The 61,763-nt window shown below is 43.3% G+C and overlaps 2 protein-coding genes across 4 annotated transcripts in view; one reads left to right on the top strand and one right to left on the bottom strand.

Annotated features, from left to right (window-relative positions):
• Positions 1-12,672: 12,672 nt before the first annotated feature.
• LOC109869839 (sodium- and chloride-dependent GABA transporter 1-like) lies at positions 12,673-27,276 on the bottom strand. Of its 3 annotated transcripts, XM_020460110.2 has the most exons (15): positions 26,870-27,276; positions 25,423-25,801; positions 25,009-25,140; positions 24,722-24,822; positions 24,140-24,249; positions 23,850-23,982; positions 23,065-23,199; positions 22,857-22,960; positions 21,350-21,474; positions 21,099-21,211; positions 16,845-16,976; positions 16,119-16,221; positions 15,634-15,734; positions 15,163-15,330; positions 12,673-14,938 (listed from the first exon to the last, which is right to left on the bottom strand). In XM_020460110.2, the coding sequence occupies exons 2-15, from the start codon at positions 25,649-25,651 to the stop codon at positions 14,444-14,446; spliced, it is 2,181 nt and encodes a 726-aa protein (XP_020315699.1). In that variant the 5' UTR covers positions 25,652-25,801; positions 26,870-27,276; the 3' UTR covers positions 12,673-14,443. The 3 variants fall into 3 exon arrangements, with proteins under 3 accessions (XP_020315699.1, XP_020315700.1, XP_020315701.1); XM_020460111.2 differs by lacking the exons at positions 24,722-24,822; positions 25,009-25,140; positions 25,423-25,801; positions 26,870-27,276 and adding an exon at positions 24,640-24,658 and having other exon boundaries at positions 12,754-14,938; XM_020460112.2 differs by lacking the exons at positions 24,722-24,822; positions 25,009-25,140; positions 25,423-25,801; positions 26,870-27,276 and adding an exon at positions 24,435-24,453 and having other exon boundaries at positions 12,754-14,938.
• A 34,062-nt stretch (positions 27,277-61,338) lies between these two features.
• Positions 61,339-61,763, top strand: part of LOC109868878 (troponin C, slow skeletal and cardiac muscles-like) — a 5,492-nt gene continuing 5,067 nt past the window's right edge. The window contains exon 1 of the mRNA XM_020458614.2: positions 61,339-61,469. Coding sequence (XP_020314203.1) covers positions 61,446-61,469 — 24 coding nt within the window. The 5' untranslated portion in view covers positions 61,339-61,445. The remainder of the gene's footprint in view (positions 61,470-61,763) is intronic.

The following is a 61,763-nucleotide window of genomic DNA, read 5'->3' as shown; positions in this document are numbered from 1 at the left end:
GGAGACACCGGATGTCCACTAGGAGGTGTGGCAGGAACAGATGTGACACATTTATTGGTGGTGACAGTGTTTCCTAGCCTCAGTGCAGTGGGCAGCTGGGAGGAGGTGCTCTTATTCTCCATGGACTTTACAGTGTCCCAGAACTTTTTGGAGTTAGAGCTGCAGGATGCAAATTTCTGTTTGAAAAAGCTAGCCTTAGCTTTCCTAACTGACTGGGTGTATTGGTTCTTGATTTCCCTGAAAAGTTGCATATCGCTGGGACTATTCGATGCTAGTGCAGTACGCCACAGGATGTTTTTTTGTGCTGGTGGAGGGCAGTCAGGTCTGGAGTGAACCAAGGGCTATATCTGTTCTTAGGTCTACATTTTTTGAAAGGGGCATGCTTATTTAAGATGGTGAGGAAATTACTTTTAAAGAACAACCATGCATCCTCTACTGACAGGATGAGGTCAAAATCCTTCCAGGATACCCGGGCCAGGTTGATTAGAAAGGCCTGTTCGCAGAAGTGTTTTAGGGAACGTTTGACAGTGATGAGGGGTGGTTGTTTGACTACGGACCCATAACGGATGCAGGCAATGAGGCAGTGATCGCTGAGATCCTGATTGAACAGCAGAGGTGTATTTGGAGGGCAAGTTGGTCAGGATAATATTATTATTATTATTATTTTTTTTTTTACCTTTATTTTACTAGGCAAGTCAGTTAAGAACAAATTCTTATTTTCAATGACGGCCTAGGAACAGTGGGTTAACTGCCTGTTCAAGGGCAAAACGACAGATTTTGTACCATATCTATGATGGTGCCCATGTTTACGGATTTAGGGTTGTACCTGGTTGGTTCCTTGATAATTTGTGTGAGATTGAGGGCATCTAGCTTAGGACGGCTGGGGTGTTAAGCATATCCCAGTTTAGGTCACCTAGCAGAAGATAGATGGGGGGCAATCAATTCACATATGGTGTCCAGGGCACAGCTGGGAGCTGAGAGGGGTCTATAACAGGCGGCAACAGTGAGAGACTTATTTCTGGAGAGATTAATTTTTCAAATTAGAAGCTCGAACTGTTTGCGCATAGACCTGGAAAGTATGACAGAACTTTGCAGGCTATCTCTGCAGTAGAAGTAGATTGCAACTCCTCCTCCTTTGGCAGTTCTATCTTGATGGAAAATGTTGCAGTTGGGGATGGAAATCTCGAAATTGTTGGTGGCCTACCTAAGCCAGGATTCAGACACGGCAATGACATCAGGGTTGGCGGAGTGTGCTAAAGCAGTGAGTAAAACAAACTTAGGGAGGAGGCTTCTGATGTTAACATGCATGAAACCACGGCTTTTACAGAAGTCAACAAATGAGAGCGCCTGGGGACACACAGGGCCTGGGGTATTCTCCACATCACCCGAGGAATAGAGGAGGAGTAGGATGAGGGTACGGCTAAAGGCTATCAAAACTGGTCGTCTGGTGCTTGGGGACAAAGAATAAAAGGAGAAGATTTCTGGGCGTGGTAGAATAGATTCAGGGCATAATGTACAGACAAGGGTATGGTAGGATGTGGGTACAGTGGAGGTAAATCCAGTCATTGAGTGACGATGAGAGAGGTTGCATCTCTGGAGGCACTAGTTATGCTGGGTGAGGTCACCGCATGTGTGGGAGGTGGGACAAAAGAGGTACAGTGCCTTGCGAAAGTATTCGGCCCGATTGAACTTTGCGACCTTTTGCCACATTTCAGGCTTCAAACATAAAGATATAAAACTGTATTTTTTTGTGAAGAATCAACAACAAGTGGGACACAATCATGAAGTGGAACGACATTTATTGGATATTTCAAACTTTTTTAACAAATCAAAAACTGAAAAATTGGGCGTGCAAAATTATTCAGCCCCTTTACTTTCAGTGCAGCAAACTCTCTCCAGAGGTTCAGTGAGGATCTCTGAATGATCCAATGTTGACCTAAATGACTAATGATGATAAATACAATCCACCTGTGTGTAATCAAGTCTCCGTATAAATGCACCTGCACTGTGATAGTCTCAGAGGTCCGTTAAAAGCGCAGAGAGCATCATGAAGAACAAGGAACACACCAGGCAGGTCCGAGATACTGTTGTGAAGAAGTTTAAAGCCGGATTTGGATACAAAAAGATTTCCCAAGCTTTAAACATCCCAAGGAGCACTGTGCAAGCGATAATATTGAAATGGAAGGAGTATCAGACCACTGCAAATCTACCAAGACCTGGCCGTCCCTCTAAACCTTCAGCTCATACAAGGAGAAGACTGATCAGAGATGCAGCCAAGAGGCCCATGATCACTCTGGATGAACTGCAGAGATCTACAGCTGAGGTGGGAGACTCTGTCCATAGGACAACAATCAGTCGTGTATTGCACAAATCTGGCCTTTATGGAAGAGTGGCAAGAAGAAAGCCATTTCTTAAAGATATCCATAAAAAGTGTCATTTAAAGTTTGCCACAAGCCACCTGGGAGACACACCAAACATGTGGAAGAAGGTGTTCTGGTCAGATGAAACCAAAATTGAACTTTTTGGCAACAATGCAAAACGTTATGTTTGGCGTAAAAGCAACACAGCTCATCACCCTGAACACCCTATCCCCACTGTCAAACATGGTGGTGGCAGCATCATGGTTTGGGCCTGCTTTTCTTCAGCAGGGACAGGGAAGATGGTTAAAATTGATGGGAAGATGGCTGGAGCCAAATACAGGGCCATTCTGGAAGAAAACCTGATGGAGTCTGGAAAAGACCTGAGACTGGGACGAATATTTGTCTTCCAACAAGACAATGATCCAAAACATAAAGCAAAATCTACAATGGAATGGTTCAAAAATAAACATATCCAGGTGTTAGAATGGCCAAGTCAAAGTCCAGACCTGAATCCAATCGAGAATCTGTGGAAAGAACTGAAAACTGCTGTTCAGAAATGCTCTCCATCCAGCCTCACTGAGCTCGAGCTGTTTTGCAAGGAGGAATGGGAAAAAATGTCAGTCTCTCGATGTGCAAAACTGATAGAGACATACCCCAAGCGACTTACAGCTGTAATCGCAGCAAAAGGTGGCGCTACAAAGTATTAACTTAAGGGGGCTGAATAATTTTGCACGCCCAATTTTTCAGTTTTTGATTTGTTAAAAAAGTTTGAAATATCCAATAAATGTTATTCCACTTCCTGATTGTGTCCCACTTGTTGTTGATTCTTCACAAAAAAATACAGATTTATATCTTTATGTTTGAAGCCTGAAATGTGGCAAAAGGTCGCAAAGTTCAAGGGGGCCGAATACTTTCGCAAGGCACTGTATCTGAGGCATGTTGAATGGGACTAGGGGCTCTGCAGGGAACTAAAACAATGATAACTACCCTAAACAACAGTATAAAAGGCATATTGACAATAGAGAGAGACATAAAGCGATGCATAAAGCAATCACAGATGTTGATTGGGAGAGCTATCTAAGACAACAATGGGGTAAGACAACAACAGCTAATCAGCTAAGACAACATCAACAGGTAAAATAGTGATGAATGTGCAGAGAGGGTCAGTTAACTACACACAGTGCCTGATTTCGAGGCTGGGGCCGACAGATAAACAAAATAAACAAAATGGAGTATTGTGATTAATGAACAGTCCAGCAGGCATCAGCTATGTAGCCAGGTGATCATAGGGTCCGTTGAACAACAATACATGAAACAGGGAAGCCGTTAGGTAGTCGTTACTACGCTAGCAAGCGGGAGACACGGCATACATAAAGATAGCAGGCCGGGGGAGGCAGAAGCGTCTTCACCGACGTCCGGCGAAGGCCAGTTGAGGGCACACCGCACTCTTTACTGTCTAAAACAGCCGACCAATCAGCCTGCTACCAACCCGGAGTAAACTTTTGGGAAAAATGGTGTTTGACCAGATGTAATGCTACTTCACAGTAAACAAATTATCAACAGACTTTCAGCACGCTTATAGGGAAGGGCACTCAACATGTACGGCAGTTACACAAATGACTGATGATTGTCTTAAATGAATTGATAATAAGAAGATAGTTGGAGCTGTTTTGTTAGACTTCATTACAGCTGATGACATTATCATTGATAATCTGCTGCTGGAAAAACTCATGTGTTATGGCTTTACATTCCCTGCTATAGCGTGGATCGAGTGTGACCAGAGGGTGTGTTTTAGTGCCAGCACACATAAAGCCTCTCCAACATAATCCAGGTAGAGTCGGGCATTCCTCAGGGCAGCTGTCTATGCCTGTTACTTTTTTCTATCTTTACTAATGACCTGCCACTGGCACTGAGTTCAGCCTATGTATCTCTATGCTGATGACTCAACGTTATACACATCAGCTACTACAGCAAGTGAAATCACTGCAACACTTAACAAAGAGCTGCAGTTAGTTCAGAATGTGTGGCAATTAATAAGCTAGTCCTAAATAAAACAAAAGACAAAAGAGCTACCATCAATGACATGCATGGCAATGTCTCCTGGCTCAAAGTAGAGGAGAGATTGACTGCATCAGAACTAGTCTTTTTGAGTGCTATTGACGACATGTAACGAGCTGTCTGTTTAAATGACTAACACACAGCTCAGTCACCTATGCATACCCTACAAGACATGCCACCAGTGGTCTCTTCACAGTCCCCAAGTCCAGAATGAACTCACAGTGCTACACAGAGCCATGACTACATGGAACTCTATTCCACATCAAGTAACTGATGCAAGCAGTAAAGATTTTTAAAAACTGATACTACACCTTATGGAACAATGCGGACTGTGAGGAAACACATAGACACAGGAACACACCCATGCATACACACACACACACCAGCACACACACTCTACACACACGTATCTATGGTGGTATAACAAGTGTTGTATTTTAAATATGTAGTGGTGTAATAATGTTATATGTACTGTTTTATTTCATTGTATTTTTGCCTAGTTTGGACCCCAGGAAGAGTAGCTGCTGCTCTGGCAACAGATAATAGGGATCCTTAATAAATACAAATATAAACATTGTCTTGGCTTCCCATTCCCCACTTTGGAGTGGGTCCAGTTATCCTGCAGTTTCCAGTGTGCTCCTGAATTAGAGTCTTGGCTCCTGCGTAGCTCTAGGAGAAGCTTGGGCTGGCGCTGATCTGCCCCTGGAGAGGGGGCTTGGTCTGGGGAGACTGCCTGCTGTGGCCCTGCCTGCCCTTCCTGGTCCTACTCAACCATCCATTGACTTGGGGATTGTGAATGGGCAGGGCCCTGAGCCTCTCTGACAGATAGGAATATAAAGCATCGGCCACATCAGAGCTCTGATTCACTGCAACCCCCAGTCCAAGCCTGTCCTGAAGGCCCTCCTAGTTACTGAAAGATGGCACTTGTAGGTTTTGTCATCTTACCGTATGACTACATATTTCCTAAACATACAAATACCTCTGCTACCACACACACACTGTGATTTTATACATAATAGGAAATTAAAAAACACAATACATTTACATTGCCACAAAAGTGAAACTATTGCTTTGCTATTCCAGATAGCAGGAGGAGAACAAAATACCAATCCGTAAAGTAATTTAGCTGTTCTTTCATCCCAGGAATTAACCTGCGCCCAGCGCCCTGCTTTCCTCTGCATTTTTGTTCAGTTCGCCTGGTTGTTGTTGTGCCTCATTTGCATGCGGCATTTGACCCAAGCCATAATCTACAGTGACTCTTCGATAAGCCCCTGGCACATTGGGGAGATGTCCTAGCTGTGACAAAAGACACGACGAGCTAGAACAAACTGAAGGTCACTGGGGACAACCTTCTGATTAATAAAAATGTTCATTTTTTTGTGTATTTAAATTCCCCTTCTCTGATATAGACTAATTCTAAACCATCTGCAGAGGGTTCGATACCTACCAAGTATCTTCCTGGGCTCAGCTAACAGTCAGGTTATTTATTGAGAAAACATGTTTTAGGTTTTATCAACTGGGAGACAGATGGTAACATATTCACCAGAGAGTTATCCAAACAATAGCAATATTTTTACACATATAGAAGAAGCTAGTCTAGGGCAGGGGTGTCAAACATGCGGCCGGGGGCTATTTTTGGCCCAGGAATGGATTTTATGTGGCCCCTACTTATGCTCCAAACATTAATCAAGCGCTTCAAACAGGGACAATATTTGAGTATACCTTCCCCTGTAGTAAGAGCTGGTCTGAGGCAACCAATTTCCAGTGGGGTGGGGGATGGGTAGATTCCATTCCTCCCTCATTTCTGGAGGATGCATAATCTTCAGAAGTGGAGGATTCGTTAAAAAGGACCTTTGTTCTTAAGGCCCGTGTGTTAACTTCCCATGAGTTGTAGTGGATGACTGGGTTACCTACTTGGCATGGCTGCTATAAGCCTCTGATACCTCTGTGCTGAAGAATACATTGGCTGCCTCTGAGCCCTGGAGCCTAAAGTAACCACAGCATGCTGTATCTGCTGCATCATGATAATATCTGATCAAACAGGTTTCAGACGTTCCCCTGAGCCTTCACTGATTTCCAAAGCCAGACACCACTGTGCTAAGTAAATGCATATTGTCACAGCATTAGCACAGATTCAGTGAAGGTGCTGAAATCAGCTAAGATTCTAAGGTTTTAATACATTTTTAATAAACAAGTTTAGTTCAGCTTGGTTCTTATTGAGATTGGAAGCAAAGGTCGATGTATGCAGGCTTAGCATGCTTGAAATGATCTCAGCCCCACTGCTGGAAAAATCCAAGAGCACAACATCTTCTGATTACATTGACATGTAGATTCATGCATCTGTAAAGATGAGTTATTCATTCATGTATTTTTGCTCAGTCAGACGGAAGTCAGGGGCAAACACCACACAAGCCTAGAAGAAGAATAGGAACCATCACAACAACAAAAAAGAGCCCACATCAGAAATCTGGTGACCCGACCAGAAATCTTAGGAGCCATCTTGAATATGTCCCAAAAATGAAATGGTTAGGTGGTAATAATACATCAAATCAATTCAAACTTTATTTGTCACTTGCGCCGAATACAAGAAGTGTAGACTTTACCGTGAAACGCTTACTTACAAGCCCTTAACCAACAGTGCAGTTCAAGAAGAGTTCAGAAAAGATTTACCAAGTAGACTAAAATAAAAAGTTATAATAAAAAGTAACACAATAAGAATAACAATAACTAGGCTATTTACAGTGGTACCGATACTGAGTCAGTGTGTGGGGGTACAGGTTAGTTGAGGTCATTTGTACATGTAGGTGGGGGTGAAGTGACTACATAGATAATAAACAGCTAGTAGCAGCAGTATACAAAAAGGGAGGGGGGTGGGGTTCAATGTAAATTGTCCAATGTAAATTGTCCGCTGAAGTCTTAATTGTTCAGAAGTCTTATGGCTTGGGGGTAGAAGCTGTTGACAAGCGATTTGGTTCTAGGCTTGGTGCTTCGGTACCGCTTGCCATGCGGTAGCAGAGAAAACAGTCTATAACTTGGGTGACCGGAGTCTCTGACAATTTTATGGCCTTTCATCTGACACTGCCTATTATATAGGTCCTGGATGGCAGAAAGCTTGGCCCCAGTGAAGTCCTGGGCCGTTTGCACTACCCTCTGTAGCGCCTTACGGTTAGATGCCGAGCAGTTGCCATACCAGGCGGTGATGCAACCGGTCAGGATGCTCTTGATGGTACAGCTACCGAACCTTTTGAGGATCTGGTGACCCATGCCAAATCTTTTCAGTCTTCTAGGGGGGAAAAGGTTTTGTTGTGCCCTCTTCACGACTGTCTTGGTATGTTTGGACCATGATAGTTTGTTGGTGATGTGGACACCAAGGAACTTGAAACTCTCGACCCGCTCCATTACAGCCCCGCCGATGTTAATGGGGGCCTGGTTGGCCCGCCTTCTCATGTAGTCCACGATCAGCTTCTTTGTCTTGCTCACATTGAGGGAGAGGTTGTTGTCCTGGCACCACACTGCAAGTTTTCTGACCTCCTCTCTATAGGCCGTCTCATCATTGTCTGTGATCAGGCCTACCACTGTTGTGTCGTCAGCAAACTTAATGATGGTGGAGTCATGTTTGGCCACGCAGTTGTGGGTGAAAAGGGAATACAGGAAGGGGACTAAGTACACCCCCCTGAGGGGCCCCAGTGTTAAGGATCAGCGTGGAAGATGTGTTGTTGCCTTCCCGTACCACCTGGGGGCGGCCCGTCAGGAAGTCCAGGATCCAGTTGCAGAGGGAGGTGTTTAGTCCCAGAGTCCTTAGCTTAGTGAAGAGCTTCGTGGGTTGTATGGTGTTGAACGCTGAGCTGTAGTCAATGAAAAGCATTCTCACATAGGTGTTCCTTTTGTTCAGGTGAGAAAGGGCAGTGTGGAGTGCGATTGAGATTGCATCGTCTGTGGATCTGTTGGGGCGGTACGCAAATTGGAGTGGGTCTAGGGTTTCTGGGGAGGATGCTGCTGATGTGAGTCATGACCAGCCTTTCAAAGCACTTCATGGCTGCCGACATGAGTGCAACGGGGCGGTAATCATTTAGACAGGTTACCTTCGCTTCCTTGAGCACAGGGACTATGGTGGTCTTCTTGAAACATGTAGGTAATACAGACTTGGTCAGGGAGAGGTTGAAAATGTCAGTGAAGACACTGGACAGTTGGTCCGCGCATGCTTTGAGTACACGTCCTGGTAATTCGTCTGGCCCAGCTGCTTTGTGAATGCTGACCTGTTTAAAGGTTTTGTTCACATTGGCTACCGAGAGGGTTATCACACAGTCATCCACAATAGCTGGTGCTCTCGTGCATGCTTCAGTGTTGCTTACTTCGAAGCCAGCATAAAAGGCATTTAGCTCGTCTGGTATGCTCGCATCACTGGGCAGCTCGCGTCTGGGTTTCCCTTTGTAATCCGTAATAGTTTTCAGGCCCTGCCACATCCGACGAGCGTAATAGCCGGTGTAGTAGGATTCAATCTTAATCCTGTATTGACACTTTGCCTATTTGATTGTTCGTCTGAGGGCATAGAGGGATTTCTTATAAGAAAGCCTTTAGCTCGATGCGAATGTTGCCAAAAAATCCATGGCTTCTGGTTGGGATATGTACGTACTGTCACTGTGGGGACGACGTCGTCGATGCACTTACTGATGAAGCCGATGACTGAGGTGGTGTACTCCTCAATGCCATTAGATGAATCCCGGAAGATATTCCAGTCTGTGGTAGCAAAACAGTCCTGTAGTGTAGCATCCACGTCATCTGACCACTTCCGTATTGATATGTTCAAGAACAGAGGCTGCTTCTGATTAGTGTATGCTGTAAAAGCAAAACCTCATAATTATCAGTCTTTTGATCCTAGCAGCAGAATGATTTTTCCTCTTCTAAGTGGGCTATGAGGATTAATCATAGTGGCCTGTGTGAGTTTCTAAACCCCAGCGTTCTGTCATCCTTTCATAAAAGCATCATGGATCACCAGTTTGCTCATACAGTGTCCTCTCCTGCGGCCACACTCCTAGCACTTTTTTACATTTTAAAATAGTCTCACCACCGACTGTGCCAAGAAATGCTAAACACCAACCAAAACAAATGTCCCCCTTCTCACCTTTCCTTTTCTAACATCCTTGTCTCAAGAGGACACATACACCATTTTTTTTGTCTGGAGGAATGTCCGATGGGGTCCTACGGTCCTCAGTGTGGTATTTTTTATGTGGAGGTATAAGTCATATCTGTCACATGTGTACAGTGCCTTCGGGACGTATTCAGACCCCTTGACTTTTTCCACAATGGTTGTTTTCCCTCATCAATCTACACACAATACCCCATAATGACAAAGCAAAACAGGTTTTTAGAAATGTTTGCTAATTTGTAGAAATGTTTGCTAATTTGTAGAAATGTTTGCTAATTTCTTAATACATAAAAAACTGAAATATCACATTTACATAAGAATTCAGATCCTTTACTCAGTACTTTGTTGAAGCACCTTTGGCAGCGCTTACAGCCTCGAATCTTCTTCGGTATGACGCAACAAGCTTGGCTCACCTGTATTTGGGGAGTTTCTCCCATTCTTCACTGCAGATCCTCTCAAGTTCTGTCAGGTTGGATGGGGAGCGTTGTTGCACAGCTATTTTCAGGTCTCTCCAGAGATGTTCAATCCAGTTCAAGTCTGGGCTCTGGCTGGGCCACTCAAGGACATTCAGAGACTTGTCCCGAAGCCACTCCTGAGTTGTCTTGGCTGTGTGCTTCAGGTTGTTGTCCTGTTGGAAGGTGAACCTTCGCCCCAGTCTGAGGCCTCGATCCTGACTAGTCTCCCAGGCCCTGCCACTGAAAAACATTCCCACAGCATGATGCTGCCACCACCATACTTCACTGTAGGGATAGTGTCAGGATTCCTCCAGACGTGACTCTTGGAATTCCGACCTATGAGTTCAATCTTGGTTTCATCAGACCAGAGAATCTTGTTTCTCATGGTCTGAGTCTTTAAGTGCCTTTTGGCAAACTCCAAGTGGGCTGTCATGTGCCTTTTACTGATGAGTGGCTTCCGTCTGGCCACTCTACCATAAAGGCCTGATTGGTGGAGAGTCTGAATACTTACGTAAATAAGGTATTTCTGTTTTTATTTGTAATACATGTGCTACAATTTCCAAAAACCTGTTTTTACTTTATCATTATGGGGTATTCTGTGTCGATTGCTGAGAGAGAAAAAAAATCAATTTCATAATAAGGCTGTAACGTAATAAAATGTGGAAAAAGTCAAGGGGTCTAAATACTTTCTGAAGCCACTGTTTGTATCAATGGAGGTTGCTGAGGGGAGAGCGACTCATACAAATGGCTGGAATGGAGTATAATGGCTGGAATGGAGTGAATGGAATGACTTCAAACACATGAAAACCAAAGAAAAACATGTGTTTGATACCATTCCGTTGACTCCATCCCAGCCATTATTATGAGACGTCCTCCCCTCAGCACCCTCCACTGGTATGTATGGTAAAATATATGCTGTATTAACAGTCAATGTATGTACATTTATGGGTCTCTATATGGAGAAAGACTTGTATTTCCAATGAAAATTGTGTTATATGTATCACAATTTGATGCTGCAATGCCTAATTTTGATTTCAGAACAGAAGAATAACTGTGTTCTGCTAGATTGCTTCCAACTAATCAAGAGCTTCCTTCTTGTGTCCTCCCCAGCTGAGAACGACGATCCATTGTCTTTGTGGACATAAGACATCAGATTCAGTGGCCTCAGCGGTGACTGGTTTTCATGGGTAATGATGCTAAATTACACTACTGGGAATAGGGAGGCTTCTAAGCCATCCATCATCGGCAAGTTTATATGTACTGCCATTATGGGCATTATTCAACCCCCAATTTGATATGAAGTTACACACACACACATACCCGCACGTACACACACAAGCATGCACGCCCACACACACACACAATTTGCCACAAGCTACTAGAGGGTATGTCTCATTGTTTGCGAGTCATTGTTGTGGTGTCAGCTGGTGCAGTCTCGTTTATCACACTGGAAGCTAATGGATGCAGCAACTGCAGGAGGTTGGGGAGAATGAAGGAAGACACACACACAGCTGTAAAAGGTCGGAGAGATGAGGCGGGTCGGCACGCCAGGTCCCGGGGCCAGAGCAGTTTTCTGGTGATGTTTTTCTAGCCTGCTGAGGCTTCGCTATCAGACTGGGTTTCTGAAACACTACTGTACATCACAAGGGAAGGTTTCAGACATTTTGTTCTCATTGTCTTTTCATGGTTGTTCTAAACTCTCCAAAAGCCAAATGTTTTGTTTAGAAATGATTTATTGTAGTGAAAACATTGGCCTGGGCTACTGTTACCTTTGGCAGGATTTCTTTCCCCGGTATACTGAACAATGGATTTATATTGCATTTCTAGTCTCCCACCTGGTTCTATAGTACACCTCCAAGGTAATAGTAATTAACAATTGCCTTCATATGCTTTTCCGTTCTTGCTATATATTTGCTACAAATCCTTACATATTTTTTTCTAGATAGCATTTTCTTAAGTGTGTAAATCTATTAATTACAAATATCATGACAAATATCTCTCTTTTTAGAGAGTCAAAACACTTCCCAATTACTACTCAGAGGTTTGATGCAGACTGAGCATACAAAACATTAGGAACACCTTGCTAATATTGAGTTCAACCACCTTTTGCTCTCAGAACAGCCTCAATTCGTCGGGGCTTGGACAATGTGTTGAAAGTGTTCCACACGGATGCTGGCACATGTTGACTCCAATGCTTCCCATAGTTGTATTAAGTTGGCTAGATGTCCTTTGGGTGGTGGACCTTTCTTGATACACATGGGAGCGTGAAAAACCCAGCAGCGTTGCAGTTCTTGACACACTCAAACCGGTGCGCCTGACACCTACTACCATAACCTGTTCAAAGGCACTAAAATATTTAGTTTTTCCCATTCACCCTCTGAATGGCACACATACACAATCCATGTCTCAATTCTCTCAAGGCTTAAAAATCTTTCTCTATCCTGTCTCCTCCCCTTCATCTACACTGATTGAAGTGTATTTAACAAGTGACATCAATCAGTCTGTGTCATGGAAAGAGCAGGTGTTCCTGATGTTTTCTGTTTAGTATTTGAGAGGTCTATTATGGTGACCTAATTTCACAACATCAAAAGCTACTGTACAGCAAACACTGCATTTTGCTTGAGCACAGTAATAAACAAATGCAGGACAGTTATTCATATTTTCTATAATTCTTTATTTTTTCAGCTTTTTCCTTTTTTTATAACATGACAATCGTGCTTTATCATATGACACCATTTAGATACATATCATGTTTATATTTTGTTGTACATTAGGCAGTGAGACTGTTAAAAATATACAAAACAATATCATTTTTTACTAGACATAGTTTCTATTTGTAATATAATCGTCAATGTCTTCATTGTCATCATCATTTAGTATATTTCTGTAAGATATGTGCTTTAGTTTCTGTGAAAATATTATTGCAGAAAACAGCAACTCCTTTCGAATTTTTTCAACATTTAGACAATAACTTCCAATGTATTACAAACATTCACAGTTACATGTTTTACACAGTACAGTTTTACAACAAGGTTCCAGAGAAAACTGTGGTAGAGTAACTTTATACAAAAGTGACAGGACATGAACTGTAGCCATTTCACATTTTCACTTAGTTGTTTTGCTTTTCAAAGTAAACTTGTTTTGTTGGACCAAATGCTTTTCACTATAGCTGCCATAGAAGCAAACTAGCATTGTCTTAACATGCCATGGCAAAAGTTAAAGCTTTGTGCTTTTCACTAGTAAAGCAAAGACAACGAAAAGACAATTAGAAACAGACCAGTCTTCTACTGGCCTGACCTATACATCTACATATGTATTGCTGAATACATACTGATCAAACTATAATTGATCATTACACATAAGAGTGAACAGAAAAGGACTATCTTTAAACATAGAGTTGGTCCAATATTGTTTTCTAGCATACAAAGTGATTTTCTGGAGATCAGCCGAGTCATGCAAACAGACTATGGCTTGGCATAAATTGGTTGATAACTGGCTTAAAGCCTTCTCTGTTCTCGTTTTGGATCTGTCAGGAGACATTTTGGAATTTTATCTGATGTTACTGAGGAAAGCATGCAAAAAAGTAAACAGGATTGACTGTCAGCATTAAGGGATAGTCAATGTTTGTAAATCACTGTTCTATACCCTGTGCTTTTGCATTTTATGTACGTTTTTGATACCCTGTGCTTCGCAAACTGAACACTGCATGGCATAGATAGTTCTTGCTTTCGTCTGCCTACAATTTTGGTCCTCGGTCACAACACTGATAGTAGAAAACATCCTAAAAATAATTCAAAAAATGTTTCAATCACATTAAAGTAAAAAAAAATATATACAAAAAATGGTGATAAAATAACAGTCTCTCTCACACAGAAAATATTTTGCAACATTAATACTGGATAAATCCAGGGTTCATATACTTTAAACTTCTTATTGGCATTGTGCTTCTTCATCAGAGTTCCCTCATTGCCATGTGGCCTGTAATCAGCCCCACAGAGTGCAAGTAAGGCTTAGTAAACAACCACAATAATTTGACCCCGACCATTTTATTCACCAGAACTTCATCTCTACCATAGTCACACTGTATTTACTTGGTTCATGAAGATATTCAACAAATTGCTATTCTACATTTTCAGTCGTTTTTTTTCTCTCACAGTATTACACAGTATGCTTACATATTTTTTTTACCCAGATTACAGTAGATTTTGTGAACACTAACAGTCTTTGATTTTTGTATTTGTAATGCATACCAATAAAAAAAACATCAGCGTGTTGGCTTTACAAATGCAGAAAAATTAAACATGATTTTTAAATCCGGTTTGATCAGATATTGCCCATGGAGGTAGGTGAATCAATTAAAATCTTGGAAGTCCTTGGTAATGTTCAACGTTGACTGCACTTTCTCCATGAGGGTTCTGCCTTGTCTAGACATTGGCCTCTGCGTTGGTTAGGTTGGTAAGGTTGGTTGAGTTGGTTGAGCTTGCTATATTGAGTGGTGGGATGGCTGGCTCAGTTGCTGTTGCGCTAACTGGATTGGGTGGTGGGCTGGTAGGGCTGGTTGGGTTGGCTGGAGTGATAGGGACGGTAGGGACGGTTGGGACGGTCAGACTGGTTGGGTTCACAGGGCTAGCCAGAGTAACTGGAATGGCTGGAGGTGTTGGGCTGGCCGGGGCTGCAGCAACTGGGCTTGTAGCAGTTGGGTTGGCAGGACTAGCTGGGTTGCCAGAACTAGCCGGGTTGCCAGAACTAGCTGGGTTGCCAGGGCTTGCTGGGTTGGCAGGGCTAACTGGGTTGGTCAGGTTAGCTGGGTTGGCCGGGTTAGAAGGACTAGCTATGTTGGTCTCCGCAACCACTGCCTCAGGCCCATTCTCCTGTGGCCGTCGAACCACTGCAGGCGGCTGAAACATTATCTGCAGGCGCTGAGAAAAATTCACAACAAAACAGTTCATTAGGTAACACAATGAGTGCAACTCTAACATGTCCAGAGAGGAGAACCTGACTGAAATGATATTTTTACTAGTTCTTAAACATGTTTGTTTTTTTATCATTAAGGTTACATATCAATCATCACCAAATTGAATTGATTCTCTTGCACTTAGAGAAACGGGAGAACTATATCCATAATCATTATCGTGTCACTTACCTCTTTCCAGGTGCCCTTGAGTCCGAGATACATGTAGACCATGTAACCAGGAATGAGGACCATGGAGGACAGAGCCATGAGCCAGCCCACTCCCTGGCCCCAGGCGGGGAACACGTAGTTGTTCAAGGTGAGAGGAACCATTTGGACTGCACTGAACAGGAACACCCCCTGTGGGAGACATGGTACGATCCTTATTAATCCCGACACCACAGCTTCTTAGGCACTTTCTGTCTCTGTCTCAGAATTGATTGAGGCAGGTCAGTGACTGATTGATTTATTTTATTTGACAGTAAAAAATAATAGATATATACACACAGTACAAAGCTTCTTTTTTAAAAACGTGACCAGGATTGCACAATACAGTTGGCCGTTATTTCCATTGTGGTCCCTAATTATCATTATTGATGTTATTGGTTATTTTCATTTTTCATGTCAAATGTTGTATTGGATGTGTATGGTTGTACTACTTACAGCCACGATGAGAGGAGTGAAACAGACCCAGCACAGCTTCCACCATATACAGGGCTTGTAGCCAATCATCTCCTGGATGTTGTCATAGAACTTGTTCACACCTGTGAGACAAATGAATGCATGATCAAAGTATTCAAATTCAATTCCTTCCAATTTACCGCTAGTCTGCCGTGAATTGTGATGAGGAAGGAGAGTTGGTGTAGTGTAGGACACGTTAGCAGAGTTGAAGTCCCAGGGGTTGAAGTTGGACTGATGTCTTTGGACAGGTGTGAGGTTATTCTATCATTCAACTGTACCTAGACCATCTAGTTCATTCATTGTTCATCCCCTCACTTTAGGAACAGAGAGAAAACGCTTTAATTTCTTTTTCACAAATCTTACCTGAGGATATATCACTGTAACAGGTCATTTTGTCATGTTGAAATAGGGTGTTTCTGATGTATACTATTCACTGCAATCTGATGTTGCCTAGAGACTATACCTACCATAGAACCAGGATATGGAGATGCACTCAAAGAAGACCAGGAAGAGCAGGCACATCCCACTGGCAGAGTAGTAGTCGAAGAGCTTGAACACGTACAGGCCTCCCTAGTGACACAACACAGATGGATGAGTCACAGTGCCAAAATAACCCATATGCAGTGGTCTGTGGTCTCTACATTATATCAATGTCCTTATCTCAGATAGAAAAATGAGTGTTGGGATCCGATTTCAACAGCATGTGTAATCAAACAAACAGAATGGTCTAAACAAATCTTTTTTTTCTATAAATTAAATTAAACAGCAATAGTGTTATCCAGTGTAATTCACATTTTCTATCAACTACTGTATCATTGAGCTTGGAGGTTTAACTGGTCAATGGCATTAGTGGAATTGACACAGTGACGTGAGAAAGAGAGTGAGAGAGAGAGCGAGAGAGAGAGAGAGAGAGAGAGAAGAGAGAGAGAGAGAGAGAGAGAGAGAGAGAGAGAGAGAGAGAGAGAGAGAGAGAGAGAGAGAGAGAGAGAGAGAGAGAGAGAGAGAGAGAGAGAGAGAGAGAGAGAGAGAGAGAGAGAGAGAGAGAGAGAGAGAGAGAGAGAGAGAGAGAGAGAGAGAGAGAGAGAAAAGAGAGAGAGAGAGAGAGAGAGAGAGAGAGAGAGAGAGAGAGAGAGAGAGAGAGAGAGAGAGAGAGAGAGATAGCGTGTTATGTGGTGTGCTGTGGTGTGCTGTACCTGTGTGATGTTGGACAGGCCAATCAGGTAGGAGACCAGGCAGACAGCAGCGATGAAGAGCTCTCTCCTGCCCCTCAGTGCCCTGGGAAACTCATCCACCAGAGCTGTTATAAAGCCCTCCACTGTGCAGAACTACAAACACACACACAAAATGGGGGACACAGCTAAAAAGGGGAGATATTTACAGTACTTTCCTTCGTATCTATGCAAGGCATCACTTCATGTTTCATCTGTAATTGATCATCTTGTTCCTATTTGGAATTTTTTTCACAATAAATACATTTTTATCAACTGCATAATTTGTTAAATTGTTATTTATTTATTTTTTAACTAAAAAAGAACCAAAAAAGTGCACTGGTAATTGGAAATTACAGGGACATGGATCCCTAGAAGGATAGGATCACTGTTGTACATTCATTTTATTGATTGGGCAAATATACATTTGTTTATTTATAACATGGCGGTCCATGTATGGTATGATAACCATGTAACCAAGAAGACGGATATTCATGGATTATATTGAATTAATTCAGATCATGGAAAGCATACATTGTAATAACCAACATATTATCCAGAACTAACTATATAAATGGTAGAAAAATATATATATATACATTTGATTTTGTAAATATATACATGGACCACCATGTTATATATATACAGTGTTATATATATACAGTGCATCCCCCCACTTGGCATTCTCTCAACCAGCTTCATGAGGTAGTCATTGAGAGAATGTCAAGAGTGTGCAAAGCTGTCATCAAGGCAAAGGGTGGCTATTTGAAGAATCTGAAATATAAAATATATTTTGATTTGTGTAACACTTTTTTTGTTACTACATGATTCCACATGTGTTATTTCATAGTCTTCACTATTATTCTACAATGTAGAAAATAGAAGAAATAAAGAAGGTTCAAGTCAGGCTCTGGCTGTACCACTCAAGGACATTCAGAGACTTGTCCTGAAGACACTCCTGCATTGTCTTGTCTGTGTGCTTAGGGTCGTTGTCCTGTTAGAAGGTGAACCTTCGCCCCAGTCTGAGGTACTGAGTGCCCTGGAGTAGGTTTTCCTCAAGGATCTCTCTGTACTTTCCTCTGTTCATCTTTCCCTCGAACCTGACTAGTCTCCCAAGTCCCTGCCACTGAGAAACATCCCCACAGCATTATGCTGCCACCACCATGTTTCACTGTAGGGATGGTATTGGCCAGGTGATGAGCGGATTCTGGTTTCCTCCAGATGTGACGCTTGGCATTCAGGCCAAAGAGTTCAATCTTGGTTTCATCAGACCGGGGAGAATCTTGTTTCTCATGTCTGAGAGTCGTTTAGTTGCCTTTTGGCAAACTCCAAGTGGGCTGTCATGTGCCTTTTTCTGAGGAGGCTTCCGTCTCGCCACTCTACCATAAAGGCCTGATTGGTGGAGTGCTGAAGAGATAGTTGTCCTTCTGGAAGGTTCTCCCATCTCCAAAGAGAAACTCTGTAGCTCTGTCAGAGTGACCATCAGGTTCTTGGTCACCTCCCTGATCAAGGCCCTTCTCCCCCGATTGCTCAGTTTGGCCAGCTCTAGGAAGAGTCCTGGTGGTTCCAAACTTCTTCCATTTAAGAATGATGGAGGCCACTGTGTTCTTGGGGACCTTCAGCGCTGCAGAAATGTTTTGGTACCCTTCCCCAGATCTGTGCCTCGATTCAATTCTGTCATCGGAGCTCTACGGACAATTCCTTAAACCTCATGGCTTGGTTTTTGCTCTGACATGCTTTGGGATCTTATATAGACACGTGTGTGCCTTCCCAAATCATGTCCAATCAATTGAATTTACCACAGGTGGACTCTAATCAAGTTGTAGAATGGAAATAGAATGCACCTGAGCTCAATTTCGAGTCTCATAGCAAAGGGTCTGAATATTTATGTAAATTAAGTATTTCAGATTTTTATTTTGTATTAATTTGCAAAAAATAATTAAAAACCTGTTTTCACTTTGCCCTTGTGGGGCAAAATGTAACAAAGTGTGAATAAAGTCAAGAGGTCTGAGTACACTATCTTTTAATTTCACTTGGCAAGTCAGCTAAGAACAAATTCTTATTTACATTGAGGTCTACCTGCCTTTTTCAGGGGCAGAATGACAGATTTTTACCTTGATTTTTTACAGATTTGTACCTTGTCAGATCAGGGATTCAATCTAGCAACCTTTCGGTTACTGGCCCAACGCGCTAACCACTAGGCTACCTGCCGCCCCATGACCAAAAGTATGTGTACACCTGCTGAACATCTCACTCCAAAATCATGGGCATTAATATGGAGTTGGTTCCCCCTTTGCTGCTATAACAGCCTCCAATCTTCTGGGAAGGCATTCCGCTAAATGTTGGAACATTGCTGCATGGATTTGCTTCCATTCAGCCACAAGAGCAATTTAAGGTCGTGCACTGATGTTGGGTGATTAGGCATGGTTCACAGTCGGCATTCCAATTCATCCCAAAGGTGTTCGATGGGGCTCTGTGCTGGGCAGTCAAGTTCTTCCACACCGATCTCGAAAAAACTTTTCTGTATTGACATCACTTTGTGCACGAGGGCATTCCCATGCTGAAACAGGAAAGAGCCTTCCCCAAACCTTTGCCACAAAGTTGGAAGCACACAATCGTCTATAATGTCATTGTATGCTGTAGAGTTAAAATGTTCCTTCACTGGAACTGAGGGGCCTAGCCTGAACCATGAAAAACAGTCCCAGACCATTATTCCTCCTCCATCAAACTTTACAGTTGGCACTATGCATTCGGGCAGGTAGTGTTCTGGCATCTGCCAATCCCAGATTCGTCCATCAGACTGCAAGATGGTGAAGCATGATTCATCAATCCAGAAAACAAGTTTCCACTGCTCCAGAGTTCATGGCGGTGAGCTTTACACCACTCCAGCGACGCTTGGCATTGCGCATGGTGATCTTAGGCTTGTGTGCAGCTGCTCGGCCATGGACACCCATTTCATGAAGCTCCTGGCAAACAGTTATTCAATCAATCAAATGTATTTATAAAGCCCTTTTTACATCAGCTGATGTCACAAAGTGCTATACAGAAACCCAGCCTAAAATCCCAAACAGCAAGCAATGCAGATGTAGAAGCACGGTGGCTAGGAAAAACTCCCTAGAAAGGCAGGAACCTAGGAAGAAACCTAAAGAGGAACCAGGCTCTGAGGGGTGGCCAGTCCTCTTCTGGCTGTGCCGGGTAGAGATTATAACAGTACATGGCCAAGTTGTTCAAACTTACTTATTGTGCTGAGGTTGCTTCCAGAGGCAGTTTGGAACTTGGTAGTGAGTGTTGCAACTGAGGAAAGACTACTTTTATTCACTACAAGCTTCAGCACTCTGTGGTTCTGTTCTGTGAGCATGTGTGGCCTACCACTGCACGGCTGAGCCGTTGTTGCTCCTAGACATTTCCACTTCACAATAACAGCACTTACAGTTGACCGGGGCAGCTCTAGCAGGGCAGACGTTTGACAAACTGACTTGTCAATGACGATACCACGTTGAAGATCACTGAGCTCTTCAGTAGGCCATTTTACTGCCAATATTTGTCTATGGAGATTGCATTGGCTGTGTGCTCGATTTTATACACATGCCAGCAACGGGTGTGGCTGAAATAGCCTAATCCACTAATTGGAAGGGGTGTCCACATACTTTTGTATATATAGCGTATTTCCATTCGTTTTTAAGCACTAGCAACCCCATTTTGGCAGCGACCTCGAAAATATAACTCTAACATGTCATATAGCCATTTATCTTGCTGAACCATTACATTTCCATTACAAAATAGTCAGAGCGCAAGTGTGCAATGTTATGATTTATCTGTTTTGTGTAAACGGGAGTAGCAGCATTTAGCATAATTGCTAGCAGACTCAGTGGCCTTAGAGTTAGGCTATCCAAATATCATACACAAGCTGAAAGCATGAGAACAGAGCACCCGGGGGCAGAGAGAGAGGTGATATAGTTGCATTAAAAGGAGTTGACAGTAAAAGTCAAGGCTCAGCTACAGTGTATCTGTCCACTAGGGGAAAAAATCTATTAGCCAGTGTGCTTCTCCTGTGGAGAGACCAGAGAAAACCAGTGTCATATATACCTGTGCTAACACATTTAGGTCAGAACCTAAGTAGCCTGGTCCCAGATCTGTAGGTGCTTTAGCCAGCTCCCCTGACAAGGCATGACAACAACAGTGAGAGGATTGGGCTAAAGCCCCCACAGATCTGGGAGCAGTCGATGAAAACAGCCTTACCTGACTGTCAATCCCCAGCATCAGCAGCATGGAGAAGAACAGGATAGCCCAGAGAGGAGAAATAGGCAGCTGGGTCACAGCCTCGGGGTATGCCAGAAAAGCCAGGCCTGGACCTGCATACCAAACACACAGCAGTGCATTAGCTCGCTGTTCTCCGGGCTACATTTCTCTGTGTGGATTGAGGCAGTGAGCAGGAGACAGAATAGACAACATTACTCCCCTATTGTGCTCTGAGGGAGCATTGAGTTTACCTGAAGCTGCGACTTCTTGTATTGGTCTGTTAGTCACATTCGCCATGAAGCCCACAATAGAGAAGATGACCAGGCCCGCAAACATGCTGGTGAAGGAGTTGATGCAGCACACTATGATAGAGTCTCTGGGGAAAGGAAACATGAAAACGTCCTGTTTTCAGAGCTTAAGGTGATCTGTGATCTCTTTTGTAACATCATCATGGATTCCTAAAAAGGCCCTTCTCAGGAGAGAGAGAGTTGATTCCTTATTATTGCTGAGTGGAAAACATATCCCCGCTTAGTAACATATTTATATTGGCCACATAAGGTGTGCACTGAGATTGTAAAAATATATGCAATTTACTTTTTGTAAAGCATTCCAATGGGGAACAATGTTATTTTTTCCAAAGAAGTTTAATGTCACAGTAATACCTAAATATTAAATAATGCAATGTACATTTCTAATGAATGTCAAGCCCCTTTTTGCAAAGAAGAGTTTTCCAAAATCAATCCTTATTTACAAACCTAATTGCATCATATAAAGTGTGGCCTGTAGCTAAATAATATTGGGTCGCTAATAAACAACAAGTAAATTGAAATAAACGCAAGCTGAGTCTGCATCATTATATAACTGATGAGCAATTTGTGTGACCTAGAACCATGGATGTGCTGTTTGGGGAAGAGGTTGTGAAATTGTTGGCTAATTTGATTTGATGTATCCTACCACATCCAAAGCCATATGAAGGGCCCCATATGAGACTGAATTATACTATTCCGAACAAAAATATGAACACAACATGTAAAGTGTTGTTCCAATGTTTCAAGAGTTGAAATAAAAGATCCGGAAATGTTCCATATGCACAAAAAGCTTATTTCTCTCAAATGTTGTGCACAAATTTGTTTACATCCCTGTTAGTGAGCATTTATCTTTTGTCAAGATAATACATCCACCTGACAGGTGTGGCATATCAAGAAGTTGATTAAACAGCATGATCATTACCCAGGTGCACCTTGTGCTGGGGACAATAAAAGGCCATGTTTAACCACACCAGCCCAGGACCTCCACAGCCGACTTCTTCACCTGTGGGATCGTCTGAGACCAACCACCCAGACAACCGATGAAACTGAAAAGTATTTCTGTCTATAATAAAGCCCTTTTGTGGGAAAACTCATGATTGGCTGGGCCTGGCTCCCCAGTGGGTGAGCCTTTGCCCTCACAGGCCCACCTGTGAAATCCATAGATTAGGGCCTAATGAATTGATTTAAATTGACTGATTTCGTTATATGAACTGCAACTCAGTAAAATAATTACATATGACATATATTACATATAATTACATATATTTTTGTTCAGTATACTTTATCGATTGTAATAACATTGATTTAGGCTTCTCATTGTACATGGCTGATAGTAAGGTCCACTTTACAGTCACATTTACTGTTAAGGTATACTGGTCGAATTGTTGCCTTTTCAGGTCTTGTCTGATACATTATATTTCCATTTAATAGAAGCCTACCTCCATCTTACCTGTAAACATTATTATTAAAAGGGTTATAGCTGCCAAGAGCTATCAGTGAGCCCAGTCCCAAACCGTAGGAGAAAAATATCTGAGTGGCAGCATCCAGCCATACCTGACAAGGGGAGAGAACCATTTAGCTGTATGACAAAGGGGCTGAAAATGAATGACTCCCATACAGGTATTTGTCTTACAAAGAATGATAAATTCATTCAGTACCTCAGATTCTTTTAGTTTTTCAAAGTTAGGGGTGATATAGAAGAGAATTCCATCCATGGCTCCAGGTAGAGTCACTCCACGGCAGAACAGAATGAAAAGCATGAAATAGGGGTACGTGGCCGAGAAGTACACAACCTAGAAAGTCAAATAAATGAGTCACCATCAGCAGGAAATTAATGCATGTTAACACTGTCAAGTGCAGATGAGCTATACGCCATTGAATTAACACATTTGCAATTCAGTCTCTTCTTAAACAAAGGCCTTTTCTTTAGAGAGGAATACCAATGGATTTATTGTCCTCCAATCTCTCGCACAGAGAACAGAAAAAAAGAGAAGAAAATAAATAACAGAAATCCAGTCAAGAAATGTTGTGGTTTTGTGACCACAACAAATGTTATTTTCTATGATCACATGACACATTCGATTTCCAAATCGTAGCAACACCAGGGAGTAACATTGTTCCAACTGAGGGAGAGAGAAATGACAAACAAACTGATGTTAGAGGGCTTGTTCACTCCTCCTCCTCATCATCAAATTTCTCCCCAATTTTCTGTATCAGGAGAATTGGAATTAGAGAAGGGCCCATGAGCCTGAATATGATTACTGAACATGAGGGTTTGATGTCTCTCCTCTCATTCTAAAAGTCTATCTGGGCAATAGTCAGTGCAATATAAATGATTGATTAAGGTGATATGACAACGATTAATATTGCATCACTGTCACACATTGGATGAGAGAGAGCTTTTGCATACACCTAAATCAGCCATGAGAAACCAATCTCTTACCTTGCCAGTCCAGCTCACCCCTTTCCAGATACAGAAGTACACTAGGACCCAAGCGATGGCCAGTGTTATTGCCAGTGGAGCTCGGATCTGCCCTGGTTTTTCCAAGCCATCGGTCATTTGATGCATGTTGCGCCTATAAGATCAGAGAGAGTAACAATAAGACTATTATACAGACTGGGAGAATGCTTTGCAGCAAAGGAAATGTCCTTTTATACTTCTCAAGCAGTCATGCAGGGTACTGTAATGCTGTGCTGAAGCAACATTTTTTTTAAAAGCAGCTAGTGTCTTACTCCCAAAACTCCATCACCGCGCTGGTAAGATTGGTGTTATCAACTATACTGTAGTTTGAGTAACACTTTTCTGTGTTCCATGGATTGCCACATGAGCTCCATGGAAGTTCCTGAAAAACAGAAGGATAATGTAAAAAAACGGAAGGATAATGTTTGCTTTCCTCCTTGACACAATGAGAAATCTCACATGGCATCAACAAGCATGTTACAATCCTCAGAGAGCATAGAGCAAAGCTGCAACACATGTTTGTCTCATCCCCATGTGGTTTGTAGGTGGTAAAGGTGTGGTACTTACAGTGGTAAAGGAGTTGTAGGAGGTAAAGGTGTGGTACTTACAGTGGTAAAGGAGTTGTAGGAGGTAAAGGTGTGGTACTTACAGTGGTAAAGGAGTTGTAGGAGGTAAAGGTGTGGTACTTACAATGGTAAAGGAGTTGTAGGAGGTAAAGGTGTGGTACTTACAGTGGTAAAGGAGTTGTAGGAGGTAAAGGTGTGGTACTTACAGTGGTAAAGGAGTTGTAGGTGGTAAAGGTGTGGTACTTACAGTGGTAAAGGAGTTGTAGGAGATAAAGGTGTGGTACTTACAGTGGTAAAGGAGTTGTAGAGATAGTAAATGGCCCAGGCAATGATGACAATGTAATAAATGTTAAGCCAGAAGGCCAGGACAGCTGCTGCAAGGCCAACACCTATGAGATGGAAATTGATGACATTTTTTGTGCATGCTCCTAATGCTCCAACATATTCATAGAGACTTACAGAATAACATAAAGATCGGTGCACAAGGGACCACCTGACTACTAGGAATTTGATTTGATACAAAAAAAAATGCTTTTAGACATACAGTAAGAGCATTGCATGAGTAGAATGTATACCTTTGAATACGGGAGCCAGTTTCCAGACTCCAAGCCCACCAATTGAGGTGTATTGACCAAGAGCCGTCTCCAGCAGGAACAGGGGCATCCCAGCAAATATGAGTGTCAAAAAATAGGGGATCAAGAAGGCTCCTGCATAGACACAAGTAAATCAAACCAAATAGAAATGTTCCAAATAAAACGAGACATAAGCAATTGAATGTTACTTACAGCCCACTGTGGAAGCTAATTGGAATCTTATTCAATTAGGAAATGAAAAATGCGTGTCTGTGCTCTTACACAAGGGACATTGTGGTAATCACTTTTCATAATAATTAGGGTTCTCAATATTGACTAAGCACTTAGGCCTACTTAAGAGTGAAATGAGCTTAGGTTATATGTAGGTGATATGACTTTAAAAAAAATCGTGTTTACCTCCACCGTTTTTTCCACAGAGATATGGAAATCTCCATACGTTGCCCAGTCCAATTGCATAACCTACACACGACAGAAGGAAATCGAATCTCCCTCCCCATGTTTCTCTTTCGGGAAGATCCTTTTTGGTATTTTCCCCTTTCACGTCCAGTGACTTGGGTTTGTCATTAGTTGCCACTTCGTTAAGTTCTGTTACTTGTCCATCTGCTTTGGTGCCGTTGGTAGCCATGTCTTTCGATGTGTCAGTGGTCCTGGCCTTTGAAAGGGGAGCTTCAGCACCAGTCCACGCAGACAGCAGCTTCGCGGTTTTTGGTCAAATCCTCTGAACCAAATGTTTGAAAGCAGGTGAAGGCTATAGGGACAGTCTGTTGCCGTTAACCTGGAATCGGTGAATACAGTGATTGGTCGGTTTTTGTGTGCGCACTCAAATTGGGAAATTGATTAAACAACATGATGACGTTTACAATAGATTTGCTACAGAATGGGACTGTTCAATACACACCTTGGCGTTTGTAAATTACTGAAAATAAAATGCATTTTGAAAGTTATGTTTTTTCGATCGACTCCACTCTAGACACCAATAAACGTCCGACCAAATATATGCAATGCAGAGTCTAAAACACAAGAATGCTATAAAAAAACAACAATGGCACATTAATGATGGCACAGGACTTTTCCACCCATATAACAACGCATACGATAGGTTTGTACGTAGATTGTTTATTGGCTATGAAGCCTACTTCTCCCATCCACAATATTCTTACAATCAAACCAACACAATTTGCAAATGAATACAGTCCAATGTCGAGAATGCACATCACCGAATGCATCATTACTTGCAAAGAAAACAACTTTCAGACATTGTTATTATCCAAGCCACCGAGCTCACGCGCAAAACGCAACATCGCAACATAACATTCGACAATTACATATGCACATCCAATCTGAGAGAGCAACAATTACGCAGTGCAACTGACACATGCAGATACGCTTACTAATTACCTATGCACTACCTATGCACTGATTTAAGTAGACAGAAAAACCAACAGCAATATCTCAACCAAACTGGATCACAATTGCATTGGGGGGACAAAGGAATGCCCAAAGCGTAAAGCTTTTACGCACCAGGCTGCACAAATGACATTCGAGGAATAGAGAACCAAACGCACTCCTATATGACAAAAACATGTACAGTTATATGAACCATTCAATCAACCAGGAGAGCCGTCTATTCTGCATTTAATTGGCTATAAAACAAGGTGTATTTTCTTCATTACCTAAAGTCATTATGGTTACAACAGTTCCATACTGTCACGTTAAACTACGATTTAAATCATCATCTTGCTTGTTGCTTTATCCCTGACTATAAACGATTCATGTAATTGTCACACCGGGAAACGCATTGGTAGGGAATTCACACACACATCAAATAATCGAATTTACTCACAATGAAGCTGCGCTCTCTGCCACCGAGGATGTGCTGCCTGCCACAAATCTCGAAACGAGGTATCCGTAGATTCCCTCTGAAGTTGTAAACTTCCAGTTTTACTTGGAACATAAAGATATTGTTTTTCCATTAAAATACTTGGAACAAGCGCCACAAGTGTCCTAGAGGAGAGCGCACACGTATCCAGCTGCCGGGAGCTGTCCAGCGCGCGCGTGCTGACGAGGTGGCTAAATCAACACGAGAAGCAGCCGCATCGCCTTGTGCGACTGTCTAACGTCAACAACCAGAAACGTTGGGGGGGGAGTACAATTCTCAATTCCCATCTACATAGCGTCAATGTCATCTGAAAGTCGCCCCCCCCCCATGTACACATCCAACACTGACATCGTGATGGAGCATGTTTTCTCAATATCTCATGACATTTTGTTTTCTCTGTTTTACTAATGGGCAAATTCTGACAAATTCTAAAGCAGTGGTCAGATTTAGTTGACTTGAGATTCACCATTAGGCTAACAAACAAGGTTATCCAACGATATCGCACCTTTTAAGTGGAAGTGGTCAATAACCTATTGACCACCTTATTTGACACTAAATTTACAATGTCACGATCTTCAAATTGAGGAAAATTCGAAAACACCTTATTCCCAGCCCCCAACCCCCGAATATGTCACCCCAACACAGCCCAACCCTACTCAAATGAACTGTAATCTCGGAGTGTAAAATGCAAACAGGTCAAGGGCAGTGTTTGCACGATAAGCATATTTGGAAGCTGAGGCCAGTCGGCGGATGTCTGCTTTCTGACAAGTGTGAAAAGCGAGCCCGTCAATAAAGGGAGGGATGTAATCGATTTAGCCTACCGTCTCCAGAAATGAACGGATGATGTAAGAGGAATAAACTTACTCAATGAAGAATAATTTAACTCACAAATTCAAATAAATGTGTGGCTGTACAATTGAAACTGCAAGACAATTTACAGATGTGGTTGTCCTAAACGTGAATACAGCAAGCCAAACGGAGTTTGGGCTGAAGTATCTTGTTTTGAAATATTTTTTGTAACCATAGAAATAAATAAGGCAAAAGGAAAACAACATTAGCCTCTATGGACTTCTTCACAAAAACAAGTTTTGACTTCAGTGGTAAGTCCTATATTACAATATTATTGTACCCTGATGCAGGTCAAGAATCAACTGCATTGAAAGTATTCTGAAAGAGGAAGAATACTTTATCATCATACATAGATCAAGTTTTTTTAATATACATATATATAAATATTTGTTCCCCGTATCAGGTCAGTGAAAACAGTTTTGGGGGTAAAATAGACACTGCATAATTGATGAGATTGTGGTTGACAGCTATTTCTTATTATTGCCTGAATTCTGTTGAAGCATACCAGGTCATTTTTGCCGGCATTCCCTGCAACATATTTTTCACAAAACAAAGAAGCAAGAGTTCTCACTTTGTTGTTATTTTGTCATAATACTACCTTGAATAGTTTTAAATGTCAGTATTTTATCTTGTCATAATACTACCTTGAATAGTTTTAAATGTCAGTATTTTATCCATATAAAAAAATGGTGAGACAAATTTGTGAGACAGTTTCTATTGAAAGACATTTAACTCATTTTACTAAGTTGTGTAAAATGTGGTGAATGTAGTCCATTGCTAGAAGTGAGTCCCCAGTAAGATCAGGGGCATTATGATGGTAGAGTAGAGTACAGTGGAGTATGAATGTTCCCATCCTATTCAGACAGTGAAAACAGAGTGGCTGAGAGGGCAGCAGATGGTAAACCAATGAGGGGTGAACTAACCCACTAAATGATAACACATGAAATGTAGCATTTAAAATCCCATCTGGGTTGCCTGCCCTCCTGACATGGAGTGTGAAACATGACACGTATTTATACTACTGCTGGTACAACACAAAGACATGTCAACGACTGGTGACACTGATGACATGCCTGCTCTCTCTATTGACCTCTGAACACTTTGGTTTTTTATTCCTCTCAACTCTGGGTTCCAATCTCAGAGCCCCGAGGGTTCCACTTTGACTAGGCAGTATGGCTGTGTGGTTCCAGTCCATGAATCCCCCTGCATGTTCCATTATGCATGTTCCATTAGCTGGAGATTATATGCAGTGCCCTTACATGTATTGGCATTATGTGATCATCTTCGGTGATTGATCATTACCAACATCATGAGGTCTTCTGTTCCCCTCTTATTCACAAAGACATACTGAACAAGTCTATGATCAGTGTGTGCTAGGTCAATTATTTCAATAACGGAATATGTGAAAATGACAAAATTGTATATGCCAAAATTGTATATTTTCTATTCTATAGTTTATCCTATTAAATGATCTGTGATTACTGATTGCATTTTACAGCAAGCAAATATATCAATGTATGAACCTGTGAAAATGGCTGATGCCAATAAAATTCCACCAAATAATTAACATCTTATGATTAAACGCAAAGATAGAGGATTTGGAAATGTAGATAAGCTTTCTCTCATTTGAATACATTGAATAAGTCAATAATGAGACAATTCAACTGACAAGATAACCTCTGTAAATTAATCAATAAGAAAAACTAAGGCATATTGAATGTTTATATTGACACATCGGAAAGGGTTTATCTATAATCTTGGAAATAAAATGATCAGCGTCTAAAATTGAAGCTTGTTTAAATTATTTTATTTTTGATTAAAATGCAAATGTTAGATTTGATCCCGCCATTGTCAACATCCATATAACTCCAATGATGTTACATACTTCCTTCACCCATGATGATGCCAACAGTGGAACAAATACATTTTATTGATATTTGTTCCTTCATATTTCTAAACAACCTTACATTCACATCTGTGTTGTATTGTTCTGTACAGTGCTTGATGTGAGATCAGAGCATCTCACACTCAGTCTTCAGTTAGATTTTTCTGTCCCAATACTTCCTTCCAACAATCAGCAATTTGAGGTCACAAACAAGCTGATTACCATGATGATGAGTCATTAGTATGCTAATCATAAGCATCCCACATATTTTATTCATATTGTTACAGACTTGTTTATCTCTGTACTGCCAAAAATGTACACAGATCTCAGTTTTTTATGTTTTTGAAAGTTAAGGTATAAGAGCTTAACCCTGGACAACCACTGCTAAGGAGAATCTTCCATTGAACTGGTCTCAGCACATACAACACGGCTGGTAACATAATATATACACTGTGTGACATCGTCACTATTTACCATTAGTGATAATAAGCAATGATTAAATATAAACATCCCTTCAAACGCAAAATGAACTCCCTGCTAGTGGTGATATACCTCAGTAAACATGCTAAGAAATTAAATATTCTCAAACAAATAATACATTCTCCCATTCGTCTGTGCCTCCTCCAGTACCATTTGTTTAGCATGACCTAAATTGGTGCGAAGTGGATGCCTCAGCAGCTCTGTCTCGCCACACACAAACGCACCCACACACACACACACACACACACACACACACACACACACACACACACACACACACACACACACACATACACACACACACACACACACACACACACACACACACACACACACACACACACACACACACACACACACACACACACAGAGCTGCTGAGGGCAGTTTTATGCAAACAAAAAAGCTTTCTTATATACCATAGCTTAAAATAGTCTTGAACTCTGTGTTCAAGCCGCAAGGAGTAGGTTGACCAATCATATTCAGGGAGTATGGAGGGAAGCGTCAATCAGATTTGTTTCTTGGCTCCGATTTCACCTTAAATGCAAATTAGCCAAATCCCTCTGCTACAAAAAGACTGTCTGCTCGTCTCTGATGATGAGCATTTTGATGCAACATTTGTCATTCAACAAAAAGGAAACATCATACCTGCCTCCACACATCTGTAAGACAGTTTAAAGGGAGCACAAAGTTGTGGTCATTGACGTACTGTATCAATGTCCACAGTAGTAGCCTAGCAATGAGACACAGCCCTGAGTGTAGAATTCCCCACAATCCTATCTAATAGCCAGCACACATTTATGTGGGTTTAGGAAACATATGACCTCCACGATAAACCAGTATGGGGGCACTAAATCGCTTCACATTTTGTACATGTGTTGCTAGGCAACAGCATAATGGTTTCAGTCTCCCTCTTTTTATATGTCTCTCTCTTGTGGGATTGCTGTGCTGCTACAATTGAACATGTTTAATTAAGTTCTACAAAAACTCCAATGATGTTCAAGATTAGAGTTCTGAGGTTGAGGAATAATATAGGCTCACAGAAATACATCAAAATACAAATCTGTGTCAAAGATTGAATGGATCATGTAACTGAGTTTACCGCCCAATGAAATCCTACTAATACTAGACTAACAATATCATTAATAATACTTGTGTTGATGCTGACTTACTAATCCTTGCAACTATTTATAAAGCTGTGTTACTGCAACTACTAATATCACTCCAGCTGTCGTCACTACAGGCTATTTCCTCCTCCTACTACTACCACTACTATTACTACTACTACACTACTGCTACTGCTACTACAACTACTACTACTACAACTACTACTACTACAAATACTACTACTACAACTAGTACTACTACTACATGTACTACTACCACTACTATTACTACTACTACTGCTACTACAACTACTACAACTACTACAACTACTACTACTACTACTACTACTACTACTCCTCCTCCTCCTACTACTACCACTACTATTACTACTACTACACTACTGCTACTGCTACTACAACTACTACTACTACAACTACTACTACTACAAATACTACTACTACAACTAGTACTACTACTACATGTACTACTACCACTACTATTACTACTACTACTGCTACTACAACTACTACAACTACTACTACTACTACTACTACTACTCCTCCTCCTCCTACTACTACCACTACTATTACTACTACTACACTACTACAACTACTACAACTACTACTACTACTACTACTACTACTACTACTACTACTACTACTACACTACTACTACAACTACCACTACTACAACTACTACTACAACAAATACTACTACTACAACTAGTACTACTACTACATGTACTACTACTACTACTACTACTACTACTACTACTACTACTACTACTACTACTACAACTAGTACTACTACTACATGTACTACTACTACACTACTACTACTGCTACTACTACTACTACTACTCCTCTTCCTCCTACTACTACCACTACTATTACTACTACTACACTACTACTACTGCTACTACAACTACTACTACTACAAATACTACTACTACAACTAGTACTACTACTACATGTACTACTACTACTACTACTACTACTACTACTACAACTAGTACTACTACTACATGTACTACTACTACACTACTAATCAAATTCAAATCAAATCAAATTTATTTATATAGCCCTTCGTACATCAGCTGATATCTCAAAGTGCTGTACAGAAACCCAGCCTAAAACCCCAAACAGCAAGCAATGCAGGTGTAGAAGCACGGTGGCTAGGAAAAACTCCCTAGAAAGGCCAATACCTAGGAAGAAACCTAGAGAGGAACCAGGCTATGTGGGGTGGCCAGTCCTCTACTACTACTGCTACTACTACAACTACTACTACTACAACTACTACTACTACTACTACAACTAGTACTACTACTACATGTACAACTAGTACTACTACTACATGTACTACTACTACTACTACTACTACAACTACTACTACATGTACTACTACTACTACTACTGCTACTACTACTACTGCTACTACTACTACTACAACTAGTACTACTACTACATGTACAACTAGTACTACTACTACATGTACTACTACTACTACTACTACTACAACTACTACTACATGTACTACTACTACTACTACTACTGATACTACTACTACATGTACTACTACTACTACTACTACATGTACTACTACTACTACTACTACTACTACTACTAAAACTACTACTGTTACTACTACTATTACTACTGCTACTACTGCTACTACCGCTGCTACTACTACTACATGTACTACTACTATTACTACTACTACTACTACTACTACTACTACTACTACTACTACTACTAAAACTACTACTATTACTACTACTGTTACTACTGCTACTACTGCTACTACTACTGCTACTACATGTACTACTACTACTACTACTACTCGGGGCTCCCGAGTGGCGCAACGGTCTAAGGCACTGCATCTCAGTGCTTGAGGCGTCACTACAGACACTCTGGTTCGAATCCAGGCTGTATCACAACCAACCGTGATTGGGAGCCCCACAATTGGCCCAACATCGTCTGGGTTGGGCCGGTGTATGCCGTCATTGTAAATAAGAATTTGTTCTTAACTGACTTGCCTAGTTTAATAACTGCTAAAACGAAAAAAGTACTAGTACTACTTCTTCTACCAATGCCACAACTACTACTTCTACTACTCATACTCATAATACTACTACTACTACTTCTACTATTACACATACTCATAATACTACTACTAATATTACACGTACAACTATTCATGCTCATAATACTACTACTACTAATACACATACTACTACTACTACCCATACTCAAAATACTACTACTACTCATACTCAAAATACTGCTACTGCTATTAATACACATACTACTAGTACTACATAGTACTACTACGACTGCTACTGTTACTACTGCTACTACTACTATACTGCTACTACTACCACTACTACTACTACTACTACTATTACTACTACTACTATTACTGCTACTGCTACTGCTACTGTTACAGCTACTACTACTACTGCTACTACTACTATACCGCTACTGCTACTTCTACTAGTACTATTACTACTACTACAAATACTACTGCTACTGCTGCTACTGCTACTGTTACTGCTACTGCTGCTACTGCTACTGTTACTGCTACTGCTACTGTTACTGCTACTGCTACTGCTACTGTTACTGCTACTGCTACTGAGACTACTACCTTTTCTGATAGTACTTGATCTTCTGTTTCTTACCTCATTTTTCTGATAATGTGTTTCTACTACCGTTTACCCCCTTGCGAAAACAACAAAATATGGTTGAAGACAACAATCAGCAGGCAGGAAAAGGGAGGGGGGAGAGCAGGGAGTAGGACTGGGGAGAGGGGAGAGGAGGTAGAGGGAGAGAGAGGAGAGCAAGGGAGAGGGAGAGAAGGCAGAGCAGGGAGAGGGAGAGGGAGAAGAGCAGGGAGAGGGAGAGGGGGAGAGCAGGGAGAAGGGGAGAGCAGGGGAGGGAGAGGGAGAAGAGCAGGGAGAGGGAGAGGGGGAGAGCAGGGGAGGGAGAGGGAGAAGAGCAGGGAGAGGGAGGGGGGGAGAGCAGGGAGAAGGGGAGAGCAGGGGAGGGAGAGGGGCGAGGGAGAGGGGGAGAGCATGTTGGGGGAGAGGGGGGAGAGCAGGGAGAGGGGGAGAGAGCAGGGAGAGGGAGAGGGGGAGAGCAGGGAGAAATGGAGAGCAGGTGGAGAGCTGGAAGAGTGGGTGAGCTGGGATCGGACAAGGGGGAAGAGTCGAGGAGGGCGAGGGGTTAGCATCACCTCCAAGTAAGAGCTACATGGAGGAGCAGAGACATGGAGCTGTCTCTGCTCCACACTGCCCCTGCAAATCTCCCCTATTCACCCTCATCACTATGGAAACTGACTAACTGACTGACGGCTCGCTCTTGCAGCCTGCCTGCCTGACTTGTGCCATGCATCAATGTCTGGGGCTCGGACTTACACACAGGTTGCGCAGCAAATATGTTCTGAACCTTGTCAATCGCAACGCCAAACAAGCGTGTTTTTGGCAGCCATGTTGGTTTTTGGTGGCTGCCATCTTGTTGCTGTCAGGACCAGGGACTCGATGGGCTCCTGCCTAACAGATGTAATACTGCGTGTGTGTTGATGTTATGACCTCACCCATGAGAACCGCAGACCTACAGTATCATCTAATGATTATGCTAATTACTTACATAAAGGACTAGGGAACCTCTATGTCTACATTATTTGAGTTATTTGGCAACGTAATAGTAAACAGTCATAAGAACATTCGTGTGACCCCATTTTATGGCTGTTGAAATCATTTTTGTAGTTTTACGATTGGCACATTTTCTTTGCCTTTCCTCTGGCGAAATAGTGAGGAATATATATTGGTCATGGTTTTAAAAGGTTTATCAGCTTCAAAGCTGAGTGTGCTGGTCCACCAGCCCATCAGTGAGACCACGCAATCCTCCCAGCGCTGACAACAATGAGCCGGAGCATGTGGACAAATTCCCCAGCTAAGCTTCCAATTCAGGGTTTTTACATAAAGCTTGGAGAATCACATTTACATGTGCTGTTGACGTCAACCCTAATCCATCGCAACCCCCCCCCCCCCATCCACATCTCCTCTGAGAAGAGATAGAGTCAATCGTATTTACTCCCAATATTAGACTGCAGTAGGCAGAATAACGGATCTGCATCATTAGGGTTGTCATTAGTTTTTACCAATTGTTTACACACTTCAACTGGCCCAATGACCCAAACCTGTAACTCATTTAGCACCAAATCTGCAATACTACTGGCACATGTTTTGCTTTACACTCAGATTGTAATTCTATAACTAACATTTGCCAAAACACAACACACAATTCTCTACCTTTGACACAACCTTATCAACTGAAACCTATTGTGTGCAAATGAAAGCATTTGTGTGTTCAACAAGCTAAGCTCAATTACCAATTGAATAATTTCAATCTTCACATGTGCAAACACTAGTGGCGTAAATGTTCACTTTGCAATCAGATAAAAAGGCCACAGGTGATTACTCCTGTGTTTGGAGAACTAAGGAAGCAAACTTGGCAGAGAGAGATAGAGGTAGAGGTGGAGATGGGGGTGCAGGCGGGGTAGAGGTAGAGGTAGAGATGGAGGTAGGAGTAGTGGACCATGATTTGGGCTTCAGAGAGGCTAAGCCGCTTCACCGTAGTATCCATCATCTGGACATTCCAACATTAGAATAGGTATGTACTGCAGATATTGGGCCTACTTTTACTACTTGACAGTAACACAACATAAAGCACAGTAAAAACTGTAGATTCCAATACATACTGTAAGGGGAAACAAAGTAAATGTTTCATGTATTACTGTATGCATGGAATTGGGAGCTATACTACTTTGTAACATGTGTATCTTGTATACTGTATTACTGTTGTGTTTAGTGTACTGTATGCTAATTTGTTTTTGTGCATTTGAAAGAAGGCGTCTATTTACAGACGAACAAGAGGCTGCCATTGAGCAGATGAAAATAATAAATCCCTGCTATCTTCCATAGTATCAGATTGAGTTTATCAACAATAGCCAGAACTCCTTAAGAAACACCATCTCCGGATGAAGCAAATCTACAGAGTCCCATTTGAAACTAATTCCCAAAAAGTGAAAGATAACCGGTACAAATATGTGAAAGTAAGTAATGTACCAGTATTACACTCTTGAACCATTAGAAACTCATTGATGTTGCCAGTGAACTTTACTATACAACAATTTTCTGGGATTTCAGAGAATCATGGAATTGGATGCAAGTCCGATCCCCTAGGAACATATTGATAGATGAGGCTGGATTCAAATTAGCGAAGACAAGGAGGAAAGGAAGGAACATCATTGGTCAACATGCCATCATTGAGAAACTGTACCTGGCCAGCATAGGAGAAATGTCACCATATGCCCAGCTATGAGTCACAATGGGGTCCTCCACCACCATGCCCCCCTTGGACCATACAACACTGCCCATCTCCTTCATTTCCTGAACACCTTACATGACAATCTTTTTCAGCCAGAGCAGAGAGGGCCAGGTGATCCTAAGCAGAAAATGTAGGTGCTAATTTGGGACAATGTGAATTTCCATCGGGCTGCTCAGGTCTGCAACTGGTTCCATGACCATCTCATTTTTACAATTCTCTATCTCCCACCATATTCCCCATTTCTCAACCCCATTGAGGAGTTCATTTCAACATGGCGGTGGAAGATGTATGATCGCAAACCCCATGAACGTATGATTCTTCTCCAGGCCATGGAGGAGGCCTGTGGTGACATTCCAGCAGAGTCCTGTCAGGGGTGGATGCGTCATGCCAGAAGATATTTCCCCCGCTGTCTGGCCAAGGAGAATATCGCCTGTGATGTTGATGAAAATCTGTGGCCGAACCAAAACAACAGACATGACTGATTTTGTTTTCGCAATTTGTTATTTGACGTTGGATTTGGATTTTTACTCTATTTTGACAGTTTCTTTATCTATTCCGCACAATTGATCTAACATACAGTACAGACGTACAAAAAGGCCTATTTTTCTTTCTTTGCATATGAACAATATATTTACTTTATGTTTGCATTTTTACTATATGTGTGCTTACAGTATAATGTTTGACATGTCATGTTGAAATATAAAACAAACATTTTGGCATTTGTGTTCCTTTATTGTTTCGGGGCGGGTTAAGAGGGTAGATGAAACCATAAACAGTGCACAGTCAAGTACATCGTACACAGTAATATATTCACTGACATACCATTCACACGTCAGACATGCTTTGGCATGAACACTGACTGCTACATGGCTGATGGGACTCACATGTAACATCGTCCTGATTTGCGGCCTTTACAAACAGATGAGTCTGCCCGCAAGAAAACCACCCTTCCTCCTCTTGTGGCTTTCACCATAGATCTGATCATAACAGTGCCAAAAGTGTGGCCAGCATTAGAATGATCTGGCTGAGTGGAATCTCTGGCCACAGTGGGGCATGCAGTGCTTCATAAGCAGTTGAATGATAGATAGGGCAAAATTTAGATTTCCGCATAAATAGACATACCCAAACGTAATTATTTTAAACAATAACTGAAAATGTTTCATAGTTTTAGAAAGGTCTGGAACCCACCTTTCTGGAAAAAAATACATTGTTGATGTGTACTCACCTTTGAGCACACAAGCTCAAGAAAAGAGTACAAATATTATGAAATTGTTCCCCTGTTCATCAAAAGTGAAACATGATAATCTAGCCGATGCAACAATAGTAGTTTCATCTCTGTTATATTCTTAGCCGGATTTATTATAAACGACTTACTAAAATATTTCACATTTCTTATAACTGTAAAATAAATATGATCCTAATTATTAACAGTACAATAATGGCTGTCACGTTTGTCATAAGGATCGGACCAAGGCGCAGCGTGGTATGCGTACATTCTCTTTTTAATGAATGAACAAAAACAACAAACAACCAAACGAACCGTGAAGCTATACAAACTAGTGCTGACAGGCAACTAAACATAGACAAGATCACACCACACAAATGAGGAAAATGGCTACCTAAATATGATCCCCAATCAGAGACAACAATAAACAGCTGCCTCTGATTGGGAACCATATCAGGCCAACATAGACATACAAAAACCCCTAGACATACAAAAACCCTAGACATACAAAAAACCCTAACATACAAAAACTCCATAACATACAAAAACCCTAGACATACAAAAACTAGAGTACCCACCCTAGTCACACCCTGACCTAACCAAAATATATAGAAAAATAGAGATATCTAAGGTCAGGGCGTGACTATTTCATATACAGTTGATGTCGGAAGTTTACATACTCTTAGGATGATGTCATTAAAACTCGTTTTTCAACCACTCCACAAATGTATTGTTAACAAACTATAGGTTTGGCAAGTCGGTTAGGACAACTACTTAGTGCATGACACAAGTCATTTTTCCAACAATTGTTTACAGACAGATTATTTCACTTATAATTCACTGTATAACAATTCCAGTGGGTCAGAAGTGTAGACACTCTAGTTGACTGTGCCTTTAAACAGCTTGGAAAATTCCAGAAAATAATGTCATGGCTTTAGAAGTGTCTGATAGGCTAATTGACATAATTTGAGTCAATTGGAGGTGTACCTTTGGATGTATTTCAAGGCCTACCTTCAAACTCAGTGCCTCTTTGCTTGACATGATGGGAAAATCTACAGAAATCAGCCAAGACCTCAGAAAAAAGTTGTAGACCTCCACAAGTCTGGTTCATCCTTGGGAGCAATTACCAAACGCCTGAAGGTACAACGTTCATCTGTACAAACAATAGTACGGAAGTATAAACACCATGGGACCACGCAGCCGTCATACCGCTCAGGAAGGAGACGCGATCTGTCTCCTAGAGATGAACATACTTTGGTGAGAAAAGTGCAAATCAATCCCCGAAAAGCAGCAAAGAACCGTGCTGGAGGAAACAGTTTTATTTATAAAAAATGTATTTCACCTTTATTTAACCAGGTAGGCCAGTTGAGAACAAGTTCTCATTTACAACTGCGTCCTGGTCAAGATAAAGCAAAGCAGTGCAACAAAAACAACAACACAGAGTTACACATAAACAAACGTACAGTCAATAACACAAAAGAAAGAAAAATAGAAAAATCTATGTACAGTGTGTACAAATATAGAAGAGCAGGGAGGTAGGTAATAAATAGGCCATAGAGGAGAAAATAATTACAATTTAGCATTAATACTGGAGTGATAGATGTGCAGATGATGATGTGCAAGTAGAGATAATGGGGTGCAAAAGAGCAAGAGGATAAGTAATAATATGTGGATGAGTGTTATGAGAATTTTGTTATCAATGTTCATAAACTTCAATTAATCTACTCAGTCTGCAACCCAGAGTTTGTAAGATTCTGTTTGAATGAAACAGACAGATTTCCAAGCTTACAATATTCAAAACATTTATTCACGAGAACGTTCTAAAGTCAAATCTTAAGCTACGCCTTGCTCAGACAGTCAGTGTTTTTCCACTACACAGATACATTGTTAAATCTGCAACATGTTTCATAATTTTCTGCAAGCCTAACAGTTTCTCCCCTCCACGGGTCGATAGCTCCTCTTATCATTTGTTTCACACTTGCACCCTGCTTACATACTAAAAAGGAACAGAAGGTCCTTGTTCTAATTCTGACTAAAACTACACACATCATCAGATTTTAGTTTTATGATTCTAATAAATTTCATACAATTATATGGTTTCAGAGTGGAATTATTTAATCATTATCTTTAGACATATAAATTATTTTATCAAAGAGGTAGTTGGGTGTGCTATTTACAGATTGGCTGTGTACAGATACAGCGATCGGTAAGCTGCTCTGACAGCTGATGCTGACAGCTCCAGCTTCAGAGATTTTTGCAATTCGTTCCATTCATTGACAGCAGAGAACTGGAAGGAAAGGAGACCAAAGGATGTGTTGGCTTTGAGGATGACCGGTGCAATATACCTGCTGGAGCGCGTGCTACGGGTGGGTGTTGCTATGGTGACCAGTGAGCTGAGATAAGGTGGGGCTTTACCTAGCAAGGACTTATAGATGATCTGGAGCCAGTGGGTTTGGCGACCCGAGAATTGAATCGTGTGGCACCCCCATAGAGACTGCCAGAGGTCTGGACAACAGGCCCTCCGATTTGACACAATGAACTCCGAACTATCTGAGAAGTAGTTGGTGAACCAGGCGAGGCAGTCATTTGAGAAGCCAAGGCTATTGAGTCTGCCGATAAGAATGCTGTGATTGACAGAGTTGAAAGCCTTGGCCAGGTCGATGAAGACGGCTGCACAGTACTGTCTTTTATCCAAGGCGGTTATGATATCGTTTACGACCTTGAGCATGGCTGGGGTGTACCCATGACTAGCTAAGAAACCAGATTGCATTGTATAGAAGGTACGGTGGGATTCAAAATGGCAGGTGATCTGTTTATTAACTTGGCTTTCGAAGATTTTCGAAAGGCAGGACAGGATGGATATGGGTGTCACGCCCTGACCGTATGTAACGGTTTTCTAGTGGTGATGAAGGAGAGTCGGACCAAACTGCAGCGTGTCGATTGAGATTCATGTTTAATAAAATAAAGAAACACGAACACTACACAAAACAATAAACGTAATCGAAACCGAAACAGCCTATCTAGTGCAAACTAACCGAGAGTACACATAGGACACTAAGGACAATCACCCACGACAAACTCAAAGAATATGGCTGCCTAAATATGGTTCCCAATCAGAGACAACGATAAGCACCTGCCTCTGATTGAGAACCATTCCAGACAGCCATAGACTTTGCTAGATAACCCACTAAGCTACAATCCCAATACCACCACCAAAACCCCAAGACAAACACACCACAATTACAAAAACCCCATGCCACACCCTGGCCTGACCAAATACATAAAGATAAACACAAAATACTTTGACCAGGGCGTGACACCGTAGATTGCTTTGTATCATTCTATTTTCGTTTGGTCAGGGTGTGATTTGGGTGGGCATTCTATGTTTGTATGTCTAGGTTTGTGTATTTCTATGTTTTGGCCGGGTATGGTTCTCAATCGGGGACAGCTGTTTATCGTTGTCTCTGATTGGGAATTATACTTAGGTAGCCTGCGTTGCCATCTTAGGTTGTGGATAGTTAATTTCTGTTTAGTGTTTTTCACCTTGCAGGACTGTTTTGGGTTTTTCCTTTGTTGTTTTTGTTTATTCAGTGTTCAGTTTAATAAAGAAATATGAAAACTTACCACGCTGCGCTTCGGTCCGACTACTCTCCCTCATCCGACGACGAAAGCCGTTACAATAGGTCTATAACAGTTTGGGTCTAGAGTGTCTCCCCCTTTGAAGAGGGGGATGACCGCGGCAGTTTTCAATTTTTTGGGGATCTCAGACGATACGAAAGAGAGGTTGAATAGGCTAGTAATAGGGGTTGCAACAATTTCGGCAGATAATTTTAGAAAGAGATGGTCCAGATTGTCTAGCCCAGCTGATTTGTAGGGATCCAGATCTTGCAGCTCTTTCAGAACATCAGCTGTCTGGATTTGGGTGAAGGAGAAGATGGGCAAGTTGCTGCAGGGGGTGCTGAGATGTTGGCCGGGGTAGGGGTAGTCAGGTGGAAGGCATGGCCAGCCGTGGAAAAATGCTTATTGAAATGATTGATTATCGTAGATTTATCACTGGTGACAGTGTTTCCTATCCTCAGTGCAGTGGGCAGCTGGGAGGAGGTGCTCTTATTCTCCATGGACTTTAGTGTCCCAAATCTTTTTGGAAATAGTGCTACAGGAAGTTCATTTCTATTTGAAAAATCTAGCCTTAGCTTTCCTAACTGTCACGCCCTGTCTAAGTATTTTGTGTTTTTCTTCATGTATTGGGTCAGGCCAGGGTGTGGCATGGGGTTTTTGTATTGTGGTGTGTTTTGTCTTGGGGTTTTGGTGTGTATGTATTGGGATTGTAGCTAGTGGGGTTATCTAGCAAAGTCTATGGCTGTCTGGAGTGGTTCTCAATCAGAGGCAGGTGTTTATCGTTGTCTCTGATTGGGAACCATATTTAGGCAGCCATATTCTTTGAATTTGTCGTGGGTGATTGTCCTTAGTGTCCTTGTTCCTATCTTTGTTAGTTTTCACATGTATAGGCTGTTTCGGTTTTCGTTTCGTTATTTGTTTTGTATTGTTTGTGTTACTTCGTGTTTACGTTATTCATTAAACATGGATCGCAATCTACATGCTACATTTTGGTCCGACTCTCCTTCACACCTAGAAAACCGTAACAGAATCACCCACCACCAACGGACCAAGCAGCGTGTTAACAGGCAGGAGCCGCAGGAGAAGCAACAAAGGCAGCAACAGCGGCGCAATGAGGATTGGACATGGGACAATATATTGGATGGCAAGGATTGCTATACATGGGAGGAGATCCTGGCGGGAAGGGATCGCTTTCCATGGGAACAGGTGGAGGCACTTAGGAGAGCAGAGGGAGCTGGAGAGAGGAGCCGGCGATACGAGGGAACACGGTTGGCAAGGAAGCCCGGGAGTCAGCCCCAAAAATTTCTTGGGGGGGGGGGGCTCACAGGGAGTATGGCTACGCCAGGTAGGAGACATGCGCAAACTCCCTGTGCTTACCGGGGGGCTAGAGAGACCAGGCAGGCACCGTGTTATGCAGTGGTGCGCACGGTGTCCCCAGTGCGGGTGCATAGCCCGGTGCGGTATATTCCAGCTCCTCGTATCGGCCGGGCTAGAGTGGGCATCGAGCCAGGTAAGGTTGGGCAGGCTCGGTGCTCAAGAGCTCCAGTGCGCCTGCACGGTCCGGTCTATCCAGTACCACCTCCACACCCCATCCCTCCGGTAGCAGCTCCCCGCACCAGGCTTCCTGTGCGTGTTCTCGGTTCAGTACCACCAGTACCAGCACCACGCATCAGGCCTACAGTGCGCCTCGCCTCTCCAGCGCTGCCAGAGCCTTCCTCCTCTACAGCGCTGCTGGATTCTCCCGCCTGTTTAGCGCAGCCAGAGCCTTCCTCCTCTCCTGCGCTGCCGGAGTCTCCCGCCTGTTCAGCGCTGCCAGAGCCTTCCTCCTCTACAGCGCTGCTGGATTCTCCCGCCTGTTTAGCGCAGCCAGAGCTTTCCTCCTCTCCTGCGCTGCCGGAGTCTCCTGCCTGTTCAGCGCTGCCAGAGCCTTCCTCCTCTACAGCGCTGCTGGAGTCTCCTGCCTGTTCAGCGCAGCCAGAGCTGCCAGCCTGCATGGAGCAGCCAGAGCTGTCAGTCTGCATGGAGCAGCCAGAGATGTCAGTCTGCATGGAGCAGCCAGAGATGTCAGTCTGCATGGAGCAGCCAGAGATTTCAGTCTGCATGGAGCAGCCAGAGCTGCCAGTCTGCATGGAGCAGTCAGAGCTGTCAGTCTGCAAGGAGCTGTCAGTCTGCATGGAGCAGCCAGAGCTGTCAGTCTGCATGGAGCAGCCAGAGCTGTCAGTCTGCATGGAGCAGCCAGAGATGTCAGTCTGCATGGAGCAGCCAGAGCTGTCAGTCTGCATGGAGCAGGCCGAGCTGCCAGTCTGCAAGGAGCTGCCAGTCTGCAAGGAGCTGCCAGTCTGCACAGAGCTGCCAGTCTGCAAGGAGCTGTCAGTCTGCAAGGAGCTGCCAGTCTGTAAGGAGCTGCCAGTCTGCAAGGAGCTGCCAGTCTGCACGGAGCCGCCAGAGCTGCCAGTCTGTAAGAAGCCGCCAGAGCTGTCAGCCTACATGGAGCAGCCAGAGCCGCCAGTCAGCGTGGAGCAGCCAGAGCCGCCAGTCAGCATGGAGCAGCCAGATCTTTCAGTCTGACAGGATCCGCCAGTCAGTCAGACTCTTCCAGATCTGCCAGTCAGCCAGACTCTTCCAGATCTGCCAGTCAGCCAGACTCTTCCAGATCTGCCAGTCAACCAGACTCTTCCAGATCCGCCAGTCAACCAGACTCTTCCAGATCCGCCAGTCAACCAGACTCTTCCAGATCCGCCAGTCAGCCGGGATCTGCCAGAACTGCCAGTCGGCCAGGATCTGCCAGTCGGCCAGGATCCGCCAGTCGGCCAGGATCCGCCAGTCGGCCAGGATCCGCCAGATCCGCCAGTCAGCCAGGATCTGCCAGTCAGCCAGGATCTGCCAGTCAGCCAGGATCTGCTGAAACCACCAGCCAGCCAGGATCTGGTAGATCTACCTACCTGCCTGAGCTTCCTCTCACTCCTGAGCTTCCTCTCACTCCTGAGCTTCCTCTCACTCCTGAGCTTTCTCTCACTCCTGAGCTTTCTCTCACTCCCGAGCTTTCTCTCACTCCCGAGCTTTCTCTCACTCCTGAGCTTCCCCTCAGTCCTGAGCTGCCTCAGTCCCGAGCTGTCCATCAGTCCCGAGCTGTCCATCAGTCCCGATCTGCTCCTCAGTCCAGTGGGGTTCTGGGTGAGGACTACTAGGCCATGGTCGGCGGCGAGGGTGGACTATCCAGGGACGCGAGGAGAGGGGACTAAGACATTGACTGAGTGGGTTCCACGTCCCGCGCCGGAGCCGCCACCATGGACAGACGCCCACCCGGACCCTCCCTATTGTTTTGAGATGCGTTCGGGAGTCCGCACCTTAGGGGGGGGGGGGGGGGGGGGGTTCTGTCACGCCCTGGTCTAAGTATTTTGTGTTTTTCTTCTTGTATTGGGTCAGGCCAGGGTGTGGCATGGGGTTTTTGTATTGTGGTGTGTTTTGTCTTGGGGTTTTGGTGTGTATGTATTGGGATTGTAGCTAGTGGGGTTATCTAGCAAAGTCTATGGCTGTCTGGAGTGGTTCTCAATCAGAGGCAGGTGTTTATCGTTGTCTCTGATTGGGAACCATATTTAGGCAGCCATATTCTTTGAGTTTGTCGTGGGTGATTGTCCTTAGTGTCCTTGTTCCTATCTTTGTTAGTTTTCACAAGTATAGGCTGTTTCGGTTTTCGTTTCGTTATTTACATTCTTTGTTTTGTATTGTTTGTGTTACTTCGTGTTTACGTTATTCATTAAACATGGATCGCAATCTACACGCTGCATTTTGGTCCGACTCTCCTTCACACCTAGAAAACCGTAACACTAACTGACTGAGTATATTGGTTCCTGACTTCCCTGTAAGGTTGCATAGGTACAACAGTATCTATATCCACATTAAAACGAGTCCTATATCGACATAACCTGAAAGGCCGCTCAGCAAGGAAGAAGCCACTGCTCCAAAACTGCCATAAAAATGCCAGACTACGGTTTGCAACTGCACATGGGGACAAAGATTGTACTTTTTGTTGAAATGTCCTCTGGTCTGATGAAACAAAAATAGAGCTGTTTGGCCATAATGTTGTGCTTAGAGGAAAAAGGGGGGTGCTTCAAGCCGAAGAACACCATCCCAACCGTGAAGCACAGGGATGGCAGCATCATGTTGTGGGGGTGCTTTGCTGCAGGAGGGACTGGTGCACTTCATAAAATAGAGGGCATCATGAGGATGGAAAATGATGTGGATGGAAAATGATGTGGATATATTGAAGCAACATCTCAAGACATCAGTCAGGAAGTTAAAGTTTGGACGCAAATGCGTCTTCCAAATGGACAATGACCTGTTGGGGTTCGTTTCCTTGTTCCTTGTCAATCATTGGCTCATTGGTGAAATTAGCATTATGACAATATCTTTAATTAATCCTGCTGCAATTACGGGTGCATGATTTAATTTGACCAATATTGTTATAGCAAAGAAATCCTGCAGCAACAGGATTTGAACGTTTAGTCGATAATGTTGCTTGATCGTGGTTAGACTATTAGCTGGGCAAAAGTAGGCTACATGTAATGTGCAATACAACCTTGTGTTAGTGTGGTTTGCAGTGAATTTATGTAACTCACGAAGCTCACCTGCGGCACAGGAAAATTCTCAGCAATTTGCTCTTGATCAAATTAAGATCCAACATCTGTAGGTTGTTGGAGCTGGGCCAGATGTCTATCAGTCAGTCTTCACAGTCAGTCTCAGGACTTAATCAGCTTGGCCACTGAGGTAAGAGCTCTCCTGTCTGCTGCTAGACTAGAGCACTGCTCTCTGTGCTCTATTCTTCTACAGAGCTCAGATGGGGATGGTTAATCTTACTAATCAGAAAATACTAAATCATTTATGTTACGGCTTTCTAGGTGTGAAGGAGAGTCGGACCAAAATGCAGCGTGTAGATTACGATTCATGTTTAATGACAAACACACTAAACACAAACACTACAAAACAAGAAACGTAACGAAAACCGAAACAGCCTATACTTGTGTAAACTAACACAGAACAAGGACATCAGGAGACTAAGGACAATCACCCACGACAAACTCAAAGAATATGGCTGCCTAAATATGGTTCCCAATCAGAGACAACGATAAACACCTGCCTCTGATTGAGAACCACTCCAGACAGCCATAGACTTTGCTAGATAACCCCACTAGCTACAATCCCAATACATACACACCAAAACCCCAAGACAAAACACACCACAATACAAAAACCCCATGCCACACCCTGGCCTGACCCAATACATGAAGAAAAACACAAAATACTTAGACCAGGGCGTGACAGAACCCCCCCCCCCCTAAGGTGCGGACTCCCGAACGCACCTCAAAACAATAGGGAGGGTCCGGGTGGGCGTCTGTCCATGGTGGCGGCTCCGGCGCGGGACGTGGAAACCACTCAGTCAATGTCTTAGTCCCCTCTCCTCGCGTCCCTGGATAGTCCACCCTCGCCGCCGACCATGGCCTAGTAGTCCTCACCCAGAACCCCACTGGACTGAGGAGCAGATCGGGACTGAAGGACAGCTCGGGACTGAGGCAGCTCGGGACTGAGGGGAAGCTCAGGAGTGAGAGGAAGCTCAGGAGTGAGAGGAAGCTCAGGAGTGAGAGGAAGCTCAGGCAGGTAGGTAGATCTACCAGATCCTGGCTGGCTGGTGGTTTCAGCAGATCCTGGCTGACTGGCAGATCCTGGCTGGCTGGCAGATCCTGGCTGACTGGCGGATCCTGGCCGACTGGCGGATCCTGGCCGACTGTCAGTTCTGTCAGATCCCGGCTGACTGGCGGATCTGGAAGAGTCTGGTTGACTGGCAGATCTGGAAGAGTCTGGTTGACTGGCAGATCTGGAAGAGTCTGGTTGACTGGCGGATCTGGAAGAGTCTGGTTGACTGGCGGATCTGGAAGAGTCTGGTTGACTGGCGGATCTGGAAGAGTCTGGTTGACTGGCGGATCTGGAAGAGTCTGGCTGACTGGCAGATCTGGAAGAGTCTGGCTGACTTGCGGATCCTGGCAGACTGAAAGATCTGGCTGCTCCATGCTGAATGGCGGCTCTGGCTGCTCCACGCTGACTGGCGGCTCTGGCTGCTCCATGTAGGCTGACAGCTCTGGCGGCTTCTTACAGACTGGCAGCTCTGGCGGCTCCGTGCAGACTGGCAGCTCCTTGCAGACTGGCAGCTCCTTACAGACTGGCAGCTCCTTGCAGACTGACAGCTCCTTGCAGACTGGCAGCTCCTTGCAGACTGGCAGCTCCTTGCAGACTGGCAGCTCCTTGCAGACTGGCAGCTCCATGCAGACTGGCAGCTCCATGCAGAATGGCAGCTCGGGCTGCTCCATGCAGACGGACAGCTCTGGCTGCTCCATGCAGACGGACAGCTCTGGCTGCTCCATGCAGACTGACAGCTCAGGCTGCTCCATGCAGACTGACAGCTCAGGCTGCTCCATGCAGGCTGGCAGCTCTGGCTGCGCTGAACAAGCAGGAGACTCCAGCAGCGCTGTAGAGGAGGAAGGCTCTGGCAGCGCTGAACAGGCGGGAGACTCCGACAGTGCAGGAGAGGCGAGGCGCACTGTAGGCCTGATGCGTGGTGCTGGTACTGGTGCTACTGGACCGAGGACACGCACAGGAAGCCTGGTGCGGGGAGCTGCTCCCGGAGGGCTGGGGTGTGGAGGTGGTACTGGATAGACCGGACCGTGCAGGCGCACTGGAGCTCTTGAGCACCGAGCCTGCCCAACCTTACCTGGCTCGATGCCCACTCTAGCCCGGCCAATACGAGGAGCTGGAATATACCGCACCGGGCTATGCACCCGCACTGGGGACACCGTGCGCACCACTGCATAACACGGTGCCTGTCCGGTCTCTCTAGCCCCCCGGTAAGCACAGGGAGTTTGCGCAGGTCTCCTACCTGGCGTAGCCATACTCCCTGTGAGCCCCCCCCCCAATACATTTTTGGGGCTGACTCCCGGGCTTCCTTGCCAACCGTGTTCCCTCGTATCGCCGGCTCCTCTCTCCGGCTGCCTCTACTCTCCTAAGTGCCTCCACCTGTTCCCATGGAAGGCGATCCCTTCCCGCCAGGATCTCCTCCCATGTGTAGCAACCCTTGCCATCCAATATATCGTCCCATGTCCAATCCTCATTGCGCCGCTGTTGCTGCCTTTGTTGCTTCTCCTGCGGCTCCTGCCTGTTGACACGCTGCTTGGTCCGTTGGTGGTGGGTGATTCTGTTACGGCTTTCTCTGTGTGAAGGAGAGTCGGACCAAACTGCAGCATGTAGATTGCGATCCATGTTTAATGAAATAACGTACAACACGAATAAACACAAACACTACAAAACAAAGAACGTAACAAAAACCGAAACAGCCTATACTAGTGAAAACTAACATAGAGGACACTAAGGACAATCACCCACGACAAACTCAAAGAATATGGCTGCCTAAATATGGTTCCCAATCAGAGACAACGATAAACACCTGCCTCTGATTGAGAACCACTCCAGACAGCCATAGACTTTGCTAGATAACCCCACTAGCTACAATCCCAATACATACACACCAAAACCCCAAGACAAAACACACCACAATACAAAAACCCCATGCCACACCCTGGCCTGACCCAATACATGAAGAAAAACACAAAATACTTAGACCAGGGCGTGACAATTTAATTCTTTGTCCCTTTGGATGTTAGCTGTATGTACAGGAATTGTCTCTTTGTCATGGTGATTTACCTTCTGATCCACCTGTTTTCAAATACGTTTTTTGTATTTCCATAAGTGGGTTCTCTGGTTCATCTCTGGTTCAAGTTTTCAAATTGTTTTGAGAGAGTTATGCAAACATTTGTAAACAGCGACAGCTCCATACAAATCACAACTAACTGATTAAAGTGACCAATTATCCCCTCTAATTAATATTAGATTGAACCAATGGACACAAAAAAACAACATTTATGAAGTATACCAAACATTAGGAACACCTTTTGTAATATTGAGTTGCGCCCCCGGGGTATGGACTCTACAAGGTTTTGAAGGCATTCCACAGGGATGCTGGCCCATGTTGACTCCAATGCTTCCCACAGTTGTGTCAAGTTGACGTGATTTACTTTGGGTTGTGGACCATTCTTGAAACAAACAGGAATATGTTGAGTGTGAAAAACCCAGCAGCATTGCAGTTCTTGACACAAACCGGTGCACCTGGCACCTACTACCATACCCAATCAAAGGATCTTTTGTCTTGCCCATTCACCCTCTGAATGGCACACATACACAATCCATGTCTCAATTGTATCACGTATTAAATATCCTTCTTTAACCTGTCTCCTCCCCTTCATCTATACTGATTGAAGTGGATTTAACAGGCGACATCAATAAGGGATCATAGCTTTCACCTGGATTCACCTGGTCAGTCTATGTGATGGAAAGAGCTTTGTTTTGTCTACTCAGTATATTTCACATGACATTCATGGAAACCAAATTAGCTAGCAATGGACCTTCACCAACATCATTTTGTTCTCCATAAAATGAGGAATTACAATGGTAGTTTCACGAAGCATTTTGAGGCCTGAGCAATAATCAATATCAAAGACTGGATTCATCTGCAGTTTGATAATGCTGTTAGAAATAATCAGATAAATATATCCATTTGTATTGTGTGCGTTAGGAATACAATTACTCTTATTATTATTATAATACAATTATTATCAGTATCACAGGTCTGAATACTTCAAACCAACAGAGGTTAAATGAGATGCTGTTCGTGTGTGGTTCAGTCTCTGATGGGTCAACCCAAATGGTCAGTGAAAGGTTAACACTATTGAGGATAATGAGTTAAAAAAAATATTATTCAATTACAGTATGCCTTGGCTATGGAAACGTGTGAGTAAGAAGGCAATCCTATTCACAAAATGTGTTCGTTTTTTCCCCTTCCTCTGCACATTTAGCCCAAATCCAGTTAGTCCATTTATCCCGTCACACTACACTGTGTGTTTGTGTGTGTTCAGATATTGAATGTGAATCATCATTTGTTTCGTGTGAAGCATCATGGAGACACGTACTGTATGTCCAGCGACTGTTGTCATGGTCAGACATGATGTGCATGGTGAGATGGACCCAGAGGCTGTTAGTGCATGCCATGTGCCTTCTTGTGTGTGTGCTGAAGACAGAGATGGCAAGGGGTGTGTCTTTGTGTGAGCGTGTATGTGTTTTTGTGTGTGTGTGTGTGTATGTGTGTGTGTGTGTGTGTGTGTGTGTGTGTGTGTGTGTGTGTGTGTGTGTGTGTGTGTGTGTGTGTGTGTGTGTGTGTGTGTGTGTGTGTGTGTGTGTGTGTGTGTGTGTGCCTACGTGCATATGGTGTGCTCCTGTAGGAGGCAGAATGAGCAGTGTAGAGTGTGAGTGCCATACAACACCTTTGATAATAAACAATGCTGAATCCATCCATCCCATAAAATAGGACAGATGTATGAGCAGGGATGGAGTCACTTAATTTAGTTGTTGGCAATGGCATCAGGAAACATTGACCTTCAGTGGATTCCTTGAGGCCAAGCAGTGAATCACATGAGGGGCCGGATATTTACAGTGTCTCTCATCATCAGCCTTGTCAAATCACAGCACACTCCACTGAAGCCTGGGTGGCCCCAGGCACAACTTAAGCCACACAGACGGATGCATAGGTGTTTTCTTCCTCTTTAAGCCAGAATGCACTGTAGACTCAATTTGGCACAAAATAATGGGGAGACAAAACGGTGGTAAGTGTGTGTGTGTGTGAGCATGCTGGCGTGTGTGTGCGTTCGTGCTCACTTGGGTGTGTGTGGAACACTTGTGTACCAATGTGTGTCCTAAGTCCCACAAATCCAGGACCAATTCCTCTTCTAAATGGGCTTCTTCCATGCATTTAATCCCCAGTGGGTCTCATGAATTGTATTCGCACTGAGCATGTGCAAGTGACCTCACACAGCAGATAATGCTGACATTTTCTACGGTACAGGTTGTTGGAGCCTGACATTCCTTCTACTAGAGCTTATATCAACAGGAAATGACCTTGATCTGTAGTACATTCCTTCATGATAACAGCTTACATTGATCAAAGCACAGCAACATTTCAATCTAATTTCACTTATTTGTGCAGTGGTGATAACTGGGTGATAGACTAACCAGCCACAGTCACTGATTTCCTATACAAGCTCCTGAGGTAACGGTTTACTTTTCACTGTTCTTACGACTGAGTAATTATTCTTGTGATAATAAATGTTTTTCGTAGGTAGGAGTGTAACAAGTATCCCCTATGACTCAAACTGAGTGATAACAATACTTGTTACACTGCACTTACTAGAATGGTTACACAATTACAGGAACACAACCCAAACCTGCTCAGTAAAACTGAGCACTATTATCAGAGGCTTATCTTGAGGTACTATCAGAAACGTGTGTTTTGTAGTAAATTATCATCTGTTTGCTTCTATTGCTTTTGTAGCTGCCCAAGCCAAAGCGTTGTTACTTCGAAGCTGTGTTCTTTCAACTGATTTGAATTTGTCTGTCTGGAAGATTTGTTGCCGCAGACATGAAAGTATTCCTGTTATGTAAGAAACCCAAGCTGCACATTTTCCTCTTTATAATAATATGCTTGGTTGGGATGTTGGCATGTTAAAATAAAGTGATTGGCAGTGAAAGGCATCAAGTTTTAGGAGGAGGAGCATACATATTCATTTTTTTCTTGTGTCTATGAGTACATTTCCTCAATGCTGTCTTTCTGGTAAAGGCTTCTTCCTCTGAGCGCTGTCTGTCTGGTAAAGACTTCTACCTCAGAGTGCTGTCTGTCTGGTAAAGACTTCTACCTCTGAGCGCTGTCTGTCTGGTAAAGACTTCTACCTCTGAGCACTGTCTGTCTGGTAAAGACTTCTACCTCTGAGCGCTGTCTGTCTGGTATAGACTTCTACCTCTGAGCGCTGTCTGTCTGGTAAAGACTTCTACCTCTGAGCGCTGTCTGTCTGGTAAAGACTTCTACCTCTGAGTGCTGTCTGTCTGGTAAAGACTTCTACCTCTGAGCGCTGTCTGTCTGGTAAAGACTTCTACCTCTGAGCGCTGTCTGTCTGGTAAAGACTTCTACCTCTGAGTGCTGTCTGTCTGGTAAAGAATTATTCTGCAATCTCACCTGACTGCATGTTGAAGGCCATTTGTGAAGGCTACATAGAGGGAGAGACAGAGAGGGAGAGAGAGAGGGCCAGAGAGAGAGAGAGAGAGAGAGTTGGCTTTTTACCAAATTACTGTACGACAGACCACATATTCACCCTGCACACCGAATTTGCTAATATCCAATCTCTGGATAATAAAGTTGATGAGCTCAAGGCAAGAGTTGCTTTTCAGAGAGTCACCAGGAATTGTAACACACTCTGCTTCACGGAAATATGGCTCTCTCGAGATACACTGCCTGACTCTGTAAAGCCAGTTGTGTTCTCAGTACATCGCGCCGACAGGAACAAACATCTCCCCGTGAAGCAGACGGGTGAAAAAATATATTTTATGGTTAATGAGTTATGGTGTAATTGTGATAACATACAGGAACTCAAGTCCTTCTATTCACCCAACATAGAATATCTCACAATCAAATGCAGACCGTAATATCTCCTGAAATAATTTAGCCACAGCGGTCTACACCCCCCACCCCCCCTCCTCCCTTCCTATAGGCTGAATCTCAAACAGGAAGCACCCGGGGTGAGGACTATTCAACGCTGGTCTTACCAATCGGAATCCACGCTTCAAGATTATTTTGATCACGCGGACTGGGATATGTTCACAGTAGCTTCAGAAAATAATATCGACACATATACCGATATGGTGAATGAGTTTATCAGGAAGTGCATAGGAGATGTTGCACCCACTGTGACTGTTAAAACCTACCCCAATCAAAAACCGTGGATAGATGGGAGCGTTCGCACAAAACTGAAAGCGCGAACCACTGCATTTAACCGGGGAAAGAAGACTGGGAATATGGAAGAATACAAACAGTGTAGTTATTCCCTCCGCATAGCAATCAAGCAGGCTAAATGTCAGTATAGGGACAAAGTTCAATGGCTCAGACACAAGACATACGTGACATACGGCACAGTGGTGACCAAAAGTTTTGAGAATGACACAAATATTCATTTCCACAAAGTTTGCTGCTTCAGTGTCTTTAGATATTTTTTGTCAGATATTTACTATGGAATACCGAAGTATAATTACAAGCATTTCATAAGTGTCAAAGGCCTTTATTGACAATTACATGAAGTTGATGCAAAGAGTCAATATTTGCAGTGTTGACCCTTCTTTTTCAAGACCTCTGCAATCCACCCTGGCATGCTGTCAATTAACTTCTGGGCCACATCCTGAATGATGGCAGCCCATTCTGCATAATCAATGCTTGGAGTTTGTCTGAATTTGTGGGTTTTTGTTTGTCCATCCAATCCTGGTCCAGGATTGGCCACAAGTTCTCAATGGGATTAAGGTCTGGGGAGTTTCCTGGCCATGGACCCAAAATATCGATGTTTTGTTCCTCGAGCCTCTTAGTTATCACTTTTGCCTCATGGCAAGGTGCTCCATCATGCTGGAAAAGGCATTGTTTGTCACCAAACTGTTCCTGGATGGTTGGGAGAAGTTGCTCTCGGAGGATGTGTTGGTACCGTTCTTTATTCATGGCTGTGTTCTTAGGAAAAATTGTGAGTGAGCCCACTCCCTTGCCTGAGAAGCAACCCCACACATGAATGGTCTCAGGATGCTTTACTGTTGGCATGACACAGGACTGATGGTAGCGCTCACCTTGTCTTCTCCGGACAAACCTTTTTCCGGATGCCCCAAACAATCGGAAAGGGGATTCATCAGAGAAAATTACTTTACCCCAGTCCTCAGCAGTCCAATCCCTGTACCTTTTGCAGAATATTAGTCTGTCCCTGATGTTTTTCCTGGAGAGAAGTGGCTTCTTTGCTGACCTTCTTGACACCAGGCCATCCTCCAAAAGTCTTCGCCTCACTGCAGCTGAATCAACTTTAGGAGATGGTCCTGGCACATGCTGGACTTTCTTGGGCGCCCTGAAGACTTTTTCACAATAATTGAACCGCTCTCCTTGAAGTTCTTGATGATCGGATAATTGGTTGATTTAGGTGCAATCTTACTGGCAGCAGTATCCTTGCCTGTGAAGCCCTACTTGTGCAAGCAATGATGACGGCACGTGTTTCCCTGCAGGTAACCATGTTTGACAGAGGAAGAACAATGATTCCAAGCACCACCCTCCTTTTGAAGCTTCCAGTCTGTTATTCGAACTCAATCAGCATGACAGAGAGATCTCCAGCCTTGTCCTCGTCAACACTCACACCTGTGTTAACGAGAGAATCACTGACGTGATGTCAGCTGGTCCTTTTGTGGCAGGGCTGAAATGCAGTGGAAATGTTTTTGGGGGATTCAGTTCATTTGCATGGCAAAGAGGGACTTTGCAATTAATTGCAATTAATCTGATCACTCTTCATAACATTATGGAGTATATGCAAATTGCCATCATGCAAACTGAGGCAGCAGACTTTGTAAAAATTTATATTTGTGTCGTTCTCAAAACTTTTGACCAACTCAATCATCTTTGCAGACGACAAAACAGTAGTACGCTTGATTACCAACGATGACGTGACAGCCTACAGGGAGGAGGTGAGGGCTCTGGGAGTGTTGAGCCAGGAAAATAACCTCTCACTCAACGTCAACAAATCAAAGGAGATGATTGTGGACCTCCGGAAACAGCAGAGGGAGCACCCCCTATCCACATCGATGGGACCGCAGTTGGATAAGGTGGAATGCTTCAAGATCCTCGGCATACACATCACTGACAAACTGAAATAGTCCACCCACAAAGACAATGTGGCGAAGAAGGCGCAACAGCGCCTTGCTATTCAGAAAGACTGCCAATGTGCACACTGCCCACAAAATGAGATGGAAACTGAGGTGCACTTCCTAACCTTTTGCCAAATGTACTGTATGACCATATTAGAGACACATACTTATCTCAGATTACACAGACCCACAAAGAATTCGAAAAACAAATCCAATTTTGATAAACTCCCATATCTTTTGGGTGAAATATAACAGTGTGCCACCACAGCAGCAAGATTTGTAACCTGTTTCCACAAGAAAAGGGCAACCAGTGAAGAACAAACATATATATTTATTTCTATTCCCTTTTGTACTTGAACTATTTGCACATCACTACAACACTGTACATAGACATAATTTGAAATGTATTTATTCTTTTGAAACTTCTGTGTGTGTAATGTTTACTGTTAATTTTTTATTGTTTATTTTACTTCTGTTTATGATCTATTTCACTTGCTTTGGCAATGTAAACATATGTTTCCCATGCCAATAAAGCCCCTTAAATTGAAATTGAGAGAGGGAGAGAGGGAGATGTGGACTTTACTCTCAGAGAGATGAGAGGCGGTTGATAAGGTGTTAAGTCTGTAACTGGGGGGCAGTGGTGTACTGAACCCACTGTCATGACAATGACGCACAACACTCGCATGACTGTGAAGACCACTGATTACCTTGTTCAGACCTATATTTATCCAAACTCATTAGTCAGTCACATACATACTACCTATATGTACACACATAGGCACAAACACACACAGGCAAACAGCTCACTGAGGAAAACACATCTTTGATATATTTATCAACATTCAGTACACTGAAGAAAGAGATGTATCGTTTATTACGTCCTCATCACACAAATATTTGTATTTTTTTTAAACATTTTTAACTGTAACCTTTATTTATCACACAAATATCAACAAAGACAGTTTAGAGCAAGAAGCCCTCTGGAGACAATGCTTCTGACACTGGTTCATTAGAATACTACATCTGATGATTATAACATTCATATTAAAAAGTTACTTTTTCAGTAGTGTTTCATTTTGCAGTCCAACACTTCCCTATAAAGACACTCACATGGACATAATCTGAAGCTGCTGTCTGTCTGCTGTCTTTGCTGGTTGTCTCACCACCGACAAAGCAGAGGAGAGGGTGGGTTAGGGACTTGGTGGTCCGCTGGACTGGAAAACCAGGCAGGGGAGACAGTGAGTGGCTTTGTCAGTCTGGGTAATGACAGGTTGACGTTTATTGTCCTAGAGGCAGAGCTGAGCGATTTCCCCTAGATGGGCCAGCTGCAAAGTCCAAATCCAAGTATCGTAAAAATGTATGAAAACAAGTTTAGGGTTAGGCATAAGGTTAGGGTTAGGCACAAGATTAGCAGGGTGGTTAAGGTTACGGATACGTTTAAAATCAGATTTGATGACTTTTTGGCTGTGCCAGCTAGTGAGTACCATGCAGAGTTGTCTCCAGTGCATGAGTCATCTGAATAAATGCCAACCTGCGGGGTAATGCGGCCATTGCCTCATTAGAAAGCCAAGGGAAAAACTGCATGACAGTAAGCCCCTCAATGCAAACCTTGCAACCATGAGCCATCAAACAGCAATGGGAAAGATAATGAGACAGAGAGTGAGAGAGAGATATACCCCCTCTCCTCTAAAGCCAAATCCCTTCATCTGAGGCTAATGTTTGCCACTGTTTGAGAGCGAAGAGAGTACAGGCTCCCCTCTGAGTGGTAAATGCTGGCTAGAGGAGCGCTCGCCGTACAGAGATATGTAAGTGCCCCAAGCCACTCCTCCTTTAGTCCTTCACTCTGAATACACCACAGAGAGAAAAGGGAGTGAGGGAGAGAGAAAGAGAGAGAGATATATATATATATATGAGAGAGAGAGACGGATGGACTCAGAGTAACCCTTCAACCAAGGAGACAGAGATAGAGGAGAGACAGAGACAGGGAGGAAGATACGTGTCCTGCATGACTTCAAAACAACAGCATGTCATTGAGAAACCTTTATGCAATCAAATTGATTAAATATCACCAACTCGGTGGGTGTACCTTCTTACATTCCATAATATTTGGATTGAAGTAAGGGGCCCAGATCCCTTCAACAATGAAGATTATATATTTTGCACCTTTTTCCAACAAAGAGGTTTAACCTAGCAAAATGGTGAATTCAACCTATTTTGAAGCAATCATACGATTTACCATACGACAACCGATTTGCCGTCTAGGCTAATGTAGACCCTGAATACTATTCCTATCCTGATCCGACCTAAGCCAAGGCACCCAATGAAGTTCATTCTTATCTTCACTATGACGCATGACATATAATCATTTGGACATGTGTATTAAGTCATCCATAACATCTGCATAAATGGTTCTCATTAAGGTTACGAGGGAATAAATAATGACTGCAAAACCTGTGTGTGTCTGTGTGTGTGCGTGCATCGGGACTGTGCATGAGTGTGCATTTGTGTGCGTGTGTGCATTTGGCTGTGCTAATGACGTGTGTGTGTGTGTGCGCGTGTGTGCGTGTGTGTGTGTGCGTGCGTGCATTTGCACATATGTATCTGTGTACAAAAGGGGGAGGAATAGCCCCACTCATCTCTCATTTTCTGCCCGCTACAACCCAGCAGAGTTTCTATGGCAACCTCTCAAAAAGCGGTGTGCAGTGAATTTTGGATTTGAGATGTGCTGTCTGATTACGGTGTGTGGAGAGATGGCTAGCTCTTTCGTCAGCAGCCCCTTCCTCTGTAAGAGGAAACTGGTGGAGTGCTCCAGTGAAAACGGCCCTCCATATGCTCTTTTTGATGTGGGCTTCTCCAGGCTCTGTCAGCATGCCAACCCACTGTAGATAGACTTCCTTCTTTCTCTGTGTTTCTGGTTCAGTCAGAGAGAGAGAGAGGCTTTACATTAGAATCTACTGCCCCCTGTAGAGATGCTCATTAATACTGGAACAACATACGCTCAGGTCATCTGTCTGGTGGATACTCATCAGCATGCTTTGAGGGGAGATGATAACAAACAGGAGAGGAAACCAACCTCACCAATGAGGACACACAGCTTACCTTGCATGTCAATGGCGGGAGGTGCAGCAGGTAAAATGGGGACGTCTTGCATCGTATCACTGTGAAAATTGTCATGATGCGTTTTGAGGGCAAATAGGAAAGACTGAAGAGATAGGAATGACAGCAGCCCCTGCTTCAATCTCCCATAATCCTTTATGCTAGTTAGCCCTGAGTTTAGCCTTATTACACACATAACCACAATATTATCTTCTCTCTAGGGAAATATATGTTGAGATTCCGTTCCTTGTTTGCTTCATATCGATGTTGTGTATTGTCACACTAGAAAGTGTGATGGCTGTTGGACTCAGGCAGGGTCTCCCTGTGAGAACTATCTGTCTGTGAGAGCCATGGATACGTATATCACTGATGTTTTTCAGATCAGTCTCTCTCTCTGTGAAGTTTCTTTGTTGGTGAGGGTCTTTCTCCCTCTGTGCAACCTGGTCTCAGAGCATTTTGTATTATTCTGTACGTAAAATTTAATTTATTATGTTATGTATTAATTTTGGGATGTCCATCAATAATTTAGTATGATATGTTACAAATTACAATCCGTATTAAATGGAACAAATTTGCAAAACGTACTATATGTTCCAAATTCGCAAAACATACTATATTTTATGAATTTGCTAAACTTATGATATGTTACAAATTCTAGCTAGGTGGCTAACATTAGCTAGCTGGCTAATGTTAGCTAGGCTAGGTGTTAGGGCTAGGGTTAGGGGAAGGGTTAGCTAAAAGGGTTAGGGGAAGGGTTAGCTAACCTGCTAAGTAGTTGCAATGTAGCTAAAAAAGTAGTAAGTAGTTGAAAAGTTGCTAATTAGCTAAAATTGTCCTTGATGAGATTCGAATTTGCAACCTGTGGGTTGCTAGACGTTCGCGTTACATGCCCATCCAGCAACCCCGACCAACCACCCTACTTTCGTTTTTGTCTTAAGTAGCCATACCAAACGTAACATATCATACTACTTCGAATGATTCAGATTTACTTTACTATGTTACGTAAAGTCAATGCAACCAGGCTGCTCTATCTCTACGAAAGCTGTAGATGTCAGTGATGATGTTAGTTCAGTGCAGGCTCTCTGTATGTGACTGAGGCTAGTCTTCATGAGTGATGATGGTGTTTCCAACCTGACTCTCACTGTGTGAATGCTCTGTAGGTGAGTGATGTTTCTAGAGTGTGGGGTCCGGCTATGAAACATCTATAAAAAGTGAATGATGGTGATGCTTCAGTGTGGCCTCTGTCTCTGTGAATGTTGTGTGAGGAGAGATGCGTCAAGCTCTCTTTCTCTGGGCTGCTGTTGTGTTGTTGTGCTGTGATGTTCATAAACTGTGCGAGTCCCCATTAGCATCCCATTAGAACACAGCAGGATCACCAATAACTCAAAGTCCCTGTCTCAGCACTATACCTTCATTAATACGGTCACACTTTGTTGGTCTTAGAGCCATCACGCATGGCAAGATTATGAGGGAATGCTGATGGTCATATTCATTATCTCTGAATAATATTCCTGTGTAGAAGAAATGGTGTGTGCATACAAATGGATGATATTGACAAGGCACATGTGGTACATGTATGATGCCTTTGGAGTGACTGTCCTTTCCTATCCAACACAGTGGCATAGCAGGGAGAGTGCAGCACAGTAGCAGGAATATATAGGATATTTTGTGGCTAAAATGGTTGACTCTGTTGTGGTTCAGATGTGTCCAGAGGGGTGAGCTGAGGTGCTACTGTTTCATTCCACACCCACAATAGGCTTGTCTGTAGACCTACCCATGATATACAATGCACAAAGGAATGATCTTCCTTAGTCTATTATAAGGTGTTTATTTCATTCATGTTTTCACATGGTTTTAGGCAAATTCACGTTCTTGTATTTGACCCAGATTTCTGACTTGAGCCCCCTGTTGATAAATGGAATATTCTGTTGCACACCTGCCTGCATAACAACATCTCTATTAAAACAAGACAGTCAACACTGCCCTCTGCTGACTGACTGTGTGTAGTTTATATAGCTTCATAGGCCCACAATCACATGTATGATATAATTCAATATATTGTAAACTCTATATTTTTCTACGTTTTTTTCTTTTCTTTCCTTTTTTTCTTCAAAATGCTATTTGGTAAAATGCTGTTAGTCAATGAGTAGGACAATGTATACATTCATCCATTAGAGTACATTGACATTTAACTGTACAATTTGGAGGGAGTTAGCTGACATTTTGAATGGACCGTGTCAGATAAGATAATATAAAATTGGACAAAACCCTTGTCAGTTAAATGTGTATTAGTGACACACACAGACATACACATGCACATGCTCACTCACAAACACATGCACACCACTGGAGGCTGCTGAGAGGAGGATGACTCATAATAGTGTCTGGAACTGAGTAAACGGAATGGCATCCAACACATGGAATCCAGCCATTCCCGTGAGCCCATCCTCCCCAATTAACCTCCTCTGATGCACACGTCTATATCCCGCAGACCCCTCCCACTCCACAACACACAAACACACACCTGTGTGAATTACCCTGCCTCCCACTCGTGCCCCCACCCCATCTCACCTCCCTGAACCCCATGCTCTGTTCAGTTACCCACCCTCTGCCCACTCCTGTCCAAAGCCCCCTTTTGCTCTGGTCTGCCTTCCCTGGCCCTCTCCTTTGCCCCTCTGGTCACAGTTTAATGGTGGAATGTTGAGTGTCTCTAGCCCCCTCCCTGGAGATTAGGGTTCGCCATGCATTCCCCTTCACTTCATTCCATTCCAAAGTGTGCCCCCTAAGAGTTGGCTCATTTTTATCTGAGCCTGGTTATTGTTACACACACGCATACACACACAGATGCACGTGAGACACCAAGAGGGCTGGACAGGCAAGCAGGGTAGGGAGGGACCAGGTCCTGCCAGGCTCCAGTTATAAAACCCTCCCAGCATGGGGCCAGTGTCCTGCTCCTAGCTGTGGTCTAACTCCATCCTCTCTGCCACTACACCCCACGGACAGACGGGTAGTGGCCAAGTCAAGCCGCCACCATGAACGACATCTACAAAGCAGCGGTATGTCCCCCTTCACTCCTACAACAGGGCACATTGTTTAGGGAGACAGTGAAAGTGTTTGTATTTGGTACGGAGCGTCATAATATAAGAATTGATTGAAATATGTTCAATTTGGGATTTTCAGTGATAGGTGAGACAAGTTTTTGGTTATGTGGTCTCTGCCAAGGTAAGTCAAAATTGTTGTCAGATTTCTGTGTAAAGTTTGGTTACTATTTCAAATGAACACTTCAGGATTCAACATTGATTTTAATGAAAGGTACCTGTAATATTTAGTTTTAAAGAAATATAGAGGGT

Source organism: Oncorhynchus kisutch, linkage group LG24 (assembly GCF_002021735.2).
Source record: "Oncorhynchus kisutch isolate 150728-3 linkage group LG24, Okis_V2, whole genome shotgun sequence".
Lineage (NCBI taxonomy): Eukaryota > Metazoa > Chordata > Actinopteri > Salmoniformes > Salmonidae > Oncorhynchus > Oncorhynchus kisutch.
Note: the sequence above shows the minus strand (reverse complement) of the source record. Positions and strands in the feature narration are given on the sequence as shown.

Coding starts and splice junctions, on each gene's coding strand:
- LOC109869839 (XM_020460110.2), bottom strand. CDS start 25,651: ATGGCTACCAACGGCACCAAAGCAGATGGACAAGTAACAGAACTTAAC. Junction 23,983..24,139: donor GCGGTGATGGAGTTTTGGGA/GTAAGACACTAG, acceptor CTGATCTTATAG/GCGCAACATGCATCAAATGA. Junction 16,977..21,098: donor TGCTGGGGATTGACAGTCAG/GTAAGGCTGTTT, acceptor GTGTGTTTGTAG/TTCTGCACAGTGGAGGGCTT.